This window comes from Gallinula chloropus, assembly GCF_964237585.1.
Source record: "Gallinula chloropus genome assembly, chromosome: 17".
Taxonomy (NCBI): Eukaryota; Metazoa; Chordata; class Aves; order Gruiformes; family Rallidae; genus Gallinula; species Gallinula chloropus.
The window spans coordinates 15,618,712-15,686,418 of NC_140102.1; the positions used below are offsets into that span (position 1 = coordinate 15,618,712).

The 67,707-nt window shown below is 59.4% G+C and overlaps 5 protein-coding genes across 6 annotated transcripts in view; 2 read left to right on the forward strand and 3 right to left on the reverse strand.

Moving 5' to 3' along the window:
- Nucleotides 1-2,081: 2,081 nt before the first annotated feature.
- Nucleotides 2,082-6,646, forward strand: SLC7A4 (solute carrier family 7 member 4; the record flags this gene model as incomplete). The annotated part of the gene is made up of 5 exons (XM_084272247.1): nt 2,082-2,090; nt 3,270-4,320; nt 4,454-5,130; nt 5,851-5,959; nt 6,453-6,646. Exons 2-5 carry the CDS (start codon nt 3,339-3,341, stop codon nt 6,644-6,646), a joined length of 1,962 nt encoding a protein of 653 aa, XP_084128373.1. The 5' UTR covers nt 2,082-2,090; nt 3,270-3,338.
- An 8,550-nt stretch (nt 6,647-15,196) lies between these two features.
- Nucleotides 15,197-27,724, reverse strand: LRRC74B (leucine rich repeat containing 74B; the record flags this gene model as incomplete). Its single annotated transcript, XM_084272248.1, has 9 exons — nt 15,197-15,370; nt 17,037-17,132; nt 17,463-17,541; nt 19,005-19,120; nt 19,822-19,931; nt 22,684-22,890; nt 25,628-25,760; nt 27,411-27,553; nt 27,679-27,724. The coding sequence occupies 9 exons, from the start codon at nt 27,722-27,724 to the stop codon at nt 15,197-15,199; spliced, it is 1,104 nt and encodes a 367-aa protein (XP_084128374.1).
- An 879-nt stretch (nt 27,725-28,603) lies between these two features.
- Nucleotides 28,604-42,821, forward strand: P2RX6 (purinergic receptor P2X 6; the record flags this gene model as incomplete). Its single annotated transcript, XM_084272249.1, has 12 exons — nt 28,604-28,740; nt 28,855-29,005; nt 30,768-30,839; nt 36,250-36,325; nt 37,816-37,909; nt 38,161-38,241; nt 38,921-39,062; nt 39,203-39,312; nt 40,342-40,435; nt 41,557-41,622; nt 42,248-42,325; nt 42,777-42,821. 12 exons carry the CDS (start codon nt 28,604-28,606, stop codon nt 42,819-42,821), a joined length of 1,146 nt encoding a protein of 381 aa, XP_084128375.1.
- Nucleotides 42,822-43,053: 232 nt separating this feature from the next.
- Nucleotides 43,054-45,711, reverse strand: LOC311198328 (transmembrane protein 17B-like; the record flags this gene model as incomplete). The annotated part of the gene is made up of 5 exons (XM_084272250.1): nt 43,054-43,121; nt 43,462-43,687; nt 44,021-44,314; nt 45,211-45,314; nt 45,594-45,711. The coding sequence occupies 5 exons, from the start codon at nt 45,709-45,711 to the stop codon at nt 43,054-43,056; spliced, it is 810 nt and encodes a 269-aa protein (XP_084128376.1).
- Nucleotides 45,712-48,832: 3,121 nt separating this feature from the next.
- The window catches only part of AIFM3 (AIF family member 3), a gene marked incomplete at both ends in the record, with an annotated part of 33,661 nt that continues 14,786 nt past the window's right edge, over nt 48,833-67,707 (reverse strand). The window contains 15 exons of one of the 2 annotated variants that reach the window (XM_084271841.1): nt 48,833-48,872; nt 49,373-49,393; nt 51,117-51,221; nt 54,234-54,309; nt 54,839-54,937; nt 55,844-55,961; nt 56,672-56,748; nt 58,106-58,169; nt 58,471-58,542; nt 58,882-58,997; nt 60,019-60,149; nt 63,061-63,152; nt 63,596-63,682; nt 65,010-65,122; nt 66,847-66,943. In XM_084271841.1, the coding sequence (XP_084127967.1) occupies nt 48,833-48,872; nt 49,373-49,393; nt 51,117-51,221; nt 54,234-54,309; nt 54,839-54,937; nt 55,844-55,961; nt 56,672-56,748; nt 58,106-58,169; nt 58,471-58,542; nt 58,882-58,997; nt 60,019-60,149; nt 63,061-63,152; nt 63,596-63,682; nt 65,010-65,122; nt 66,847-66,943 (1,308 nt within the window). The remainder of the gene's footprint in view (nt 48,873-49,372; nt 49,394-51,116; nt 51,222-54,233; nt 54,310-54,838; nt 54,938-55,843; nt 55,962-56,671; nt 56,749-58,105; nt 58,170-58,470; nt 58,543-58,881; nt 58,998-60,018; nt 60,150-63,060; nt 63,153-63,595; nt 63,683-65,009; nt 65,123-66,846; nt 66,944-67,707) is intronic. The other variant, XM_084271842.1, reaches the window with a different exon arrangement.

Sequence of the window (67,707 nt, forward strand, 5' to 3'; positions counted from 1 at the left end):
GGTCACCCCCAGCCTGTCCTGATTCCAGCAGTTATTCCTTCCCAGATGCCAGACTTTTGATGGAAGATAAACCTGCTCAGCCCCTGAAGCATTGCTGGGTGGTGCCACACAGCTGCCTTGGTGTCACTGGAGAGTGATGCTGGCTGTGCCCACCCTGCTGCTCAGCTGTGGTATGGCCAGGGTGGCTGGGCTCCAGGCTGGTGAGTGATCTGAGGAGCTCTTCACCTGTGTTCACCTGGGAACTAGGGGAATGTGACAGAAGGCTGGTAGAAAGGGACAGGTTCTTGCTCCTGCTCCCATTTTTCTATACTTTGGGCTGAGGAGGAGGAGGGCAAAGTCCCCCTGCACATCATGAGGTCACTTCAGTGTGGGTGAGGGTGAATTTAGGCACATGGGAGCCTTTAGTGTTGCATGGTGGGCTCTGAGAGGATGGTGACTAAGAGGGGACATGTAGGGTGATGACTGATGGGCCTGTGGAAATGTCAGCTGTAGTAGCCACCAGGAAACCAACTGAGACAGCAGGAAGAGAGCAGAGGATGCTGGAAGACATTCTGCTTCTATGAAGTTGCAGCAGCCATCAACCACAGGTCCCTTCATCCCAGGAAGGGGGCAGGAGAGCTGGACCAGGCTCTGTAAAAGGCCCTGGGGACACCAGAGGTCTGGAGCACCTTCCAACCACGCTGGGCTCCTCTGTCTGAACAGGAGCTGCCCAAGTGGGGACAGGGTAGAGATAAACACTGCAGGGGAGGGGGAGAGGGACCTCTCCTCACATAGGAGAGCTGTGGGGTTGCATGAAGCCTGTGGAAGGCAGGCTCAGGTGGAGCAGGTCCCTGCTTGAGCAGGGGGGGCTGGAGAAGCAGATGGATGGTGTTGGTTCAAGAGAATCTTAACTCCTGGGGGAGCTGCCCTGGGAGCTCATCTTCCCCTACTGCTGCTTCAGCAGCTTTCTCCAAACCTCTGCTTCTTCCCCAAGCTGCCTGAGCACAAGGGAGGTACCTGTGTCCATGGCAGGAGGCCCCTGATGGGGCCACAGGCAGGACCCTCTGTGGAACAGTGAAGGGGGAAGGGGCAGGGGCTCCATCCAGCCCCGAGATCCAGGGTCACCCCGGGGCCTCTGCTGTCCCCTCTCTGTGGGGCTCAGGCTGCTGCAATGGAGCTCAGTATCCCCACACCCCATCCCTGGGGCTGGTGTCCAGCCTGCAGCGTCCCCCCAGCAGGGACAGGGAGGGGATTGTCCCTCTCTGCTCTGCCCTGGGGAGGCCCCAGCTGGAGTCCTGTGTCCAGAGCTGGGGCCCAACACAAGGGAGATGTGGGGCTGTTGGAGAGGGGTCAGAGGAGCCACGGAGATGCTCAGAGGGCTGGAGCAGCTCCCCTACAGAGAGAGGCTGGGGGAGCTGGGCTGGTTCAGCCTGGAGAAGAGAAGGCTGTGGGGGGACCTCACTGCAGCCTCCCAGTCCCTGAAGGGAGCAGAGGAACAGGAGGGGAATGGGCTTGTTAAAAGGGCAGAGACTGGCAGGACAAGGGGCTGGGGTGAAGCTGGAGGAGGGAAGGGGGAGAGGAGATACTGGGGGGAAGTTCTTTGCAGAGAGAGTGGGGAGGGGCTGGAAGGGGCTGCCCAGAGAGGGGGTGGGTGCCCCGTCCCTGGGGGTGTTCAAGGCCAGGTTGGATGGGGCCCTGGGCAGCCTTGTGTAGCTCCAGGCCTGGAGGTTGGTGTCCCTGCCTGTGGCAGGGGGTTGGAGCTCTGTGACCCTTGGGGTCCCTCCCAACCCAGCCCGGTCTGTGATCCTCTGACAACGCCGTGGGGACCCGACGCGACCCACACACCGACCCCCCCCCCCATCCCCCCCACACCCCCCGGGGGCTGGGTGCGCCCCACCCCCGCTCCCGGCGCCGGCGGAGACACCCCGGGGCTGGAGCCCCCCGGGCGGCCCCGCAGCCCCCCCGGGCGGCCCCGCAGCCGCCGCGCCGGGTCCCCGCCCTTCCGCCGGGCCCGGGAGGCGGAGCCGGGCCGGGAGGCGGCGGCGGCGCCGAGCAGGTGGGGCCGGTGCCGCTGGCGGAGCCGCGCGGTGCCCCCGGCCGCGCCCGCGCAGGTGAGCGGGACCCTCTCGGGTGGCGGGACCGGGCTGGGGGCTGCGGGCTGGGGGCTGGGGGCGGCTCCGGGAAAGCGGGGCCGGGGCTGAGCGCTGCCCGGGCATCGGCATCGCGGGGGCGTGAAACTTCCCCCAGCCCAGGGATGGATCCGGGGGTTGAGCATCCCCCACCCCCCCAAACCCCACCCCTTCACCTGTGCCGGGGTTCCCTCCGCGCCCACTCCCTGTCCCAGGCCAGCTGCTCTCTTCCCAGTGGGTGTGGAGCTCCATGTCCTGCCCGGCTGTGGCTGGTGGGTGTCTTGGGGTTGGGCACCCCAACGCTGCATCCCCTCCCCTCACAGGGGCTGAGCACAGGGCTGGGGGATGTCAGCCAGCGCGGGCAGTGCCAGCAGGCCTGTCATCCCCATGGGCTGGTGCCATCCTGTCAGCTCATGGTGGCCTTTCTGGGGACCTTTTTGGTCATAGAGAGCCAGGGAGCAGGGCTGCCCTGAGCAGCAGGAGTGCTCTGAGCAGGACCCGTGGTTTGGGGATGCAGGGAGACACGTCTCCCTGCACGGGAAGGAGGGCAGCTGGAAGGGGAGAGCATCCCCAGGTTTGCAGCCCACCCCATGGAGCAGTCACCTGAGGGTGCCCAGAGCTGAGTCCTCCCACCCTTCCAGCAGCAGCTGCCAGCTGGGACTGGTGCCCAGGCACTGGATGTGTTTCCTGGTCTGGCCAGGGACACCCACATCCTTGCTGGAGCTCCTCTGGACTTCCTGCTGCCCGCCTCCATGCCACACCTGGGCTTTGCCTGGGGAGGCAGCGAGATGCTGGGAGCAGGGAGACCCTGCACATCCCCTCGGTGTGCTCCTGGCACACCAGGGAGAAGGTCAGGGAGATGCTGAATAGCGTGGAAACAGTGAAGGAACCGTCAGCAGGGCCGGAGCAGCCTGCTCTGGGCTTTAAGGAGGCCTGGGAGATGCTGCCCTGGGTGTACTGTGCTTTCCCTCCCACCTGGCACGCAGGTGTGGGGGTCCCTGTGCCACCAGCCTGGAGAAGGACCCGCTCCAGTGCTGAGCCCCACGCTGGCTGAGGAGCGAGGGACACGCTGCAGGTGCCCTGGTGGCTTCTCAACCCTGTCCCCAGCACCCGACACCTCCCTGCAGGAGGGATGCTCACACCTCCCTACTCCTCTGCCAGGTCTCTGGGCAGGGTCTCGCCGCTGTGGACCCCTCACCCTGCCAGAGGGCAGGGCCTGCTGCCTTCAGGATGGCGCGATGGCTGCCCCGCTCCGCCGACCTGACCCGCTTCTGCCAGAAACTCAACCGGGTGAAGACCCTGGAGGCTGATATGATGGAGACATCTTTCAACAGATGCCTTTCCACCATCGACCTGACGCTGCTGGGCATCGGGGGCATGGTGGGCTCCGGGCTGTACGTCCTCACGGGCACCGTGGCCAAGGAGATCGCTGGTCCTGCTGTCATAGTCTCCTTCATCATCGCTGGCTTCGCCTCGCTCCTGGCTGCTCTCTGCTATGCTGAGTTTGGAGCCCGGGTACCCAAGACAGGCTCTGCCTACATGTTCACCTACGTGTCTGTGGGTGAGATCTGGGCCTTCCTCATCGGCTGGAACGTGCTGCTGGAGTACATGATCGGGGGAGCTGCCGTGGCCAGGGCCTGGAGCGGCTACCTGGATTCCATCTTCAACCACAAGATAAAGAACTTCACTGAGACCCATGTGGGCACCTGGCAGTTGCCCTTCCTGGCCCGCTACCCTGACTTCCTGGCAGCTGCCATCCTGCTGGTAGCCACCGCCTTCATCTCCTTCGGGGCCAAAGTCTCCTCCTGGCTCAACCACGTCTTCTCGGCCATCAGCATGGGTGTCATCCTCTTCATTCTCATCATGGGCTTCGTCCTGGCTCAGCCCAAGAACTGGAGTGCCCAGGAGGGTGGCTTCGCCCCGTACGGGCTCTCGGGCATCATGGCCGGCACGGCCACCTGCTTCTACGCTTTCGTGGGCTTCGACGTCATCGCGGCGTCCAGCGAAGAGGCCAGGAACCCCCAGCGGGCTGTCCCCAGGGCCATCGCTTTCTCCTTGGGGCTGGCCACTGGCGCCTACATCCTGGTGTCGGTGGTGCTGACGCTGATGGTGCCCTGGCACACGCTGGACCCCGACTCTGCCCTGGCAGATGCGTTTTACAGGAGGGGCTATGCCTGGGCAGGCTTCCTGGTGGCTGCTGGTTCCATCTGCGGTGAGTACAGGCGGTGGCAGGGGGTACTGCCCTCCCCCCCACACCCCTCCCACCCACCCTGCTTGTGATGGGGTCTGGGAACTGGGGCAGTTTGAAGTCTGACCCGGTGCCCTTTCTTCTGCCCATCCATCAGCCATGAACACGGTCCTGCTGAGCAACCTCTTCTCCCTGCCGCGCATCGTCTATGCCATGGCTGAGGACGGGCTCTTCTTCCAGGTCTTCTCCCGAGTGCATCCCCGCACGCAGGTGCCCGTGGTCGGCATCGTGGTCTTCGGGCTGCTCATGGCTCTCCTGGCACTTGTCTTTGACCTGGAGGCCCTGGTGCAGTTCCTGTCCATTGGCACGCTGCTGGCCTACACCTTCGTGGCCGCCAGCATCATCGTCCTGCGCTTCCAGCAGCAGAAGGTGGATGTCCCTGGGCCAGCAGCCGGTGGCCGGCCCAGCCCCGAGTCCCACGAGGGTCCATCTGCTGGTGAGCTGAAGGAGTATGAGTCCTTCTCTGACAAGCTCCAGCTGGTGGACAGGGAGAAGAGCAAAGAGCACCGGGAGCCAGGGCAGCTGAAGGCAGCTTTTGAGCCCTACCTGGAGTTCCTCAGTGACTTCTACCCAGGTGAGGTGGTCACAGTGGCTGTGGTGACCCTGATGGTGTCTGCCATCTGCCTCTGCTCCATCTTGGTATTTGGCAGCACCCACCTCCACCTGCCCACCTGGAGCTACTCCCTGCTGCTGGTCCTCTTCAGCCTGGGCTTCCTGCTCAGCCTCCTGCTCATCTGGGCACACGAGCAGCAGCACGGCACGCAGACCTTCCAGGTACGCCCAGGGGCCCGAGCAGGATTAGTCCCTCTGGGGGACTGAAGGGTGGGAGCAGCTCGGGTGGAGGCACAGGAGGCCCCGCTCACCCTGGGCTGGTGAAAACACCTCGAGTGCTGGAGGCTGAGGAGGGTGTCAGCAAGCACTGGGTGTGGGGGGTTAGTGCCTGCATGGTCACCAGGGTTTGGGAAGGGCCATCCCCAGTAACTCCACAGCCATCCCACAGGATTGCTCCTACCCACCCTGGGCTCCCTCTTCTGCCACCCTCTCTGCTCCTCTCCTGCCTGTCCCAACACCCTCTGGGCTGCCCTTGAGCTGTGAAGTGGAGCTCTTTTCTTCAGCCTCCAAATGACCTGTGTGCTCCTCATGCTTCCCTGTCTCTGGTTTCCAGCCCATCTGCACCCCCAGCACGGTGCAGTCGTGGTGACACCAGCAGTAATGCCACCTCCCCTGGACTGTGCTGGGGGCTTGTCTGGCCCTTGTGACCAGCCCTGCATACAGCCTGGCTCCCAGCTCTGGCTCCCAGCTCCATCTCCCAGCTCTGGCTCCCAGCTCCATCTCCCAGCTCCATCTCCCAGCCCCTGGCTCCTCACCCATTCCTCCTGCTGTCTGCCAAACCTGTCCCGTTCAGAAAGCCCAGGGTGACAGTCACTTTGTGCCTTTACCTTTTGTCTCTGGGGTTTTAAGGACGGTCTGACCACCCCCCTGTTTCTCCCACAGATACCCTTGGTGCCCCTCTCCCCAGCACTGAGCATCATCCTCAACATCTACCTGATGCTGAAGCTCAGCTACATGACCTGGCTTCGCTTTGCCATCTGGCTGCTCTTAGGTGAGTGTCGCTGTGGCAGCGTGAGCCCTGGGATGGCAGAGAGGGGACCCGAGCTTGTCTCTGGCTTGGATCTTCCTTGGACCTGAGCTGGTCTCGGTGCTGGCTGGTGGTTTTGGCAGCTCTTTGCCCCCAGCCACAGGTTTGTAAAGCTCACTGGCCCCATTCTGCCTCCCATTCCCCCACGGAGAGGCACGCTGAGGTGTCCCATCAACGCCGGGGTGTCCCACCACTGGCTCCCAAGGTGCTGGGCTTTGTTCTGGCTTGGCTCTTCCTGCAAGCTCTGGACCAGAACCATCCCCAGGCCCCCTTTCTGATGAGGGGCTGGACCTGCCCCCCCTTTGCTGTCTTACACACTGCAGGATCCTTTTCCACCCGGGATCAGCTGCTCCAAGCCCTTACCCGGTGCCGTGCCCCAGCTCTGCTGGGATGCTGGCTGCACCCATGGCAGCTGCTGGCCCCTGCTCGAGCGCTGCTCTCCCTGTCCCCACTGCAGGCCTGCTGGTGTACTTTGGCTATGGCATCTGGCACAGCAAGGAGAACCTGCGGGAGCCCAGGCCGCAGCGTGTCAGCGCCCGCTACGTGGTGTTCCCCAGCGGCAGCCTGGAGGAAAGGGTGCAGGCAGTGCAGCCCAGCTCCCAGCCCCCCACCAGCCTGGGGGACAGCGGCACCGAAGACAGCAAGAGATGACACCCCTGGGGATGGGGGCACCTGGCTGTGGGAGCATCTAGTCTATATCCCCCCCAGCGAGGGCAGAGAACCCCCTCTTCCTCCTCCCAATCCCTTTGGCAGCGGAGCCACCGGGGTGCCCTGGGCTTGCGTCTCCACCCGGAGATGTTGAGGATGCTCATCCCACCCCACCAGCTCCCCACAGAGTGTGTGTGTGTGTGTGTGTGTGTGTGTGGGGCTGGCTCTCTCCCTCCCCAGCCCCAGCAGCCAGGTGCTGGGTCTCAGCCCCCCTGCCTGGCTCATGAGGAGCTGTGTCCTCACCATCTCCTGCCTGAGCACACCCCAGCGCTGCACAGCAGGTCTGCTGGCCCGGCTGTGCAGCCAGGGATGCAGAGTGGTGCAGGGGGCCCCAGGGACCAGGTCAAGCAGCCCAGCACTGCCCATCCAGGCTCTCATCCTGGCTGAGGGTGCCTACCCACAGAAGGAGGCAGGGGCCAAATGCACTTGCTCACCCGCATCCCTGCCAGCGCCAGCCCCAGGGCCGCTCTCCTAAAAGGCCAGGGCTGAGGGGGCTGAGGAGCAGCTGGGGACATGAGGGGGAGAAGGGACATGGCCAGAGCAAGTGGCTGGGCAGAGAGCCCAGGAAGGCCAGTGCAGGCTGGCATGGCAGAGACCTGACAGCAGCTTCCCAGCCATGGCATCGGCTGCTCAAGGACAGGCTCAGTGCCATGCCCTGGCTGTGAGGACCTGCTGTGGTCCTGCCAGGGACTGGCTTTTGCCCCAGCCCTGTGCCAGGTGCTCAGGACCCCAGATTTGTTGCCTTGTCCCCAGAAATCCCCAGCAGCATCCCCGGCTGGACTGCCTGGAGCTGGCTCCCCCATTCCTCAGCAGCATAGCCTGTGCTGCAGCCCGTCCTGGCATGGGAGGGCTCAGCCCCACACACTGTCCCTCCTGGGCTCTCAGGGGCTCGTGAGGGGCTCTGGGGGTTCTGTGTTGCCCCCTCCCTGGCAAGCATCCCCATGCTCTGGGGCTCACCCCAGCTGCTGCACTATCCTGGGAGGGTCCCCAGTGGTGCTGGTGTAGCCACCCGAGCTGGCTGGCCCGTGGGCAGCCTAAAGTGGAAGAGGAGGGATGGGGGCCTTGGGAAGAGAGACATGGAGGAAACAACCAGTTGAGTACAAAGCTGCCCAGCTGCCAGGCCTTGACGTAGACACCCTGCTCCCTGCAGCCACGCAGCATCATCTGCACCCTGCCAGGAGCCAGGGGCCATGGGCAGGCTAATCATAGACTCAGAGAATCCCAACTGCTTCCGGCTGGCCAGTCCCTGGGGAGGAATAGATGGGCTGTGGGGTGGTCCCGTATGCTCCACGGCGAACCCCTCTGTCTGCCAGCGCCGCTCCGCGTCCCCGCTGCGCTGCCGCCGCCCGAGCAGCCCGTCCCCACCGCCGTGCTGTGGCCCTGCTTGGCACCTCTGTGTAGTGGCTTGTGAGCACCGGGCTGACTCGCTCACCCTCATAAACCCTGGTTCTGTCATGGCTCCGGTTGTTTGTGCTGTGTCCCGTCCCCCCCACCCTCCGCCGGGAGTCCAGCTGCTCACCCAGCCAGTGCTCAGGGGAAGCCCCTGAAAGCTGCTGGAGGGGGATTCATGCTGCCCACCCCCACCCCCCCAACCCCTCCCTCCAGCCACCTCCCTCCAGAGCCCTGGGAGAGCTGCGGGCGCTGCCCTGGGGGGCACAGGCCCTGCCCGCGCCAGCTCCAGGGCGAGTCCCCGGGCCAGGAGCTGCACTAGGCCTGGCTGGGCCCAGCAGCAGCACCCAGAGCAGATTTGCTTGGCTGGCACTGGAATTTGGTTCAGCTGGACAGGCCCCTGGCTGGTCCCCATGGCGCTGGGGCAGCTGTGGGAAGGCAGCCTGGAGCTGGAGCTTTGCAGGGCCCAATATTGACCCAGACAGGCCTGAGGCCCGGTGCCCTGAGCAGCACCAGGGGGGGTTCACTAACGTCAAAGGGAACAAGCTGCCTGGATGGGAGGCCCTGTGAATTAAAAAGGGCCTGAGAGGGCCCGTTGACACCCCCAAACCACCCCCCCCCCCCCACCCCTTCACCAGGGAGGTTTCCTTCCCAGGATAATCAAGCCAATTCTTTATTAAAAAACTACTCAGCAGGTATCTGGGGCAGCCACAGACTTCTCTCTCCTTACCAACTGTCAGCTTTTAATCTGCAGAAAACCCACTGTCAGGAGGATAAAGATGAGCAGAAAGAACCACAGAGATGTATCAGGAGCAGGAGAGCCCAGAGCAGCGTTGGGGCAGAGCTCTAAAACCCCAAACAGAGCAGGATAGGATGAGGTTCAAACTGGGTTTTTCATTCCCTTCTGGAGAAAGAACCCAATAGAAGTCACATCACAAAATACTCCTGCCTCTCAGGAGGCCCAGGCTCACCCAGCATCAGCTGAGACCTATGAGTTGTCAAATAAGGTTCATAACCATTGATATTTAATGTATTTGAAAGCATTAATTTGTAAGGATGCAGAGAAATCACTGCTGAGCAGCCCCAATAAACGCAAATGTAGATAAGGGGTAACCCCCAGCACCGGCCAGGGAGAGCTGGAGATGTGGCTGGCAGGGAAATTAAAGGGTTGAGATGTAATTAACAGCAGCCTGGGAGACATGCCTGCCCTCTTGAGCACCCTTGGCAATTCTTTTTTTTAATAGGATTACAAAATTGGTGGGTTCTTTGGTGCCATACACTGTCCTGTTGCAGTAATGTGCCCTGTGCACGTGCAGAATGTGTGTTAATTGAGTTGAAATTGCCTGCTTAGTAAGGCACACCACCAAAAGGAGGGGTTGTCAGCAGCCACTGCCACCAGGAGAGCCCCTCCTGTCACGATTTATTCCTGCAAACTGCATCACCAGGAAAAAAAAATCCCACCCAAACCCAACACTTCCCAGCAGGGCTGCAAGATGCCAGCCTGCAATTGTAGGAGAAAAACCTCCAGCACTTCCCACCCCCTGATTTGAACCCCCTCCCAACATGATCCAGGCAGATTTCCAACCAAAACCACCCCCCCCTTGTGCAGTCCACAGAACCCCCTGGGTGGAGCACGAAGGGATGGCAGCTTGTGCTGTGTCCCTGTGGCTGCTGCTGTCACACTGAGGTGCCACAGGAGCATCTTGCTCCCAATTAGCTTCAAATAAACTAAACCACATTTTCTGAAACTCCTGGCAATGGTCTGAGCAGCCTGGTGTGGAAATCCATCCCAGTACAGTGCACCAGTGCCAGGGCCTGGGGAAACTGGAAGGACTTTGGGGGCCACGGGGCAGGAGCAGCTCCCACACGTGTGCTGCTGGGCTGGGCTAAGAGGGTTAACATGATCCTTGGATGATAATCCCCCCACTGCCAGGGACAGCCAGGCCTCACCAGGGGTGCTGCTGGACTGGGAGGACTGGTAGAGGAGCTACCAGCTTGCTGTGACCTGGGAGGAGAGCTCCCACAAGGTGGGTGTGAGGGGACAAGGAGAAACCCAAATTCAGAAGGGAGGGATGACACAGGGTTTGGACCAAGGAGGACACTGATGCTGCCCCAGGAAGCAGTGGAGACCCTGGATCAGCCCATGTCCCTCCTACCCCCAACCCCAAGCTGCAGCTTGGGGTGAGAGGGGCATCCCCAGCCCAGCTCCAAGGGGACTGGGCAGGCACTGGTGTGGGAGGCTGCAGGAAGCCGGCTCAGCACCTCTCCCCACACAGCCCCAGCACCAGGGCAGCTCCACCAGCACTGGGAGCTCCTGGGGGGTGCTGGGGGGGCCAGGTACATCCTGATGCTGCTCTCAGGCTGTTTAATCACATGAAATAAGCAGCCACTGACCCAGTTAAGTGCTTGAGCCCTCTCCATGCTCCAGGGAGGGAAAGGGGAGCTGGGAGGGCTGGGAGAGAGCCGGTGGGCTGCTGCTCAGGAGAGAGCAGCTCTGTGTCCTAATTAAATAGCTTCCTAAATTATCCCTCCCGGCCCTTCCACTGCAGCTCTGCAAGCAGCACAGCCGAGCTGCAGGGCGTTGGCTGTAAGTAATCCTCTCATTATCCCCCTCCATCCTCCCTCCCCTCCTTCTGCTGCAGATAAAGGGCCAGAGGATGAGGTAAGCACCACTCTTCATCCCAGAGATGCCAGCAGGATCTGTTCCTTCCCCCCAGCCAGAGAAAGGCAGGCTGTGAGAAGGTGACACAAACCCTGGGTCCCATCACCCCTGTGTCCCTCACAAAGCCCAGGTACCCAGCACACCACAGCCTGGGCTCAGGGGAGCAGCCTGTGCCCCCAGCTGCTGTCCCCATCTCTCCATGCAGCACAGAGGCTTCCTGATGGGCTGTATGGGTGTGTGCATGGGCTGCACAGCCCCAGGCCAGCAGCAGAGGAGCCTGTGGGACACAGGAGGGCCAGGGCTCCATCCAGGCAGCCACAGAGGGAAGGAGAATAAAGCTTCACCACAGGCACAGGAGGCAAAGCAAAAAGCAACGGGCTTAAGCTGTCACGAGGGAGGATTTAGGAGTGAGACCAGACATGCTCCCTCCTGCTGCCACCAGTTCTGCTGGAGAGGTTATGAAACACCAGGAACAGGCTTCCCTGGGGCAAGGACAGCTGCTTTCAACTGACCCCATCTGCCTCTGTGCTCCCCCTGCTAGGCTGGAAGCCTTGTAGGGCACTACTGACACCCTGACCCTGCCCCATGGGACAGGAGCTGAGGTCCCTTCGGCCATGGCAGCACGTTCAGGATGTAAAGGGGAGGGAATTGTTCACCAAACACTTCTCTGCCTTGCTGGGGGAAGCTTGGTCATGGCACAGGCTGCTCTGCCCCAGCAGACGCTGGAGAGCTGGGCAGGGGGAGACCAGATGGGGTTCAACAAAAGCAAGTGGAGAGTCTGGCACCTGGGAAGGGATAACTGCTGGAATCAGGACAGGCTGGGGGTGACCTGCTGGAGAGGAGCTCTGAGGAGAAGGCCCTGGGGGTGCTGGTGGGTGACAGGGTGGCCATGAGCCAGCAGTGTGCCCTGGGGCTGAGAGAGACAATGGGATCCTGGGGGGCATCAGGAGGAGTGTGGCCAGCAGGTGACAGGAGGGGATCCTCCCCCTCTGCTCTGCCCTGCTCAGGCCCCACCTGGAGTGTTGTGGCCAGTTCTGGGCTCCCTGGGATCAAACAGACAGGGATCTCCTGGAGAGAATCCAGAGGAGGGACAGAGATGCTGAAGGGCCTGGAGCATCTCCCTTGGGAGGGAAGGCTGAGTGAGCTGGGGCTGTTCAGCCTGGAGAAAAGAAGACTGAGGGGGGACATGATTCATGTTTATCAATATCTGAAGGATGGGATGCAGGGGGAATCAGACCCTTTTCAGTGTCTGTGGGGACAGGACAAGGGGCAATGGCTGCAAGTTGGAGCACAGGGAGTTCCACAGCAACATGGGGAAGAGCTTTTTCCCAGTGAGGGTGAGGGAGCCCTGGGACAGGCTGCCCAGGGGGTGTGGAGTCTCCTTCTCTGGAGAGATTCCAGCCCCATCTGGACACCGACCTGTGTGCCCTGTCCTAGGGACCCTGCTTTGGCAGGGGGTTGGACCCCATGGGCTCTGGGGGTCCCTCCCAACCCCTGTGATTCTGTAATTCCCACCAGCTACTATAACTAAACCTTTTGCCATTATCTGTGTAACTTACACCAGAAGTGGTTCAGGTAGAACCAGCTACCAAACTCCTGGGAGTGTTACCACTTGTTTTCCAGAGGCAGTGGGACAGCTGGAGAAGCTGCAGAGCACTGCAGGAAAACAAGCTGGTTCTTCCAAGAGAGAAGTGAAGGTTCTCCAACAGGCACTGCTCAGAATGAGAGCTGCTCAGGAAGGAAGGAAGGAAGAAACATGGTCAGTGGGAACTCACATGGGTTTGTGTCCACTCAGTGGGGACAGGAGCTTGGGGAGAGGCAGGAGCTCTGTCATACTCTCCACAAGGCACCTTTACAACCTGGCAGGTTTGTAAAGGAACCAGAAAGGAACTGAAATAACAACTGGATTTTAAAAAGAAAAGGTAAAAAGGCTCAGTACTGGAAATGACATTGTGAACAGGGGACCAGAAAGAGACCCCAACTGACTTTGGAGGGGAGAGGAATAGTGATACCAGCTGGGGAGAGTGCCAGGTAAACTGGGAATAACTGGTATAGTGGAATCACTGTGTGCCACGTGGACCTTCTCTAGTTACACCAGCTGCTGCATCAAGAAGGGCTTAGTCTGTAAGAATTCTTTACCCACCTTATTTTTTAATATGCTTTTAATTTGCATCCTCTTTGGAAAGCACAGGACAGGCTGGGGACAAGGGCCAGAACAGGAACAGCAAGGGATGACTGTACTTACCCTGAAATCTCACACCCCACACCAGCTGCTGGGCACAACCCACCAATTTTTCATCCAGAGATGAAATGTCAGGATGGGTCCAAAACTTCTAGAATCAGCCCAGGTTCACAGAGCATACAAGAGACATCTCCACACGGTGTGGACAGACAGGCATCAGTCCCAGGCACAGGCAAGGTTTATTAAATACACAATGGTACAGTAATTTGGGTGGTTATAGGACAGGCTCCATTAGGAACCTCTGCTGCAGAGAGTTAGTTTCAAACACAGAGACTAAGCCCTCATGTTCTGCTGAGAGCCATGGCCAGCTGCAGCTTCACTGGTAGGCACAGGGATTAGGTAAATGAAGTGGAAAAGTGAGCCAGGGGGTTGGATTCCTTCTGATCCAAGAGTAAAGCATAAGGAAGAACACAGGGCAGCAGCCAGCTCCTGGGGAAGGAGACTGCCAGAAGCTGTCCTGATCTTTCCAGGTCCCTTCCACAGCCTGACATCCTGAGCTGCCTTCTGGGAGAGGCACAGATCTCCCTGGGGCAGAGGAAAGCGGTGCCTGGGTGTCCCCAGCCCCCCTGCCTGGCACAGGGCACTGAAGGAGCAAATCCAAGGTGGGCACAAGAGTGCTGCAGGGAAGGAAGGTGTGTACAGCCCCAGAGAGGTGAAGGCAGCACTGTGGTGCCACTTTGCTGCCCTCTGACTGCAGGGCAGGGCTGTCTGTGCCAGGCATGGCAGAGCTGCTTGTGTGACCATCCTCAGCCCCTCTCCCTAACTGCAAGAAACCACTTCACAGAGCCCAGGAGAGTTGAGCCAGGCTGCTCAGAGGAGACAGGGCTCCTGCCCAGGGTTCCTCAAGGTGCTCACAACCCTCCCCACCCCTGACTCACCATGCCCTGTGTGCCACAGTGTGCTCAGGCACCCATGTAACAGTAAACCAAGGCAGGAACAGCATCCAGGGTATTCCCTGGATGCCAGGGCAGGGAAGGCAACCTGGGCTGTGCAGAGAAGAAACCTGAGGCAGGGAGGGAGTGGCACAGTGCAGCTTCAGGCAGGACTCTGCTTCCCACACAGCAAGCACACAGCCCAGCACAGTGGGCTACAGGCCCAAGCAGCACCAGCAGCTACAGCATGAGGTGGTCTGCCAGCCAAATGTCCCTACAGACAAGGATGGGGATTGAAAAGGAGCCCCTGGACTCTCATGGCAGGACACTTAACAGAGAATCATAGAATGGTTTGGGCTGGAAGGGATATTAAAGAGCATCAAGGTCCAGCCCCCCTGCCATGGGCAGGGACACCTCTCAGTAGCCCAGGTTGCTCAAGATCCAAACACTCTGGCATGTGTTGGAAGAGACTCAGAGCTGGTTGTAGCAGAAACCTTAAAGTGAAGAGAGAAAAGCTTCCAAGTGCCAGCACTGAGGAAGCAGCCAGTGTCTGCACAGACCCTGCTGCCCTCAGGCCCTGCACAGATCCTGTTCCCCTCAGTCCCTGCACAGACCCTGCTGCCCTCAGGCTCTCACAGATCCTGCTCCCCTCAGGCTCTCACAAACCCTGCTGCCCTCAGTCCCTGCACAGATCCTGCTGCCCTCAGGCCCTGCACAGACCCTGCTGCTCTCAGGCTCTCACAGATCCTGCTGCCCTCAGGGTCTGCACAGATCCTGTTCCCCTCAGTCCCTGCACAGATCCTGTTCCCCTCAGTCCCTGCACAGATCCTGCTGCCCTCAGTCCCTGCACAGATCCTGCTGCCCTCAGGCTCTACAGATCCTGCTGCTCTCAGTCCCTGCACAGACCCTGCTGCCCTCAGGCTCTCACAGATCCTGCTCCCCTCAGGCTCTCACAGACCCTGCTGCCCTCAGTCCCTGCACAGATCCTGCTGCCCTCAGGCTCTACAGATCCTGCTGCCCTCAGGCCCTGCACAGACCCTGCTGCTCTCAGGCTCTCACAGATCCTGCTGCCCTCAGGGTCTGCACAGATCCTGTTGCCCTCAGTCCCTGCACAGATCCTGCTGCCCTCAGTCCCTGCACAGATCCTGCTGCCCTCAGGCCCTGCACAGACCCTGCTGCCCTCAGGCCCTGCACAGACCCTGCTGCCCTCAGTCCCTGCACAGACCCTGCTGCCCTCAGCACTGTCCTGGAGCACCCTTGTCTCCCAAGCCTGGCTGTCCTGGGGTGCTGGGCAGAGGTGCTGAAGCAGCAGCTCTGCAGAGTTAGTGTTAGGACACTGAATTCTGGGAGTTACCCAGCACTTTGGGCTGAGTGTGAAGTGGAACCTTTGACTGTCTTCTCCTCTGCAGCTCTGTGTTTCCACCATGTCTGAGAAGAAGATTTGGGAACAGGATTTTCAGGGCATCACACAGCTGCTCAAGCTCTCTGTTCACAGGGATGTCCTGGAGGGAAAAAGCACTCCAGGTCAGCAAGCACAGGGTGTGATTTACATTCCCCCAGGAGACAGAGCAACACATCCTGTGCTCTCTAAACCCAGGCACAGTTCTCACACAAGGTGATGAGATCCAGAGCAGTAAGCCAGCACCATCCCTTTACTGGGGGATAGGAGATTCCACAAGCAGCAGCATTCTGCTTCCAGGGCAGGAAGCTGAAGAGCTGAAGAGGTGGGGAAGCAGCAGGAATCACAGAATCACAGAATCATAGACTGGTCTGGGTTGGAAGGGACCCCAAGGATCACAGAGCTCCAACCCCCTGCCACAGGCAGGGCCACCAACCTCCAGGCCTGGAGCTACACAAGGTTGCCCAGGGTCCCAGCCAACCTGGCCTTGAACACCCCCAGGGATGGGGCACCCACCCCCTCTCTGGGCAGCCTGTTCCAGCCCCTCACCACTCTCTCTGGAAAGAACTTCCCCTAATATCTCATCTCACCCTTCCTTCCTCCAGCTTCACTCCATCCCCCTTGTCCTGCCAGTCTCTGCCCTTCAACAAGCTGATCCCCCTCCTGTTTCTGAGCTAATGAGAGGCATAAAGGCAGGGAACACCCCATCCAAAACTAACAAAGACCTGGAGAGAAAGCCAGACAGTGCCAGAGTAGATGGCAAGCTCAGAACAGCCTGTAGAAGAGGAGTTAAAGCAGCTGGGAAGGGGGAGGCACAAGGGACAGCTACTTAATGACATGTCAGGGCTCTCTTCAGGGCAGATACCTGGACTGTTCATAGCAAAGGGTCACAAAGGACCAGAGTGACCTGGTTAAATGCTGGTGACTGCAGGGAAAGGGTTTTCTCTGAGCTCACCAGCAGTCTCTATGCAACCTGGAGCAATCCAGTCCATACAGGCAGCAGAGCTGAGGTGCAGCTCTCCCCTGGCTGAAGCAGAACTCCACTGATCACACCTCCACCTTCTGTCCACAGATCTCATGTAATCACCTCCAGTGGAGTCACCTGCATTGTGTGTGAGTCAGGGAGCACAAATCCCTCCTCCATAAACAACTGAGCAACTGCCTTCTCTTTCCTGAAATCCAAAGGAGCTGCTGGCTACCTGAGCCCAAAGGGGATTAAGCAGCTATTGGCCTGAGACACAGCTTCCCTTCCAGAAGTGACCTCTTTGGGAAGGTGTGTAACACACCTTGTGCCAAGGCTACCTAGAGACAGGTGCCTTCTGTGACCTGGCACCACTCACACACAGGGTGGGTGTTCAGGTGGAAGCTCTTCTGTCATAAAAAGGCCACTGAGCTTCATTAAAAAAGGGGGACAGAAATCCTTCCAAAACTATCTGCATCACCAGAGCAGAGAGCTCAAGTTCCCAGGGTAATTCCTGAATGCAGAGGCAGCCCCTCTCCTCACAGGGCCTTAGCAGCTCTGCACTAAGAGCCCCTCCACACCTTGCAGCTGCCCCAAGCCTGAGCAGCAGGTTTGCTGCCTCCATGTGCTGCTGCACACACAGTGTGGGGCCCAGGCTCACACAGACATGCCTGTGTTTGCAAGGCAGGGGGCATTCCTTCCATCACTGGGAAGCAACACCACTAGAGCCAGAATCCCTCTGCTAATTAACCCACCATGCATTAACCTCTCCCCTCCCTTTGCCTTTCTTTCTGGTGTTGAGACTTACTGGTAAGTCCAGGATCTCTATGCCAGTGCTGGAATTTGCTTGTAGAGCTCTGAGGACCCCACAGCAGCCTTCACTCTGCATGGGATTTCTGCTCATCTGCAGGCCAAAGAGAAAGAGCAGGGTACGTGACATGACCCTTCATGGTACCAGTGCTCCCAGGGCTCTCACATGGTGCCCCCAGTGCCCCCCAGTGCTGCTAGGAGGGTACTAAGCTGCCAGACACTGAGCTCTGCTCACTGCTGGGCACAAGGGGGCTGTCCTAACAAGGGCACACTGCAGCCAGGGGAGCAGGGAGAGGAGGAGAGAGGCTGGGGCAAGCAGCCCCCTGGTTTAGCTGTGGATTTGGCCCACAGGTTCCAATCCACCCACCAGTGATCTCTGATCATGCCCAAGAGGCTCTAATACCTCCCTGGGAAAGTTACTCACGTTGAGTCTCTTCAGAGTCCTGTTTTTCTTCAGCCCAGCTGCAATGTGCAGAGCTCCTGCCACTGAGATGTGGTTGTTGCTAAAATCAGAGACAAAAGGAGAGCTTCACAGGCTGAGCAACAGGCTCTCCAGATCCACAGCCCTCAGGCAAAGGATATGCAGCCTCCTGCTTCACCCAGCACTGTAAACATGTTATTTAGGGAATTCAGGGCAGCTCCTTCCAGCTAAACAATTGTATTTGGGAGGCTTGAAGTGATGAGGAGTTGCCAAATCCCACAGGCTGATAGAGCCAAGGCTGCCACAGCTCCATGGCCCCAGTAGTGAGGCTGCTCATCTGCTTCCAACAGGCAGGGACACCAATGCATGTAACACACAGGATCACAGAATCCCAGAATCCCAGGGGTTGGAAGGCACCTCCAGAGCTCAACAGGTCCAACCCCCCTGCCAAAGCAGGGTCCCTGGGACAGGGCACACAGGGAGGTGTCCAGACGGGGCTGGAATCTCTCCAGAGAAGGAGACTCCACACCCCCTGGGCAGCCTGTCCCAGGGCTCCCTCACCCTCACTGGGGAAAAGTTCTTCCCCATGTTGGTGTGGAACTCCCTGTGCTCCAACTTGCAGCCATTGCCCCTTGTCCTGTCCCCACAGACACTGAAAAGGGGCTGGCTGATTCCCCCTGCATCCCATACTTCAGATATTGATAAACATTAATTAGGTCCCCCCTTAGTCTTCTCTTCTCCAGGCTGAACAGCCCCAGCTCACTCAGCCTTTCCTCCCAGGGGAGATGCTCCAGGCCCTTCAGCATCTCTGTCCCTCCTCTGGCCTCTCTCCAGGAGATCCCTGGCTGTTTGATCCCAGGGAGCCCAGAACTGGACACAACACTCCAGGTGGGGCCTGAGCAGGGCAGAGCAGAGGGGGAGGATCCCCTCCTGTGACCTGCTGCCCACACTCCTCCTGATGCCCCCAGGATCCCATTGTCTCTCTCAGCCCCCAGGGCACACTGCTGGCTCAGGGCCACCCTGTCACCCACCAGCACCCCCAGGTCCTTCTCCACAGAGCTCCTCTCCAGCAGGTCACCCCCAGCCTGTCCTGATTCCAGCAGTTATCCCTCCCCAGGTGCCAGACTCTCCACTTGCTCTTGTTGAACCCCATCTGGTCTCTCCCTGCCCAGCTCTCCAGCCTGTCCAGGTCTCTCTGGATGGCAGAGGAGTGTCCTGTGTGTCACCCACTCCTCCCAGCTCTGGATCATCAGCACTTGCTGAGGGTGGGTGCTGTTCCCTCATCAAGGTCATCACTGAAGATATGGCCACTCACACAGACCAACACAGGCAGAAACACTCACCATTCAGCCCTGCCCCTCTCTGTTCCCATGCTTGTTCCTCCCTGGATCACTTGGATCCCTTCCCTCATCCCTGATTCCTCCCTAAGCATCCCCCTAGATGCTCTTCCCCCACATCCCATAACAAAATCCACATCCCTTCAAGCAGTGACCCCCAGTTTTGGGAGAGGAACTGGGATTTGGGATGCCACAGGGCCTGACCCACCTAATGCTGAGCTCCTCCAGCACACTGTTGGCTTGAAGAGCCTCTCCCAGGGCAGCAGCTCCAGTGTTGCCAAAGCCATTGTAGGAAACATCCAGCACTCTGAGGAATGTGTTTGCCTGTGGAGTGGGACACACACACACACTGAGTCTCCCCATCAACTTGATTCAGTGCAGAAGAAACACCCTCCCTGGGCACTGCTGCTCCTTCTGCTGTCCCAGGAGAGCTGATGCTGCACCCACCCTTGGGCTGCACCTCTGATCTGCATTACACAAGAGGCAAAAATCAGTTTACTTGAGTGGCCCCTTTCAGCTGACAAGGATGGGAGAACTCCTGCTTGTTTGACTGGCAGGCCACTTCCTTGTAGTAGAGGAAAAACTGTGCCCAGGACTATAAAGCAGTTTCTGTATTGATTAGTGATAGAATCCCAGAGTCCCAGGGGTTGGGAGGGACCTCCAGAGCTCATCAGGTCCAACCCCCTGCCAAAGCAGGGGCACACAGGGCTGGAATCTCTCCAGAGAAGGAGACTCCACACCCCCCTGGGTAGTCTATATGATTCAGAAGAGAAATGAAACAATTCAAAGCATTTATTCTGGTTATTTTGATTCTTAACAAGGGAAAGAAGTGGACACAGAGCAATGAAAACACAAGCAGTGTGTCCACAATGGCTGAATTCCCTTTCTTAGCCCAAAGGTCTGCATGACCCCAGATCACAGGGGCTGCTGGGCAGCAAAGGGCAGAATGCAAACAGCATCCACACACACACACAGAGCTTCATCTGAGTTCTCAGAACCTACAAGCAGGAGTGAAGACTTCATACCCCCAAGCCTCTGGCCAAGGCAGCAGCCCCCTGACTCTGGAGATGGTTCCAGCTGATCTTCAGCTCCTTCAGTCCAATGTTTTCTGCTATTGCCACACCCAGAATTTCACCTAAGAGAAAAAATACATGAAGCCAAACAGGTTAAGAGTTAAAAGGATGAGCTGCTGCTGCTGCAGAACAGGAGGCTTGGGTTAGCTGAGGTACTTCTCCACATCTGGCTGTTACCTCCAGGCAGGCAATTAAAACTGAAGGTCCCAAGCAACAGGCTGTGTGTTGTCAGAGCACAGGCTGCTGTAGCAAAGGAGGAGAGAAAAATCCAACCACTGCCTCCCAGAGCCAGGCTCTGGTGCCCATGGTGGGGCTGTGAGTGCACAGGCTCCTTCCCCTGCCTGAGCAGAGGCTGAAAGTTGAGACCAAGCAGCCAGAGTCCCTCACCCTCCCCAGCTCTGGCCAGCAGCAAGCTGAGGGGCTGCTCCTGGGCTGGCAGAGCAGCCAGCTCTCCTCTCCTCTCTCTTTCACCTCTCCCAGTGCCATTACAAAACCTGGACAGGGTCCCTCAGAAAGCCCTGGGTGAGTTTGCAAGTGGGGCAGCAGTGAAATGAGGTCAGCAACCAGCACAGCAGAGAAGGAAGCTGGAAGATAAGACAGGACAAGAGGAAATGGTTTCAAGTTGCACCAGGGGAGGTTTCCTTGGGGTTATTAGAAAATAAAAACCCTCACTGAAAGGGTTGTCAAGCAGTGGGCCAGGCTGCCCAGGGCAGCAGTGGAGTCCCCAGCCCTGGAGGTGATTCAGAACCATGTGGATGTGGTGCTCAGGGACATGGTTTAGTGATGGGCTTGGCAGTGCTGGGTTAGCCAGTGGATTTGATCTCAAAGGGCTTTTCCAGCCAAGCCAGTGTTAGGATTCTGTGATTCCAAGAGCCTGACACTGGGCAGAGGGGTTTGACTTGAGCAGGGGCAGGGCAGGGGGGTGACAAACAAGCAGTCCCTGCAGCCTTCAGAAGGCATGAGGAGAAAAATGGAACAGATCTGGGAAGGAACCAGGTGAAGAAGAAAAGACTGAGACTCCTGGGACATGGAGAGGGGATCCAGCCAATGCCTATCAGTACTGGAAGGGTGGATGTCAGGGGGAAGGGGCCAGACTCTTCTCAGTGCTCAGACTCTTGCCCAGTGACAGGACAAGGGACAAACTGGAACACAAGAAGCTCCATCCCAACATGAGGGGAAACCTCTTCCCTCTGTGGGTGCCCAAGCCCAGGGACAGGCTGCCCAGAGAGGTTGTGGAGTCTCCTTCTCTGGGGAGATCCCAAACCTGCCTGGACACCATCCTGGGTGACCTGATGGACAGATGATCTCCAGAGGTCCCTGCCAACCTTGTCCTCCTGAGTCTGTGGCTCCCTGCATGGCTGGTGTGTTCCCAGTGGCCAGAAGAGATGAGTAGTGTTGTTCCCTCTCCTGTGAGCCAGAGAAGCCCACTGAAGACATGGAGGATTCTTCAGGGGGGGGAGCCTAGAGCAGGGGAGATGTGTGCTGAGGAAGGGTTGCAAAGCAGTGCTGGGGTTTTCATGGAAGACACAAGCAGGGGAGAGGGTGGGTCTGACAGGAGGGATGGGATGTAGAGGGATTTGCTGCCCAGTTGTAGGGTGAGACCAGGAGTAAGGAGAAGACTTGTGAATATTCAGCCTGGAGACAGCAGCAGAGCACACAGATGGAGATGGAGGAGATGAAGCATCAAGTACAAGAGCCAAAGAGAGAGCAAGAGGCATTAACAGGGCCAGGACTGGCAAGAACATGGGAAAGAAAGAGCCAAAAAGCCATCAACAAAGAACTCTCCAAATCACATGCTGTCAAGGGTGGCAGAGACCAGGGAAGCACAACCCCCCTGCTCACTGCTGCCCCTCACCCTCCCCTGGGGCCCTTCAGGCACCCCTCAGTGCCAGGGAGCTGGGCAGGAGGGCTGTGGGCAAACCTTGTCCTGCTGGGTTTGTTCTGCTGTGATGAGTGTTTGACAGGGGAGTAAAAGCTGCAGCTACTGACTGAGGAGCACAGCAAGGGATGGGTGAGTGCAAGAAAGACCTTCAGACCATGGGAAACAGGGAGAGCAGGGGAAAGAAACAGGGAAGGTAAAGCTTGCAGTGCTGTAAGGAAAGGCAGAGAGGGAAGATCACAGAGTCACAGGGGTTGGAAGGCACCTCCAGAGCTCATCAGGTCCAACCCCCTGCCAAAGCAGGGTCCCTGGGACAGGGCACACAGGTCGGTGTCCAGACGGGGCTGGAATCTCTCCAGAGAAGGAGACTCCACACCCCCTGGGCAGCCTGTCCCAGGGCTCCCTCACCCTCACTGGGAAGAAGTTCTTCCCCATGTTGGTGGGGAACTCCCTGTGCTCCAACTTGCAGCCATTGCCCCTTGTCCTGTCCCCACAGACACTGAAAAGGGGCTGCCCATTTCCCCCTGCATCCCATACTTCAGATATTGATAAACATTCGTAAGGTCCCCCCAAGCCTTCTTCTCTCCAGGCTGAACAGCCCCAGCTCACTCAGCCTTTCCTCCCAGGGGAGATGCTCCAGGCCCTTCAGCATCTCTGTCCCTCCTCTGGACTCTCTCCAGGAGATCCCTGTCTGTTTTATCCCAGGAGCCCAGCACTGGGCACAACACTCCAGGTGGGGCCTGAGCAGGGCAGAGCAGAGGGGGAGGATCCCCTCCTTTGACCTGCTGCCCACACTCCTCCTGATGCCCCCAGGATCCCATTGTCCCTCTCAGCCCCCAGGGCACACTGCTGGCTCAGGGCCACCCTGTCACCCACCAGCACCCCTGCCAACCACTGCAGCCCCCCTCCCAGCCCCAGCCCAGCCCACTCTTTACCTGCTCTGTCACCAAACTTGTTGTAACTCAGATCTAGAGATTCCACTTTGCTGTTGGCTGCGATGGCATCTGCTAAGCACTGGGCTGCCTGGTCATCAAAGCCATTTCCTGAGAGCTGGAGGGCCCGGACCGTGGTGTTTGCCAGAAGCACAGCAGAAAAGGCCTTTGCTCCTTCAAGGCCTAATTTGTTGTCAGATAAATCAACAGCTGGGGAAAGAAAATGGGGAAAGATGTGGAAGAACTTCATCCCAGTGAGGGTGAGGGAGCCCTGGTTCAGCCTGGAGAAGAGAAGGCTGTGGGGGGACCTCATTGCAGCCTCCCAGTCCCTGCAGGGAGCTTATAGGCAGGAGGGGATTCGACTTTTTAAAAGAGCAGATAATGGCAGGACAAGGGGGATGGACTAAAGCTGAAGGAGGGAAGGGTTAGATTAGATATCAGGGGGAAGTTCTTTACAGAAAGAGTGGTGAGGTGCTGGAACAGGCTGCCCAGAGAGGGGGTGGGTGCCCCATCCCTGGGGGTGTTCAAGGCCAGGTTGGCTGGGGCCCTGGGCAACCTTGTGTAGCTCCAGGCCTGGAGGTTGGTGTCCCTGCCTGTGGCAGGGGGGTTGGAGCTCTGTGACCCTTGGGGTCCCTCCCAACCCAGCCCAGGCTGGGATTCTATGAAAACAAACAGTATCAGATCAGCCTGGATGGCAGGAGGTGCCTCGGCCTTTTGCTGTGATGGCAGGAGCAGGGCCAGGCCTGGAGAGCGGGAATGTGCCGGGCCTGGTCTGGCAGGGGATGCAGCAGGAAGAACAGAGCTTTGTTTTGACAGGACAAGGGGCAATGGCTGCAAGTTGGAGCACAGGGAGTTCCACAGCAACATGGGGAAGAACTTTTCCCCAGGGAGGGTGAGGGAGCCCTGGGACAGGCTGCCCAGGGGGTGTGGAGTCTCCTTCTCTGGAGAGATTCCAGCCCCATCTGGACACCAACCTGTGCACCCTGTCCCAGGGAGCTGCTTTGGCAGGGGGTTGGACCCCATGGGCTCTGGAGGTCCCTTCCCACCCCTGTGAGTCTGTGAATTCACAGCCTGGCCCCAGGGCTCACTCAGGTCTGGCCATGAGACTCCTTGTAAGTCTTGTGCTTCTCACTCCAGGTACAAGCTGCACTCAGAAGAAGTTCTAGCTGGTTTCTTGGCTCCAAAACAAGCACAATCTGGGATAGACAGTGAAGCTAAGGGTCACACCATGGATGGATGTGAAGACAGGCACTGAGAGCCAAGCCTGAGAGCATGAACATCTCTGCCCTACTCCATCATGAATTCTCCTAGCACAGCAGTAGCAGAACCCTGAACCTCCAGGGGTGAATCCAACTCCTGCAGACAAAAGTGAGGAGACCCTGTGTTAATGGGGCCTCACAGCCCTGGACCTTCATCCATGAGAACTGCCATAGCACAGCCAGGCTGCCCAGCCACACGAGCTGTGGTCTCCACTCTCTCAACTGACCTTGTTCTGTGTGAACTGGACTTTGTGTGTCCAGTTCTGGGCTCCTCACCATCAGAAGGACATTGAGGTCCTGGAGTGAGTCCAGAGAAGGGCAACCAGGCTGGGGAAGGGGCTGGAGGGCAAATCCTCTGAGGGAGCAGCTGGGGGTGTTCAGCCTGGAGAAGAGGAGGCTGAGGGGAGACCTTCTCCCCACCTAAACTACCTGAAGGGAGGGTGCAGAGAGGTGGGCGCTGGTCTCTTCAGCCAGGGGACAGGAGATGGGACAAGGGGCAATGGGCTCAAGCTGCCCCAGGGCAGGGGCAGAGCAGATGGGAGGGGAAAGTTCTTCCCTGGCAGAGTTGTGGGGCTGTGGCACAGGCTGCCCAGGGAGGGGCTGAGTCCCCAGCCCTGGGTGTGTTTAAAAACAGGGTAGGTGAGGTGCTCAGGGATCTGGTTTAGCACAGGATGGGAATGGTTGGACTGGATGATCATAAAGGTCTTTTCCAACCTTGTGATCCTGTGATTCTGTGAAAATAAAATAGATCCTTCAGTGCAGCAAGCAGTGTGACCCACAGTGAAGTCCTGCCAGAGTCACAGCACAGCCTCAGACATGGAAACAGGAGATGCTTTTCCAGCAGGTGCTGGGAACTGTGACAGAGAGATGACAGGGGCTCCACACAGAGCCATGGCTCTGCCCTGCACCCCTCACCCTGCAGCACAGCACAGGGGCTCCCAGCCTGGCTCTGCATGTCACAGCCCCAGGTCTGGCAGGGCTTGTCACTGCCTCTAGGTACGTGCCAGCACCCCCAGCTGTATCCCACCCAGCACAGGGCCCTGCCAGGCATCACCCAGCACACAGGTCAGTGTCCAGCCTGGAGCTGCTACTCCAACTAGGAAAGGCAGGAATATCAACCCTGGAACAGCAGGGACTAAACTCATCATCTCTGGCCACAGCACTGCCTGAGACTTAAGCAGAGGAAGCACTTGCTCTGGTTCCACTCCCTGTACCTGTGGTGTGACACCAGAGAGCCACTAGACATGGGAAACATCCCTGGGGAGAGCAAATGTGTGCTGCTGCTGCTAGAACAGAGCCTTGCAAGTTCACTCTGGATGGGCTTCTCTTCCACCTGTCCCTACAAAGAAGCCTGATCTCCTAGATGCAAATCCTGCAACTCAGAAAGCTTTAACCATTACTGAGCACATCCTCTGAACAGTCCAGGCTTCAGGGGGATGTTTCAGATCTACAAAGCAGAAACTCACTCTTTCTCCTGGCTTCCCAGCAGCTTCACAGGAGAAATGGGATCCCAACTTCACAAAAGCCAGGGCTGTGAGCCCAGGCAAGGAGAGGTGATGAAGCAGTGCAGCTGTCAACATGCACCCTGGCTCTGGTCTGCTTCACACACACACACAGACCACACCAACCCAACCTCCTCCCCAACTGCAACCCAACCCCCAGAGAAGAGCAGATGGGAGGATACAAACCTGAGACAGAGCAGTTCTCCTTCAGCATCTCTGCAATGGCAGCTGCCCCTTCTCCCAGCAGCCCGTTGTCACTCAGGTCTAAGGTGAGGACAGAGGTATCACCCATCAGGGAAAGGGCTAAAGCCTTGGCCCCCTGCAACAAGAAAAGCCCACAGCAGGTGATGTACAGCTTCACTGGGCTCTCCACTGCCCTCAGCCACCAGGCCTTGGGGGGTGGGCTGTAAAAAACCCTGTAAAGCTGGCTGGGAGAAGCACCCATGGGCCATGGCACAAGCTCAGGAGGTTCCTTTTCACTCATGGTGATCAAAACTGAATTCCTCCTTCCATCAAACCAAGGAAAAATACTTGTGTGCTTCATGTATGAACCACAGAGTCACAAGGCAGGAAAAGACCTTTAAGATCATCCAGTCCAACCATTCCCATCCCAAGCTGAACCAGATCCCTGAGCACCTCATCTCCCCTCTGTTAAACACCCCCAGGGGTGGGGACTCAGCCCCTCCCTGGGCAGCCTGTGCCACAGCCCCACAACTCTGCCAGGGAAGAACTTTTCCCTCCCATCTGCTCTGACCCTGCCCTGGGGCAGCTTGAGCCCATTGCCCCTTGTCCCATCTCCTGTCCCCTGGCTGAAGAGACCATCACCCACCTCTCTGCACCCTCCTGGCAGGGCAGGGGAGGTGGGGAGAAGGGCTCCCCTCAGCCTCCTCTTCTCCAGGCTCAACACCCCCAGCTCCCTCAGCTGCTCCTCAGAGGATTCACCCTCCAGCCCCTTCCCCAGCCTGGCTGCCCTTCTCTGGACTCCCTCCAGGACCTCAATGTCCTTCTGATGGTGAGGAGCCCAGAACTGGACCCAGCACTGGAGGTGCAGCCTCCCCAGTGCCCAGCACAGGGGCACAATCCCCTCCCCAGACCTACTGGCCACACTGGTTGGGGTTGGCAGGGAGCTCTGGAGATCATCCAGCCCAACCCCCTGCCAGAGCAGGGTCACCTCCAGAAGGCTGAGGGCTTTGAATGTCTCCAGGGATGGAGACTCCCCAACCTCTCTGGGCAGCCTGGCCCAGGGCTCTGCCACCCTCACAGTGAAGCAGTTCCTCCTCAGGGTTGGGGGGGAACTTCCTCTATCCCAGTTTGTGCCCATCACCTCTTGTCCTGTCCCTGGGCACCCTAAACAGAGTGACCCATCCTCCTGCCCCACCCCTCAAGGGTTTCTCAGCATTGGTAAGATCCCCCCTTCAGCCTCCTCTAGGCTGAACAGTCCCAAGTCTCTCTGTCTCTCTTCATCAGAGAGAAGGATTATTATTTCCTCCTAAAAAACATCAACTTAAGAACTTCCCAAGGGAAACAACATCTTCTCATCCAAGATTTTCAACCCCAGGCTTGCCACCCCTGCACACATCATCCTCCTGCTGCCCCTCCCAGGCCTGGGGAAGGACACTGCTCCCTGCCCTGCCCACCAGCCCCCTGCTGCAGCAGCACCCAGGCTCACACAGCACAGTGCTGGCCCCTGAGCAGCCCCTGAGCTCCCGGCCAGGGAGACAGGGGGGGTGTCCCTCCCATATGGGGCCGCTCTGCTCCTCTGAAGAGCTCCAGCGGCCTTCGCGTTGCTGGGACAGCCAGAACCCAGGCCCCAGGCTGGGGGGGGCTGGTGAGGGGCCACACCAAGCGCAGCGCTGGGAGCAGAGGGGACGCGGCCGGGGCTCGCAGCCCCCCCGAGATGCCCCGGGGGTGGCTGCCCCTCCCTGGGGGTGGGGGGGGGGGGGTGGGGGGGGGGGCTGCCGTCTCTCACCCGCGGGCCCAGGCCTCGGTGCGGCAGGCTGAGCGCTGGGCCCGGGCCGGCCCGCAGCAGGCAGGAGGCCGGGCTCACGCCGCAGGCCCGGCACGCAGCCAGGTACCGGCCGGCTCCCGCCGCGCCGCCGGCGGCCGCTTCGCCTGCAGGGAGAGAGCGTCGGGAGAGCGTCACCGGGTGTCCCCGCCGAGCCCCGGCGCCAGCCTGGCGCTCCCCAGGACACACCCCGGAGCCCTGCCCCAGCCGGCCGGATCCCCGCACGCCGCACCCGGGCTCTCCCCATCCCCGTCCCCGCCGAGCCGCGCCGCCGCCATCTCCGTTCCGGGCCCGATGCGCGGTTGCCATGGCGACGGGGGGGTGGGGTGGGGGTAGGCAGGGCTTCGCGGAGAGGGGCGGGGTTGCCATGACAACGGTGTGGGCGGGGCTTCGCGGAGAGAGACGGGACTTCGTGGAGAGGGGCGGGGCTGCCATGGCAACGGGGGGAGTGGGCGGGGCTTCGCGGAGAGGGGCGGGGCTTCGCGGAGGGGGGCGAGGGTGCCATGGCAACGGGGGATGAGTGGGCGGGGCTTCGCGGAGAGGGACGGGGCTTACGGAGGGGGCGGGGTTGACATGGAGACGGGAGTGGGCGGGGCTTAGCGGAGGGGGGCGGGGCTGCCATGGCAACAGGGTGGGCGGGGCTTCGCAAAGAGGGGTGGGGCTTCGTTGAGAGGGGCGGGCTGCATTGGCAACGGGGAATGAGTGGGTGTGGCTTCACGGAGGGGGCGGGGTTGCCATGGCGACGGGTGGGCGGGGCTTCGCTGAGAGGGGCGGGGCTTCGCGGAGATGGACGCGGCTGCCATGGCGACGGGGGTGGGCGGGGCTTCGCGGAGAGGGACGGGGCTGCCATGGCAACGGGGGATGAGTGGGCGGGGCTTCGCTGAGAGGGACGGGGGTGCCATTGCGACCGGGATGGGCGGGGCTTCGCGGAGGGGGTCGAGGGTGCCATGGCGACGGGGGTGGGCGGGGCTTCGAGGAGGGGGCGGGGGTGCCATGGCAACGGGGGATGAGTGGGCGGGGCTTCTCACAGAGGGGCGGGGCTTAGCGGAGGGGGCGCGGCTGCCATGGCAACAGGGAATGAGTGGGCGGGGCTTTCCGGGGGTGCGGGGCGAGCCCGCGGCGGGGCGCTGCGCGGTCCCATTCCCCTGCTGGTGGCCATGGCGGGCGGGTCGTGGTTCGGGCCGTGGGCGGGGCTGCTGGACTACAAGACGGCGAAGTTCGCGCTGACGCGGAACCGGCGGGTCGGGCTGCTGCACCGCCTGCTGCAGCTGGGCGTGCTGGGCTACCTGCTGGGGTATGGCGGCCTCCTCCCGCCCCCGGGGCTGGGGCCGGGGGGGGTGCTGGGTGCTGCCGGTCGCGCTCTGGAGGGGGTGGGGGGGTCCCCTCAGCGCCCCCCGGCCCTCCGCAGGTGGGTGCTGCTGGTGCGGAAGGGCTACCAGGACACGGACCGCGCCCCCCGCGCCGCCGTGGTCACCAAGCTGAAGGGGACGGCGCTCGCCGAGGTGGGGGGCGCGGGCGGGCGGCTGTGGGACGCGGCGGATTACACCCGGCCCGCCCAGGTACGGCCCGGCCCGGCCCGGCCCCGCTGCAGGCGCCGGGGCAGCCCCGGGGGGCGGGGGGGGGGTCTGCGCAGGCTGCTGAGGGGCTCCTGGGAGGGGGGGGTGCTCGGCCCAGGCTGCTGAGGGGCTTTTGGGTGGGGAGGGGGTCGGCGCAGGCTGCTGAGGGGCTCTTGGGGGGGGGGGGGGGGGGGAGGCTCGGGTCAGGCCGTTGCGGGGCTCTTGGTGGGGGGGGGTCGGCCCAGGCTGCTGAGGGGCTTTTGTGGAGGGGGGGGGTTCGGCGGAGGCTGTTGAGGGGCTCTTAGGGGGGTCGAGGGGTTGGCTCAGGCCCTTGCGGGGCTCCTGGGGGGGGCAGGGGTCGGCCTGGGCTGCTGAGGGGCTCTTGGGCCGGGGGGGAGTGGGGGAGGCTCGGGTCAGGCTGTTGCGGGGCTCTTTTGGGGGGGGGGTGGTCGGCCCAGGCTGCTGAGGGGCTCTTGGGGGGGGGGGGCTCAGTGCAGGCTGTTGAGGGGCTCTTGGGGGGGCTCGGTGCAGGCTGTTGAGGGGCTTTTTTGGGGGGAGGGGGCGGTCGGCCCGGGCCGTTGCAGGGCTCCTGGGAGGGGGGGGGGGGTGGTCGGCCCAGGCTCTTGCGGGGATCCTGGGGGGAGTTGGCGCAGGCTGCTGAGGGGCTCTTGGGGGGGTCGAGGGTTGGCTCAGGCCGTTGCAGGGCTCTTGGGAGGGGGGGGGTCGGCGCAGGCTGTTGAGGGGCTTTTGGGTGGGGAGGGGGTCGGCACAGGCTGTTGAGGGGCTCTGGAGGGGGCTCGATGCAGGCTGTTGAGGGGCTCTTGGGGGGGTCGAGGGGTCGGCCCAGGCTGTTGCGGGGCTCTTTGGGGCAGGGGGGGGGGTCGGCGCAGGCTGTTGCGGGGCTCTTTTGGGGGGGAGGGTCGGCCTGGGCTGTTGAGGGGCTCCTGGGAGGGGGGGGGGGTGGTCAGCGCAAGCTGTTGAGGGGCTCTTTTGGGGGGAGGGGGGGGTCAGCCCGGGCCGTTGCAGGGCTCCTGGGAGGGGGGGGGGGAGGTGGTCGGCCCAGGCTCGTGCGGGGATCCTGGGGGGGGGTTGGCGCAGGCTGCTGAGGGGCTCTTTTGGGGAGGGGGGGCTCGGCCCAGGCTGTTGCAGGGCTCTTGGTGGGGGGGGGTCGGCCCAGGCTGCTGAGGGGCTTTTGGGTGGGGAGGGGGTCGGCGCAGGCTGTTGAGGGGCTCCTGGGAGGGGGGGGGGAGGCTCGGGTCAGGCCATTGCGGGGCTCTTGGTGGGGGGGGGTTGGCCTGGGCTGTTGAGAGACTCCTGGGGGGGGGGGGGGTGGGGTGGTCGGCCCAGGCTCTTGCGGGGATCCTGGGGGGGGTCGGCGCAGGCTGTTGAGGGGCTCCTGGGAGGGGGGGGGGGGCTCGGCTCAGGCCATTGCGGGGCTTTTGGGTGGGGAGGGGGTCGGCGCAGGCTGTTGAGGGGCTCTTGAAGGGGCTCAGTGCAGGCTGTTGTGGGCTCTTGGGGTGGGGGGGGAGGTTTGTCGGCCCAGGCTGCTGAGGGGCTCTTGGGGGGGTCGAGGGGTTGGCCCAGGCTGTTGCGGGGCTCTTTGGGGGGGGGTGTCAGCCTGGCTGTTGAGGGGCTCTTTTGGGGGGGCTCGGCCCAGGCCGTTGCGGGGCTGCTGGGGGGGGGGGGTCGGTGGTGGCCGTGGTGTGACAGGTCGGGCAGGGCCAGTGGCTGCCCCGCTGAGACCCCCTCTCCTCTCCTCTCCCAGGGGGAAGCGGTGCTGTTCCTGGTGACCAATTTCATCGCTACGCTGAGACAGGCGCAGGGCACCTGTCCCGAGGTGAGGAGCTGGGGGGCGGGGGGGGATGAGCTTCCCCAGGCTCTGCAGCAGCCCAGCAGAGCCCAGGCAGAGGGGAGACCCGGGGGCTTGTTGACTGAAACCCACCCCAGCCCTGCTTGTCCTGCAGCTCCTGCCTGCTCCCTTGCGCTGGCTGCGTCCTGCTGTGGGCTGCTGGGCGAGCATCACTCGGAGGGACAAGGAGGGACAAGGTGTGTGGGGACCTCACCAGCCCTCCGGCCTTCTTGAGGGGGTGGTGGCACTGTGTGACCTTCAGAGGTGTCCTGGTGCCTTGGAACAGAATCATAGAGTTGTAGGGGTTGGAAGGGACCTGGAGAGATCATCGGGTCCAACCCCCCTGCCAAAGCAGCTCCCTGGGACAGGTCACACAGGTCGGTGTCCAGATAGGGCTGGAATCTCTCCAGAGAAGGAGACTCCACACCCCCTGGGCAGCCTGTCCCAGGGCTCCCTCACCCTCACTGGGGAAAAGTTCTTCCCCATGTTGGTGTGGAACTCCCTGTGCTCCAACTTGCAGCCATTGCCCCTTGTCCTGTCCCCACAGACACTGAAAAGGGGCTGCCCATTTCCCCCTGCATCCCCTGCTTCAGATATTGATAAACGTTCATAAGGTCCCCCCTTAGTCTTCTCTCCAGGCTGAACAGTCCCAGCTCCCTCAGCCTTTCCTCACAGGGGAGATGCTCCAGGCCCTTCAGCATCTCTGTCCCTCCTCTGGACTCTCTCCAGGAGATCCCTGTCTGTTTGATCCCAGGGAGCCCAGAACTGGCCACAACACTCCAGTGGGGCCTGAGCAGGGCAGAGCAGAGGGGGAGGATCCCCTCCTGTGACCTGCTGCCCACACTCCTCCTGATGCCCCCAGGATCCCATTGTCTCTCTCAGCCCCCAGGGCACACTGCTGGCTCATGGCCACCCTGTCACCCACCAGCACCCCCAGGTCCTCCTCCACTGAGCTCTTCTCCAGCAGCTCATCCCCCAGCCTGTCCTGATTCCAGCAGTTATTCCTTCCCAGGTGCCAGACTCTCCACTTGCTTTTGTTGAACCCCATCTGGTCTCTCCCTGCCCAGCTCTCCAGCCTGGCCAGGTCTCTCTGGATGGCAGCTCAGTGTCCTGTGTGTCAGCCACTCCTCCCAGCTCTGGATCATCAGCACTTGCTGAGGGTGGATGCTGTTCCCTCATCAAGGTTGTCAATGAAACAGGGCCTGTTCTGCTGTTTTTCCTGATGCTTTAACTCAGATCCCATCAATGTTGTGTGTCCTTTATGACCCTCTGCCTCAGGACAAGCATCCTCCCCATTTATTGTCCTGGGTTCAGGGGGAATGCAGCAGGAGCTGTGGGTGCTTTCCCAGTCAGGCCACACTTCAGAGGATCTTCAAGGTTGGAAAAGACCCATTAAGATCACAAAGCCAAACCATCACTTAGCAGCATACCTTCTGAGGAGAAATCCTCTCTGGAAGGCTGGTTGTGGGCCAGCTCCTGAGCTCAGCACTCCCAGGCTGGCCCCTGCCTGCCTGGCAAAAGCAAATGTCCTTTCAGCTGGCTCATTGCTGGGCACCTTGTGCCAGAGCCAAATGCTGTTTGTCCTGATGGTCCCTCTGGCTTTCACTGCAGCTCTCACTGCACCATTCCCAGCCTGGTCCTGGCTCCCAGCTCACCCTGTGCTGCAGGGCTGGGCTGCTCTCCCAGCTCAGCCCAAAGGCAGTGGGAGAGGAGAAGTACTCATGATCCCTCTTCAAAATGTTCAGAGCCCCTACAGTCCTGACAGCTGCTGGAATGTTCTCTGGGGGAGATGTGTGCCACAGGGGCTTCTCATGGGCAGTCCCTGCCACCACTCCATGCTTCACCTTGCAGTGTGCAAGCAGAGGATGCAGAGAGAGAAGAGCATCTCAGCCCATCGTGGTGCTGTGGTGTGTCACAGCCTCTGCCCCTTGCTGTGCTGCACTCCAGCACTTGCTCAGTTTGGGGGTTGGAGGCTGTGACCCCACATTGGGAAGCCTGGAAGGTTCAGCAGCAGCAGCAGCAGGGAGTTCTGAATATTCTAGGTTGCCCAAGTCCTCTGTGCTGGTAGGACTGGGAGAAGTCTGGCTGGGGCTGGAGGCAGCACCTTGAAGGCAGGGTGGGTTGTTTGAGCAGCTGCTGTCTGTGCTGAGCTCAGATTTGTGGCTGAGCTGGGGCTTTTCTCACAGGGAGACCCTTCAGTGCTGGCCCCAAGTGCTTTGAGTGGTTGGAAACCTGCTTGCCTCTATTTGCAAGGTGCTCTTCAGGTTAATGAAGATGCTCAGAGTAGGTGTAGAGCCAGTTGGTACCAGTCAGACAGGGTGTCTGCTGTGTCCAGGTGAAGGCTGTGGGGTCTGAGCTCTGCTCAGCTCTTCAGGCCCAGATGCTGCTGGTTTCCAGTCTGGGCTGTTCAGCACGTTCCCCAGTGACCAGCCAGCTTGCTGACAATCCCAAACTGGGAGGACTGGCTGGCACACCAGCAGGCTGCAGGTTCAGCAGGACCTGGGTTGCTGGGCAGAGAGGAACCAAGTGAAGCTCAGTGTGGGCAAGCACAGGGTTCTGCACCCAGGGAGGAGCAAGCCCAGCCCCAGGAAGCAGTGCTGCAGAGAAGGACCTGGCAGCCCTAGAGGACAAGCAGCTCTCCATGCCCAGCAGTGTGCCCTCCTGGCCCATGGGCCAGTGGCACCTGGGGACATGGAGCAGAGCAGGGCCAGCAGGACTTGGGGAGGATCTCCTCCTCTGCTGAGCCCTGCTGAGGCTGCATCTGAGGTGCTGTGTCCTGGGCTGGACTCCCCAGTTCACAGCAGACAAGGATCTACTGGAAACAGTCCAGGGATGTCTGAGGATGATGAGGGGTCTGGAGCATCTCTGGTGTGAGGGAAGGCTGAGAGAGCTGTGGCTGTTCAGCCTGGGGAAGAGAAGACTGAGAGGGGATCTGATCAGTACTTACAAATCTCTGAAGGGTGGATGTCAAGAGGAAGGGGCCAGACTCTTCTCAGTGCTCAGACTCTTGCCCAGTGACAGGACAAGGGACAAACTGGAACACAAGAAGCTCCATCCCAACATGAGGGGAAACCTCTTCCCTCTGTGGGTGCCCAAGCCCAGGGACAGGCTGCCCAGAGAGGTTGTGGAGTCTCCTTCTCTGGGGAGATCCCAAACCTGCCTGGACACCATCCTGCTTTGGCAGGGGGTGGGACTGGGTGAGCCTCAGAGGTCCCTGCTGTCCTGGGAGTGGGACTGGTCCCAGCCCCAAGCAACACAGGACTATGTCCTGAGGGAATGAGGGGGGTGTTAGGGTTTTGAGGACGCCTCCTTCTTGTCCCACATGTGATGCTACTGGCAGTTTGCTCTCCAGGACCATTCATTTTGTCCTGGCCCCTGGGACATGGCTGCATTGGTGTCACAGGCTGGGAATTGCCAATTCTTCCTAATAAGATTAAGAATAAAGCCATTAAAGTAATTCTTCAGCTCTTTGTGACTAGAGAAAGCACAACCCCATCAGCCCTGAGGTTCCTCATGTTGATGCAGAGCTCTGTTGTCAACGCCAGCACCTCTTTGCTGCCCCCATCTGAAACCAGCCCTGTCCCAGGAGGAACAGACTGCAGACTCCAAGCATCCTCTGAGCTCTGCTGTGAGCACCTTGGGGAAGTCTTCTGAAGCCAGCAGCAGCTCACCCACTTCTCCAGAAACCTCTTCTATGTGCTGGTGTGCTCAGATCCTGTCCTGGCCCTTCCCAAGTCTCCAGGTCTTGGGTAAGGTCCTAGAATGAAATTGTGGCTCTTGATGTTCCCAAGCTTTTGGAGCCCTCCACAGCTGACATGCAGTGGTGGTGCAGAGAGCTTTGGGGGTGCAGAGAGCTTTGGGAGTGCAGATCCAGGGCTCCATGAGAGCTTTGGCCTGAGTCCAGATCCCTGCATCCCTCAAGGTGCTCCTGGCACATGTCATAGAGTCCCAGACTGGTCTGGGTTGGGAGGGACCCCAAGGATCACAGAGCTCCAACCCCCTGCCACAGGCAGGGACACCAACCTCCAGGTCTGGAGCTACACAAGGCTGCCCAGGGCCCCAGCCAACCTGGCCTTGAACACCCCCAGGGATGGGGCACCCACCCCCTCTCTGGGCAGCCTGTTCCAGCCCCTCACCACTCTCTCTGGAAAGAACTTCCCCCCAATCTCTCCTCTCCCCCTTCCCTCCTCCAGCTTCACTCCAGCCCCTTGTCCTGCCAGTCTCTGCCCTTCAACAAGCTGATTCCCCTCCTGTTCCTCTGCTCCCTTCAGGGACTGGGAGGCTGCAATGAGGTCCCCCCACAGCCTTCTCTTCTCCAGGCTGACCCAGCCCAGCTCCCTCAGCCTCTCTCCTTAGGGGAGCTGCTCCAGCCCTCTGAGCACCTTTGTGGCCCTGGGTTTGGGCTTTTCAAGGCTGATTTCCCCTGTGAGGGGGGTTGAAACCTTCTTGGCCAGGACTCAGGATTCTGGTAACAGCATCACTGACTTCAGCACACTGATTCCTTCCTGCTGAGGGGCTGTGGGGCATGGGCTGGACCAGTGTCCTGAGCAGCCAGCCCTGCCTGTGCAGCCAGTCCCTTGTTTGCCAGGGGTTTGTCTTTCTCCTATCAGCCAAATCCCTCCCTTTCCCATGGCTTTGGTTCCTTCCCTAAACATCCTGTTGGGTTCCCCAAATGCTCCTCTGCATCCCATAATGATTCCCATACCCACAGAGGCAGTGACACCCCCACCCACCCAGCCCAACAGCGCTGGAGGGAGCTGCTCCTCTCAGCCTGGGACAGACACAACCCCCCTTCTTCTGACTCTCTTACTGGTGTTTCCCCACCTCCCTTTGGGCTTCTGAGCCCCCCACCCCCAGCCTTGGGTTGGTGGGTTTCTGATGTGACCCCTGTGATGGCTGGGGAGCTGCTGGGATGAGCTGGGACTCCTGTGTCCTCACCCAGCCTTGTGTCTGGGTTTGGGGAGGAGCTTTGTCCTGCTCCTGCCCAGCAGTTGGGCGCAGGGTGAGCTGGAACCTTCCAGCATCTCCTGGGAAACGGGTGTTGTGCTGGGTTTGGGGTCTCTGCAGCTTCTTCCTGGGGAGATTGGGGGGGTGCTTTACAAGATGCTCAGTGGGCTCTGCCATGAAAGGCTCTCTGGAACCCAACTGTGCTCATTCCCAGCCCCAGCATGGAGACAGGAGGGGAGGATTGCCCCTGAGAGCTCCTGCAGTCCTAGGGGCTGGAAGGGACCTCGAGTGATCATCAGGTCCAGCTCCCAAGTGCCTGTCTCCTCTCTGGCTGGAGCCTGGGCAGGTTCTGAGCACGGTGGGTGGGTTGTCTACCTGCCAGGAGCAGCACAGGGATGTGGTGAGTGGCAGCCTGGCAGGGTGGTGACAGCCCTTCTCTCTGTCCCCTCAGAGCCCCTCTCTGCTTGATGCCAGGTGCACAGAAGATGCTGACTGTCCCCTGGGAAGCCCAGTCCTCCATGGCAACGGTACTGGGTGCTGGCCTAACAGATAAACAACAGCAGATCCTGTCCCCCCTCCTGTGGGGGATCCAGGGGGGTGCCCAGTGGCCCTGGGTCAGCACTTTATCTGGGACCGTGCGCAGACGTGGTCTCACATGCTTCAGGCTTGGCTGCAGGGATGGCCAGAGGAGTGGGTGCTGTGGGCACTGGGTGCTGCAGGCACAGGGTGCTGTGGGCACAGGGCAGGGGAGTGGGTGCTGTGGGCACAGGGAGCTGTGTGCACAGGGTGCTGCAGGCACAGGGCGCTGTGGGCACAGGGCAGAGGAGTGGGCACTGTGGGCACAGGATGCTGTGGGCACAAGGCACTCAGCACAGGGCAGGGGAGTGGGTGCTGTGGGCACAGGGTGCTGTGGGCACAGGGTGATGTGGGCACAGGGCACTGGGCACAGGGCAGAGGAGTGGGTGCTCTGGGCACAGGGTGCTGTGGGCACTGGGTGCTGTGGACACAGGGTGATGTGGGCACAGGGCACTGGGCACAGGACAGGGGAGTGGGCACTGCAGGCACAGGGTGCTCTGGGCACAGGGTGCTGTGGGCACAGGGTGATGTGGACATAGGGTGCTGTGGGCACAGGGTGCTGGGCACAGAGCAGGGGAGTGGGTGCTGTGGGCACAGGGCAGAGGAGTGGGTGCTGCAGTCACAGGGCGCTGTGGGCACAGGGTGCTGTGGGCACAGGGTGATGTGGGCACAGGACAGGGGATTGGGTGCTGCAGGCACAGGGTGATGTGGGCACAGGGCAGGGGAGTGGGTGCTGTGGGCACAGGGTGATGTGGGCACAGGGTGATGTGGGCACAGGGCGCTGTGGGCACAGGGTGCTGTGGGCGCTGTGGGCACAGGGTACTGCGGGCACAGGGCAGAGGAGTGGGCACTGTGGTCACAGGGTGATGTGGGCACAGGGCAGGGGAGTGGGTGCTGTGGGCACAGGGTGCTGTGGGCACAGGGTGCTGTGGGCACAGGGCAGTGGGCACAGGGAGCTGGGCACAGGGCAGTGGGCACAGGGTGCTGTCACAGCAGGTACAGGACTTGCTTTGTCTCCAGCACCAGCTGCTGTGGCTGGAACGGGTGTGCTGCACGACTGGCCCCTCTTCCTCCTGTGAGAAAGCCTGGGGTCTCCTTCACACCCCTGAGTCCAGCTGGTGAGGCTGGTCCACCTCAAGGAGGCCAGTTTGGGGTGTGGGGGGGGTTACCCCAGCTTGTTGTGTACCCACCTGGGGAGCAGGTATCCTCAGCAGGGGCAGGAGGGGCTGTGTGGGACAGAGAGGTGCTGACAGCAGCAGGCAGCTGCTTCTCTCTCTGAGAAGCATCATTCCCATTGCTCATCCTCAGGACAGGGTTCCACAGGCTGGTCTCTGTGGTTTGGCTTTTGGGAAGGCTGTGGCCAGGCCACAGGGGAGCTGCAGGGAAGGTGCTTCACAAAGGGACAGGGAATGATGTCTCCTGTGCTCTGCCTCCTTTCTAGGGATAAGAACTGGGAAATGTGTGATGCTCAATGTCACCCACTCCACCTGTGAGATCTACGGCTGGTGTCCTGTGGAGAACAACACCCTGCCCAGGTAAGGCACAGGGGGGAGGGACAGTGGGTGCTGAGAGCTTTGGTTCCTTCCCTCTGTGCTCTGGGTGACCATGGGCCTGACTGGGGGGTGACTGGGCTCTGGGTGACCTCTGGTGTTGATCTACTGGTCTGTTGACTTCACACAGGAGCCTTTATTCCATCTGTCTGTCCATTCCTCCCTGTGGAATGCAGGGTGAGGGCTGAGCTTTGGCTGCTGGGCAGAATTTCAGGTCCTTGGTGGTTCTTTTCCAGGAAACCTCTTCTGGCTGAGGCAGAGAATTTCACTCTCTTCATAAAAAACACTGTCCACTTCACCAAATTTAACTTCTCCAAGTAAGTCTGATGCTCTCCAAGCCAGCTCACACCTCTGGGCTGGGGCTGAGCAGCTGGGGCCTCCAAGGAGCTGCTGGATGGGTGGTGGGGCTCAGGCATGTTCAGGAGAACATGGGCTGCTTCAGCAGCACCCCTGTTTGCTGGAAGGAGCAGTGAGATGGGGAACCCACAGAGAAAGGGCAGAGGGGCTGCTGTCTGTCTGTCTGTCTGCCTGTCTGCCTGTCTGGAGCACTGCAGGCAGAGCTGGACAAGGCCAGTCATTCCCAAGGTGGTGTTTTACCCCTTTCCCTGTGCATTTTAGCTCCTGCACAGAGCTGTCACACAGTGAAGTGCTGCCCAGCTGCACTGCCTGGCTCTGGCAGGACACCTGCCCTGGGGGGGCTGCACTGTCACTGCTGTGACCCTCAGGCCACAAACTGGGCTAGGAGCAGGGTGCTTGGGAGTAAAGGGGAAGCACACAGGCCAGGAGGGGACCTGGGAGGGGAAGGACCACAGGAGATGCTGCAGAGGATGCTAAAGCTGTGTGCAGCCTCTGGGCTCTTTTCCCTCCTCTGCCCCCAAGCAGGAGGGTTCCTGACCCCAGTGGAGTGGGAGGCTCTGCTGTGCAGCCCTGCAGCAGGGTTCCCTGCCTGCCTGGCCCCCTCCCCTCCACCTCTGACAGTTCCCTCTCCTGCTACAGGTGCAACACTTTGCAAACCACTGACCCCACCTATTTCAAGAGCTGCACATACGACCCCCTCCTCAACCCTTCCTGCCCCGTCTTCCGTGTCCGGGACATGGTGGAGGCAGCTGGAGAGACCTTTGGGGACCTTGCACTGCTGGTACTTGTTGAGTTAAAGGATGGGAGATCATTCCAGATCCCCCAAGGGTGTGGGGAAAGGGTGGGGGGGGCAGCTGTGAGCGTTTGAGCAGCAGGGAAGTCAGCAGCTCTGTGCTTTCTGGGGTACCATGGGCTTTGCAGGGGGGGAGCATCGGCATTGGCATCGAGTGGAACTGTGACCTGGATCACCCTGCCACCCAGTGCCAGCCACACTACTCCTTCAGCTTGCAGGACAGGAGGTACAATTACAGGTGAGGATGCTGAGAGAGCCTGGGGGATCCTGGGGAGGCATCAGGGGGAGTGTGGCCAGCAGGTCACAGGAGGGGATCCTCCCCCTCTGCTCTGCCCTGCTCAGGCCCCACCTGGAGTGTTGTGTCCAGTTCTGGGCTCCCTGGGATCAAACAGCCAGGGATCTCCTGGAGAGAGTCCAGAGGAGGGACAGAGATGCTGAAGGGCCTGGAGCATCTCCCCTGGGAGGAAAGGCTGAGTGAGCTGGGGCTGTTCAGCCTGGAGAGAAGAAGACTAAGGGGGGATCTAATTAATGTTTATCAATATCTGAAGGGTGGGATGCAGGGGGGGATGGGCAGCCCCTTCTCAGTGTCTGTGGGGACAGGACAAGGGGCAATGGCTGCAAGTTGGAGCACAGGGAGTTCCACACCAACATGGGGAAGAACTTTTCCCCAGTGAGGGTGAGGGAGCCCTGGGACAGGCTGCCCAGGGGGTGTGGAGTCTCCTTCTCTGGAGAGATTCCAGCCCCGTCAGGACACCGACCTGTGTGCCCTGTCCCAGGGAGCTGCTTTGGCAGGGGGTTGGACCCCATGAGCTCTCCAGGTCCCTTCCAACTCCTGGGATTCTGTGCTGGGACAGTGGCCACACGTGCCTGCAGCTTGAGCAGCTGCTGGAGATGTGTTTTCTGGGCTCATGCTCTGACAGGAGCAGCAGGGGCAGCAGGATGTGGTGGCTCAGTGCAGGGTCTGTCAGTGCTGGGCTGCCTTGGTAATTCCCACACCTCATCCCTCTGCCCTGGGGCTGTGCAAATCATCCCCTGCCCACAGACAGGGACATGCTCATCCTGTCCCTGAACTGGCCCCACTGGGAGCTGCCCAGTCCCAGTGCCCCTGGGCAGGGTGCAGAGTGATGCCAGCGCCCTGGTCCCCACGCATCATCCACACCCCAGCCTGCTGGGGGACGCAGGGTGGGCAGAGGCAGGGTGGTAGCTTCCCTCAGTGCCTGCCCAAGAGTTGCCATGGCTCTGAGCTGCATCCCAGTGTCTCCCACAGAACTGCCTCCTACTACTGGGACCCCCAGCACGGGCTGTGCCGCAACCTGCTGAAGCTCTACGGGATCCGCTTCCACATCTCTGTGCAGGGCCAGGTACCACCCCCCTGCATGCACAGCCCCAGGGGGGCCCTGGAGCCACCCCCTGCTGCTCTCTCTCCTCCTGCCAACCCCCTGGCATCCTGCTAGCAGCTCTTCACCTGCTTCCAGAGTTTTCCAAGCAGAGCAAGGACCATAAACTAAGTCATCTCTCCCATTTGAAGAGCCAAGTTCTTGGTCGTGCCCTGAGCAGGGTGCTGAGGAGTGCTGGGACCTCTAGGCAAGGTGAGCTTATCCAGGCAGAGTGTCTGTGGACATCTCTGAGGGTCTCATGGTGGGAGTATCCTGGCAAAGATCAACCTGAATTTTGCTTTACCTGGACAATGAATCCCTTCTTGATTAATTGTAGCCTCGGGGTGTGATTGTGGCTGATGCTGCTCTGTGCAGCATCACTGAGAAACACTGCAAGGTGCAGCCCTTCCCCACAGCTGGTCACCTCAAGAGGTGTCCCCAGCTCATCTGTGTCCCCACACAGCCATTCCACTGGTGTGGGCTGGGGTCACCACTCCTGGGTGATGAGACCTCAGAGGTGTCCTCTTGATCTGCTGGAACAGGCTGCCCAGAGAGGGGGTGGGTGCCCCATCCCTGGGGGTGTCCAAGCCCAGGTTGGATGGGGCCCTGGGCAACCTTGTGTAGCTCCAGGCCTGGAGGTTGGTGTCCCTGCCTGTGGCAGGGGGGTTGGAGCTCTGTGACCCTTGGGGTCCCTCCCAACCCAGCCCAGGCTGGGATTCTGGGATTCTATGACCAGGTCTGGGAGATGTGAAGTAGGAGAGAGACAGGAACCCCCAAACCATCTTTCCTCAGGGATCCCAGCCTCGTGAGCAGAGAGGGACACACCACACACTGTTTGCTGGCACAGAGGTCTGTGGGGGCAGCTGCTGGGTCCTGCAGCAAGCAGGGGGCTCCTGCTGCACCCCAAGGAGCAGGTGGTCCCTGTACCCTCTGCTACCACCAAGTCACCAGCTGCCTCAGTCCCTTTGGCTTTCCAGTCCTGTCCCTACAGCCAGGCAGAGAGAAGCTGCTTCCATCCCCTCCATTCCCTCCCCAGCTTGAAGCCCACTGCCCAGCCCTTCCCCACAGCCCTCCCACTGCTCTCCACACCCTCTGTTTCTCACCAGGCTGGGAAGTTCAGCATAGTTCCTGCTGCTGTGAGCCTGGGCAGTGGCATCGCCCTCTTGGGTGCTGTGAGTACTCCAGACACTCTCTCTCTCTCTCCCTGGGGGTTGGGGTTTGCTGCTCCCCTGTGTTTCCCCTTGCCTGGCTGCAAGGCTTCCCTGGTGCCTGCCAGCCTGGGAGGGCAGATGGTCTGGCCAGGGGGTTGGGCTCTTGGTTTTCCTCCTTGTGCTCAGCAGCAGTGGCACCACTGCTGGCCCAGGGACCCCCCTTGGTGCTGGCTGGACCACTGTCCCAATGTGGACAGAGCCCCTCTGCTTCTCCAGCTGAAGGGAGAGTGTCTTCTCCACCACTTCTGTGGCTCTTCCCCTTCAGCACAGCAATGGGGAGCCTCACCAGCCCCTCCTTTCCTCCCAAAAGTGCTTGTCCCACTCCCTTCCCAGCTGGAGCAGCCTGTGCCCCGTGGCCATGTGGATGATCACACCAACTCTGTGGGGTCAGGCAGTGGGAACAGGGGCCAGGTCAGAGAGGACCAGGGTGGGCTGAGCCAGAGGCAGACCAGGCTGCTGCCCTCCTCACTCTGGGGTCTGGATCAGGGCAGCGTGGGTGACAGGGCAGAGGGGCTGCTGCTCCTGCAGGCAGTTTCCCTGCTGACTGCCCTGCTGTCTGTCTGTCTGTCTGTCTGTCTGTCTGCAGGCCACAGTGCTCTGTGACCTGGTTCTGCTCTACCTGGATGCAAAGGCTGACTTCTACTGGAAGGAGAAGTTTGAGGAGGTAAGGAAAGGGCTGCTCCAGGGAGCTGGGGGCTGGAGTGAGCTGCCCAAGCTTGCTGGGGGGGGGGCAGGCAGCTCCCCAGTGTGTGTCCTGGAGCTGTGTGGGTGCTGTGGTTTGGTGGCAGGGTCCTGCCTGTGCACAGTGCCCACTGTGGTGGTGCAGGGTGTGTGTGCTGGGAGGCCCTGGTGCCAGCCCCAGTGTGGGTCCATCTCCAGCTTTATCTGGCAAGTCTTACAAAGCCCTGGGGACAGAGACCCTCAGCTCCTGGTGAACTGGTGACCTGCCCCAGTGCTGCACTGGGGTGGACAGAAACACCCAATCTCAAACTGTTGGGGCACTGTCAGTCTCCCACAGTGACTCCAGCCACGTGGGGCTGAGCAGGGCAGCACCACCTGCCCCAGCTGTCCCCTTTGCCCCTGGCTTAACTGAGATACCCCTGTTCTTTTCACAGGCCAAACCCCCTAAAGGTAACCCTGAGGCTGGGGCTGCAGCGTAGGCACATTGGGAACCTTCACCACCAGCACCCCAGGCAGAGGGGCTGCAGCTCAGAGGGAGCTGGGCTGGTCCTGCCAGCTCAGGTACAGGCTGCTGGGGTCAGGGTCTGCCTGCCTTGGGCCAGTGTCTGTGTGGGGAGAAGCTCTGGGCTCCTGGAGCAGCTCCCAGTGCTGCCCAGCTGGGGAGCAGGCAGAGCTGGCAAGCAGCTGGCTATTGCTTGGCCACCAGAGGCTTTAAAGCACTTGGTGCTGCTTCCTGCTCCAGCTGGCTGTGGGGCTGGATTCCCCCTTGGAAAACGGGGCTGCAGTGAAATAAAAGCTGTTCAGAAAGCAACGGTGCCTCCTGCCTCCTGCCAGGGCTGATGCTCAGTGAGGGCAAGTGCAGCCCTGGAGCGCTTCAGGCTCTGAACTGCTGCTTTCCCCCTGTGCCAGGCTCTGTTGGGTTGGGGTAGGGCAGGGTCCAAACCCAGGGGATGCTCCAGGAACACCCCCCCACACCCTGCCCAGCTCAGAAACACAGTGTGGAGGGTGCAGGGAGGGGTCTGAGCACCGTTTAATGCTCCCTGCCTGACTGGGGTGGAGGGGTCCTGCAGCATCACCCCTCACCCCCCTGCCCCCCTGCCCTGGCCAGCTGCCCCCCACCACCCTCCTTGAACTCCTGCAGGTAGAACTGGGCCACCAGCTGCCTGCTCATGGTCCTCAGTGCAAGGAAAGCAGCTCCCATCTCTGCAGTGAGGAAGGCCAGGAGAAGGCTGTGCATGGCCAGCTCCAGTGGCACACGGATGACCTGGCTGTCTGTCAGCAGGAAGAGCAGCAGGGGCAGCTGGATCAGGAAGGAGAGGAGGAGGAACCCAGCCAGCTCAGGTACCTGTGGGAGCAGAGACCAGCAGTGGGATGGGAGGAGCCTCTTTTTCCTCAGGAGCTCCTGGCAGGGGCTGTGCTGCCTGCCCCAGGGAGCTGTATCCATGGGAGTGGGTGCTGGAGCATCCCCCCCTTCCCCTCCCAGCACAGGGGGATGCAGCAGGAGGGCGAGTGCAGCCCCTCTGTGCCCTGCCCACACCTGCACTTCCCCTGCCCAGGCAGGACTCCAGGAGGGGGGGGTGGTGCCAGCCCCCCAAGGCCTGGGTGAGGGGCCATCCAGCAGCCCCAGCAGGAATGTCCCTCACTGAGCACAGGCCATGGCAGAGGGATGTCCCTTCACCTTCTCCTGCAGGTTCCCCACGTAGCCCAGGTAGAGGCGGGAGCCTTCAGCCAGCGAGAGGATGAGGAAGGCAGCGACCACCAGGAACTGGTAGTGCCAGGGCAGCAGGTGGAACTGTAAGGGGGGCACAGCCTTGTCCAGCCAGCCCCTGTGCCCAGCTCCAGCCCCTGTGCCCAGCTCCAGCCCCTGTGCCCAACTCCAGCCCCTGTGCCCAGCTCCAGCCCCTGTGCCCAACTCCAGCCCCTGTGCCCAGCTCCAGCCCCTGCACCCTGTCCCCAGCCCCTGTGCCCAGCTCCAGCCCCTGTGCCCAGCTCCAGCCCCTGTGCCCAGCTCCAGCCCCTGCACCCTGTCCCCAGCCCCTGTGCCCAGCTCCAGCCCCTGTGCCCAGCTCCAGCCCCTGTGCCCAGCTCCAGCCCCTGCACCCTGTCCCCAGCCCCTGTGCCCAGCTCCAGCCCCTGCACCCTGTCCCCAGCCCCTGTGCCCAGCTCCAGCCCCTGTGCCCAGCTCCAGCCCCTGCACCCTGTCCCCAGCCCCTGTGCCCAGCTCCAGCCCCTGTGCCCAGCTCCAGCCCCTGCACCCTGTCCCCAGCCCCTGTGCCCAGCTCCAGCCCCCGTGCCCAGCTCCAGCCCCTGTGCCCAGCTCCAGCCCCTGCACCCTGTCCCCAGCCCCTGTGCCCAACTCCAGCCCCCGTGCCCAACTCCAGCCCCTGTGCCCAGCTCCAGCCCCTGCACCCTGTCCCCAGCCCCTGTGCCCAGCTCCAGCCCCTGTGCCCAGCTCCAGCCCCTGCACCCTGTCCCCAGCCCCTGCACCCTGTCCCCAGCCCCTGTGCCCAGCTCCAGCCCCTGTGCCCAGCTCCAGCCCCTGCACCCTGTCCCCAGCTCCCAGTGCCCCATGGTCTCCCACTCCCACCCAGTTGGTGACATTTCCACCCAGCCCCTGCCCACTCTGCCCTCCCCATTAAACCTTCCCTGCCTGGAAGGTCCAGGGCTTGTTCTTGCAAGTTCTGTTTCTGGGAGCCAGCACCAAGCAATTTTGGGGTACAGGGCATTTTTTTGGGGGGTGGGAAGGGACACACACACAACACACACAGGACCTGCTACCTGTGAAGAGGCTCCCCTCTCCTCCCCATGCCCAGGGAGCTGGGGGCTAGGACAGGCTCACCCCCCCAGCCTCTCCCCACAGGACAGTACCTTCAGCTGCAGCATCACCCCCTCAGCCAGGCACCAGACTGGGAAGTACCAGACGTTGAAGTAGAGCATCATCTGCAGGGGCAGGCTGGCCAACACCTCCTGGGCTGGGCAGGGCAGGGCAGGCACAGTGGGCAGGGGTGCCAAGCACCCTGTGGGGCCACTCTGCCCAGCAGGACCCTCTGCCCATGGAGGGGAGAGCAGCAGCCAGGGTGCAGCAAGAACACCTATTTCTTGGCAGCAAAACACACTTGTTTCAGCTCCCCCTTGGCTGTGGGTGGGTGCTGGGACCCTTTGGGTGCTGTGCTGAGCAGGCTTGCAGGGATGAAGCAACAGCAAACCCCCCCCCACCCCCTCTCCACAGCCCTTTGCCCCACTGACTGTACCTGGGGGGTAGGTGTGGGCAGTGCCACTGTCCTGTGTCTTGTTGTTGATGAAGAGGGAGCTGCTGACGGCCGCCAGGCCGCGGCGGAGGTTGGGGGGCAGAGGGGGGTGTGTGGCCATGGCCCCAGCCAGCCCCCAGCACAGCTCAGCCAGGATTAACCCAGAGGGAATTGGGTGGATTAAGAGGATGAGAGCTTGGGCTGATGCGTGGGGCACCCCAGCCATTGGCCAGGGCTGCTGGAGGGGGAGGAGGGTGTGGGAATGGGCGACTGGCACAGGGACATGGAGCATCCCACCTCTGCAGGGGGTGGCACCCATCAGCATGGTGGTGTCCCCAGCCTGTGCACCCCCTGGGCAGAGCTCTGCTCTGGGGCAGCCCCCAGCCTGCTTGGATCAACATCATTATCCCAGAATCCCAGGGGTTGGAAGGGACCTGGAGAGCCCATGGGGTCCAACCCCCTGCCAGAGCAGGGTCCCTGGGACAGGGCACACAGGTCTGGTGTCCAGATGGGGCTGGAATCTCTCCAGAGAAGGAGACTCCACACCCCCTGGGCAGCCTGTCCCAGGGCTCCCTCACCCTCCCTGGGAAAAAGTTCTTCCCCATGTTGGTGTGGAACTCCCCGTGCTCCAACTTGCAGCCATCACCCCTTGTCCTGTCCCCACAGACACTGAAAAGGGGCTGCCCATTCCCCCTGCATCCCCTGCTTCAGATATTGATAAACATTAATTAGGTCCCCCCTTAGTCTTCTTCTCTCCAGGCTGAACAGCCCCAGCTCACTCAGCCTTTCCTCCCAGGGGAGATGCTCCAGGCCCTTCAGCATCTCTGTCCCTCCTCTGGACTCTCTCCAGGAGATCCCTGTCTGTTTGATCCCAGGGAGCCCAGAACTGGACACAACACTCCAGGTGGGGCCTGACCAGGCCATGGGAGGTTGCAAGATGCTCCTGGAGAGATGGGCAGAGGGGACAGTCCCACCTTGCCCAGCTCCTGGACACGCTCACCCCTGGTAAGCGTTGCCAAAGCACCAGCCAAAGGGGCCCCGGGTCCGATGTCGCCCCACGCCCGTGTGTAGGAGTCAGTGTCCCAGTGCCCAGTGGTGCCACAGCCCTGGCTGTGACCTGCCACACATCCTGAGGACAGCCAGGGAGGGGACAGGGTTTCTCCAGCCCCAGCTGAAACGGCTCCTCTGTAAAGAAGGGGACTTGATCCCTCCACTGCAGCTGAGGCAGAGGTTCCTTCCGCAGCCCCTGAACGTGGGGGTGATGCCTGTTGTGCGTGGCTCGTGCAGCTCTGGATGAGGCCCCAGCAGAGCTGAGGGAGCTGGAGCAGTGTCCTGAGCCTGGTCAGGACTGCAGAGGGCAACAAGCCTTCAGGAAGACTTGTCAAAGCTCTGCCAACCTGTGCTGGGGGAGCACGTGGGGCACGGTTGGTGCTGGTCTCACCTGGCATGGGAGAGGTGCTGGTGAGCCCAGGGTAGAAAACAGGGAGCTCTGGGGGTCCCACCATGTGGTTGGTGTCCCAGTGTGCCCAGGTACCCCCACTGGAAGCTGCCAAAGCTGCCAAAACAGAGGCCAGAGATCCCACTGGTGAGACACAGGGTGCAGAGCTGGGCAGCTGCCTCCACCCAGCAGCAGGCACGACCCCTCTGCAAGACCCCTACTCAGAGCCCCATGACTGAGCAGCCCAGCCACCTGTGTGCCCTTGGAAGAAGCCCTCACCCACATCAACCTCTGGGGAAATCAACATCTGTCCTTTGGGACACCCCTGGTCAGTCCCCATCCCTCTGTGGATCGTGCAGCTGTACAGTGGTTGAAGAATTGGAGACTGTTCCCTGCTGGACACACAGGTCCTGCCTGCCATCCCCTCTGGGCTTATCACCTGAGAAAAACCACCCCCTGAAACCAGAAGAGAGCAACTGGTGACATTTCCACCCAGTTAAGATCAGGAATTCTGGGAATTAGGTGAGCTGGAGATGAGAGAAGCCTCCAGAGAAGGGGTGCCCCTACCACCCACCTGACCTGCAGCAGTGCCCCAAGGCCTTGGAAAGAACCAGAGATGATCCAGACCCCAAGAACTGCTTTATTCATCGAATTAAAAATGTGAATCCTCTTGCTTTGGGCTCAGGGTAGAACATGGACTGCTGGGGAAGAAACCTCCTGAGGCCAAAGCACTGGTGCTCTCCAAGGGGGGGGGTTCTCACCCCCCCCCCCCCCCCCAGCTCTCCTGGGCTGGTGGGCACAGTGCTGGGGGCTGACCAGGTCTGCTCCTGAGCTGGGGAAACAGTTCTTCTTCCAGCATGGGGCAGAAAACACGAGAGCAGAGCCCTGGCAGGGAAAGCCAAGCTAAGAAATGCAGCCTTGTCACTAGGTGGCAGAGGCTGGAGGGCAGCCACAGCGCTGCTTTCCTTTGAGGAACAACACAGCATCAGCACTAATCCTGCACCAGTCACTAAGGGGAGAGATGCTGGAAGGATGGGGGCTGCAGTCTGCCTGTCACACCTCTCCAGGGAGCCCCTGCTCTGCACCTGGGGACTGACCAAGAGTTGCCAGTGCCCAAGCCCAAACCAGTCCCCAAGGGATGGGGAGCATCACGTCAGCCCCTTGTCTGCTCTGGGGTGGGGAGATGCTGCGGATGCTGGGACAGGGACCAGTGAGCTGCAGAGCCCTTGGCTTGGGCAAGGACCTGTCTCTGCTGGGGGGTTGATGAGCCACCTGGAGAAGGGACAAGGCAAAACACAGGGGCTGTCAGAGCCCACCTGGTGTGACACCATTTCTCTGTGTCCCCCCCCTCAGTGCTCCCAGGGCTGAGGGCACAGGGATGCCTTGGGAAGTGCTGCAGAGGATGTCAGGCTCCATGGGGATGTGCAACCAAGGTCTGCAGAGAGTGAAGAGGGTTTGGAAAGGGGCAACATGAAGGGCTCTTGGCCTGAAAGGCACTCGTGCTGTTTCAGGGGGTGAAGGATGAGCTTGGGGCAGCCTGGGGATCCCCCAGTGTCCACAGCCAGACAGTGCCTGTGCCTGACCCCACTCTCTTGAGGACTGCTTTCCCAGGCTCCCAAGGGAACTGCAGCAGCACAGGCCAGAGGAGCCACTGGCAGGCTGCAGGAAGGGCAGTGTGAAGGGCCAGGTGCTGGATTCATCTGTCTCAAAGGGAGATGACTCAGCCACGGTGTTCCCACTTATCCATGGAGCTGCCATCCTGTCTCCACACAGCCAGCATGGCACCAGGAGGGCACCCATGGGGTTAGGAGCCTTTCCCAGTTAGCCAAGACATATCTCCAGTTCTGGAAAAAACAAGAGGGAAAGCCCAGCAGTGCTGTGAGGTGTTTCCCAGCACGGGCACATAGGTGTGTGCAGGGTGCCTGCTGGTCACTGCCCATCCCAGAACCTGTGCACAGAGCCACAGCCACCTGGGCAGGGTGGGAGCATCCTTCCTCCACCCTCACTCACGTGTCACTGAAACTGTCCAGAACCTCACATGCAGATGTACCAATCCCAATCAAAATGGGTGTTCCCACAGGGTGTTTTTAACTTAAACCAAAGTCCTTCTGGCATTCAGCTGGGGAGTCACAGAACCCCCCCAGCCCAACAGCTCCTACCCAGCAGGTCTGGGCACCACCAGCCATGCCTGCCTGTCCCCAGCACAGCTGCTGTCCCAGCCCAGTGGCACTGTACTGGCAAAACAAGCATGCAGCCATGACCCCCCCACAGGAATTAGGGCTGTGGGTGTCCCTCTTGCCAGCCCTTCCTACCCAGCACACCCAGGACCCCGAATGGGACATACTTGCCGTGACGGACAAACAGCCTACGAGTTGTGAAAGCAGCAGGAGACAGAGAGAGAGGAGAGAAGAAACAGTCAGGGTTGAGCAGTCTGGCTTCCCCCAGGCACACTGAGCCCCACCATGGGGGCCAGTAGCCACTGGGCTGCCAGGAGATGCCACCTCCCTCCCCGCTGCAACGTGGGCAGCCAGCATCCAGTGGAGATGGTGGTACCAGTTCCAGGGGTGCCCAGGGTGTCTGAGCTGGCTCAGGGCTGCCCACAGCCTGGGAGTGCTGCTCTCCCCCAGCTTTTGGCAAAGTCTGCTTTTATTCCAGAGGTGGAAACACCCCAGGGACACACATTCCCCTTCTAATTCCCACTCCAAAGGCTCCTTTCCAGCTGTTAGCACCTCCCTGGCACTTGCCTTCCAGCACAGCAGCCCTGCTCTGTGTGCCAGCACCACGCTCTTCTCTGTGCAAAGCCTTGAACTTCAACCAAAGGGAGAAGAACACACTGTGCCTGTGAGCTACACCACAGAGGCTGAGCCACCACGGGCCACTGTCGTGGCACAGGCAGCTCTGCAGGCTTTGCTCTCCCAGAGGGTTGTGCACAGGCAGCACACCCAGCCCCTCAACTGATGGGGTGCTGCTAGCACCCCGTGGCAGGAAGCACCACTCCTCTGGAGTCTGTGCAGGGATGTGGAGCCTGGTGTCTGAGACAAGCCCCTGCTGTCTGCAGGATGCCAGCCTGGGAGGCAGCTGGGAGGCAGCTTTGGGTTGATGGAGTGAGCAGGACAGGAGATGAAGGGTACAGAGCGGGGAGCCATGGGACAATGCCATGTGGTGCCCATTGGGGTGCTGCCTCAGGGTGCTCAGCCCTGCCCTGCACCCCATGGCTGTGCTCAGCCCCTGCCCTGCACCCCACAGCTGTGCTCAGCCTGCCCAGCACCCCATGGCTGGGCTCAGCCTGCCTTGCACCCCATGGCTGTGCTCAGCCCCTGCCCTGCACCCCACAGCCGTGCTTGACCCCTGCCCTGCACCCCATGGCTGTGCTCAGCCCCTGCCCTGCACCCCACAGCTGTGCTCAGCCTGCCCTGCACCCCATGGCTGGGCTCAGCCCCTGCCTTGCACCCCATGGCTGTGCTCAGCCCCTGCCCAGCTCCCCATGGCTGTGCTCAGCCTGCCCTGCACCCCACGGCCATGCTCAGCCCTGCTCTGCACCCCATGGCTGTGCTCAGCCCCTGCCCTGCACCCCACGGCTGTGCTCAGCCTGCCCTGCACCCCATGGCTGTGCTCAGCCTGCCCTGCACCCCGTGGCCGTGCTCAGCCCCTGCCCTGCACCCCATGGCTGTGCTCAGCCCCTGCCCTCCACCCCATGGCTGTGCTCAGCCCCTGCCCTGCACCCCATGGCTGTGCTCAGCCCCTACCTTGCACCCCATGGCTGTGCTCAGCCCCTGCCCTGCACCCCACAGCTGTGCTCAGCCCCTGCTCTGCACCCCATGGCTGTGCTCAGCCTGCCCTGCACCCCATGGCTGTGCTCAGCCCCTGCCCTACACCCCATGGCTGTGCTGGGTCCCTGCTCTGCACCCCATGGCTGTGCTCAGCCCCTGCCCTACACCCCATGGCTGTGCTCAGCCCCTGCCCTGCACCCCATGGCTGTGCTCAGCCCCTGCCCTGCACCCCATGGCTGTGCTTAGCCTGCCCTGCACCCCATGGCTGTGCTCAGCCCCTGCCCTGGCAGTGCTGGTTCCCACTGTGCATCTACTTACTCCACATCACGCTTTCGGATGGTCCTGCCAGCAGCCAGGACCTCGGCCACCTTGGACACAATAGGGTCGTAGTTCATGCTGGCCACAGCCACCACCTCGTCACTCCTAGGGCCAGGCAGAGCAGAGCAGGTTAGGGCAGCCTCAGGTGGCCACAGCTCCATCACCCCAAAAGCAACATGCTGGAGAGAAGCAGGAAGCAAAAAGAAACACCCACTCCAGGGTCAGGACCTGTCCCCAGGCACGAGCACCATGAGGACTGTGCTTGGTGGAGGGACAGGGGCAGGAGAGGGCTCAGGGCTGGCACCACAGTGGTCTCACCGATGCTCACATGCTGGCATGGTGAGTGAGCATCACTGTGGTGCCCAGGGGACACACAGAGCTCTGGGAGTCCCAGCATCTGGGGGAAAACACCAGCAAGGGTGGATAAAAATCCAGACATCAGCAAGGATCCCAGTGACTGCTGCCCTGTACTGAGGGAGGGGAGAAGCAGGTGTCCCTGTGGGACACTTGGTTGTGCTGCTCCACACTCTCTCCTTGAGCTCTAAGAGTGGCCACCTCCTCCCAAAGGGCTGGGACAGATGGGGTGCCCAAGGCTAGGCTCCCACTAGCCCCAGGGATGAGAGCCCTGTGTATGAGGGATGCCCAGCTGACTGTCACCCAGCAGGTGATGGCAGCACAAGGCAACCTCAAAGGCTGAAGGGGAAACAAACAGAGTGTCAAGGAAGAGGATGTACAAACACAGGAGGAGTTTTGGGTGAAGGTCACGAGGCAAACAAGAAGGGCTCTTCTGCTTGGAGGGCTGCCAAGGTCAGCTTGGGTATAAATCTGAGACTGAAGCCAGGAGGTGACCCATAGATGGATAACTGAATAGACAGTGTGAAGATCAGGGAAGGTGTGTGGGTAGGATGCTGAACACCAGTTGACCAAGTTGAAGAGTAGAAGCACCCAACAAATCAAGAGCTGCTCATCAATCCACTACCAAAGACCTCTGTGACCAACAGAGCAGAGAGCATCAGGTGAGGGGATGACCTGTGCCTGGCTCCCTGGACAGCAGGAGCCACACTTCAGAGGAAGTTGCACCTCTGTGGGGCCAGGGGAGTTGAAGTTCTCTCCTTGCTGTCCCACAAAGCCAGGGGGTAGCTCCATCACAGCAGAACCAGCTGTTTCAAAGGGGTCTGATTCCTGAATAAGCTCACTGCAAATAAAGGAGAGCAAACCAGGAGCAGAGCAGCCACCTGGCCTCCCCACCTCTGGTGCCATCCCAGTACCCATGAGCCATCTCTGGGATGGGTGGCAGAACAACACAGTGCTCAGCAGCAGACCCCTGCTCCCTGCCCACTGGGGAGATGATGCTCACCCAGCCCAGCTTTGCTGCATGCCAGCAGGTCTGCCTGGGCATCCCCACAGCCACTGGTGGCACACTGGGCACACTGGTGGCACAGCAGGCACACTGGTGGCACACTGGGCACACTGGTGGCACACTGGTGGCACAGCAGGCAGGGGGCTGCAGCACAGAGCAGAGATGATGCCCCTTGCTCTGGGCTGTCCTTGTGAAGGGCTTTGACAGATGCTTCATTGAAGCAGCCTGACATTCCCTTTCTGAGGAGGGTTGGTAGATGGGGGCTACACACTCTGGTGTGGAGAGGAGGAGGAGGAGGAGGAGGAGGAGGAGGAGGAGGAGGAGGAGGAGGAGGAGGAGGAGGAGGAGGAGGAGGAGGAGGAGGAGGGAAGACTGCACAGGAGGTGACACGCTGAAAGCTGCAGCGTATGGCAAAGCAGCAGCTGCAGAGCAGCTCTGCAGGGGCAACAGCATCACAAGGACACCCAGCTCAGCAAAGCTGCTGGAAATGGGGCTCTGGCTTCCCCTGCTCCCACTCGCTGGGCAAATGGGGAGTTTTAAAATGTGATGTTTTAAGTGACTGACATGCCCCTCCAGGCACCAGGAGCCTGTGGAGCGATGGTGTGTGGCTGTGGAGGGGGAACATCCCCTCAGAGCAGCTCTCCCTGGCACAGCTGTGGCTTGGCCAAGGTGCCAGTGAGCCCAGTGGGGTGTCCATGCACAAAGGGCCCCGCAGCTGGAGGCCCCATCACCTGCAGCAGGTTCCTATCTGAGGTGCACCAGGAGAAGGGGGATGAGAGTCAGGGACCCAGCTCATGCCACTGGCTGACAAAACGAGTCCTGTGCCTCCCTGAGCCTGACAGACACATCCAATGAGCAGGCTCCATCCCATCCCAGAGTGATGGGGGCAAGCAGCTGCCCTCAGGGAGGGGGGATGTAGAGGGGAGGCCCTGAGGGACATGGGGCAGCGAACCCCAGTGAGATCACATGGAGAGCAGGAGCTGGATCCTGCCTGGGCTCCCTCCTGATCCTTGCAAGAGAAGTTCAATTGCTGAGCCAGGCAGACCTTCACCTCACTGGTTTCCCTCTTCCCATCCTTAATATCAGGAAGCACTTGAAGAAATCCCCTGTCTCCAGGCAGGAGGCTGCTCTGTGGGCATCGGCTTCAGGCTGGGATGGGACACAGGTGACAGAAGAGCAGCCAGCAGCAGGTACTCTGGGGCTAAGTGCACCCTGCCCAGTCTCACCAGTCAGCGTGGGTCCAGAACAGCAGAGGCAGCACATTCTGGCTGCCAATGCCTCTCAGGAAAGTATTCCCAGATAGGCTGCCAGCCTGGGGACAGGGCTAATGAGAGCTCCTGAACCCTTCACAGCTTGTTAATAGACAGGAGAGGGGTTTGAGCTCCATTTGTCAACCCAGAAACAGAAACAGGGATGCCTGAGCTCTCAGTCCAGCCCTGGGCAGAAATCATTAACACAGTGATGACAATGGGAAGGAAGGTTTTGATGGGGATTGCCAGCAATAAATCAAAAGAAGCCATTATCTGCTCTCAGGTGTTATCTGAACAAAGTGCTCACATCTGGCAGGGTCCTTAGGTCCAAAGGCCAGTTTAACTTGCTTTGTGCTTAGCACATGGTTTCTCCAAGGCCTTTTACTCCTGTCCTGCAAGCTCAGCGGCCAAAGAGGAACAAACCTGACTGACAGAAACACTGGCAACAAGATTTCCCAGCCCAGCAGGACAAGCTTAGACAGGAACACAGAGAAGAGAGACACTTACTTGGTGTAAAATGCCACGAACTTCAGTTCATCTAAATCTCCCTGAATGACAACATCATCGAACCCTTCCCCATGGCCTGGAAAGCAGAGGAGTGGATTCAGCAGCAGCTCCCCTGGATTCCTTAAGACAGAGTGTTTCAGTCCAGAGCTACAGGCTGCCCAGAGAGGGGGTGGGTGCCCCATCCCTGGGGGTGTTCAAGGCCAGGTTGGATGGGGCCCTGGGCAGCCTTGTGTAGCTCCAGGCCTGGAGGTTGGTGTCCCTGCCTGTGGCAGGGGGTTGGAGCTCTGTGATCCTTGGGGTCCCTCCCAACCCAGCCCAGGGTGGGATTCTATGATTCTATGATACAGGAAGAGCATCCTGCCGCCTTGGCCAGACCAGCACCTGGAGATCAAGGCACCAAACCCACCCCTTCGTGTTCAGCAAAGCCAAGTTCAGGGAGAGTGTCCATGCAGGGCCCCCCCTCACAGCCCCACAGCCAGGGGACACACCCAGCCCCTGGGGAGCCAGGAAGGGAAGCAGACCCGAGGCAGAGTTTGGCACGCAGGGTCCAGCCCAGGAGGGGTCTGGCAGCAGAAGGCCTGGGGCAGCCCTGGGGAGCCCCTTACCCGCGTATCGGATGCTCTTCCCGAACATGGCGGTCCAGAGATAGGGGACTGTGCTGATCTCCATGCCATGGGCCAGCATGTTCAGGGCAGCTACACGGCCTGGGAGAGAAGAAGCAGCAGCAGGTTGAGCAAGGGAGCTCCACGACAGGACAAGTCCCACGGGCTGCGCTCAGGTCGCAGCACAGCACCCCCACCTCCAGCCCCAGAGCACCAAGAGGAGGACTGGGGGGCAGCAAGCACAGATGGGCAAACGTGGCATTGTCTGAGGCCAGGTGACTTTTACACACCAGCACAGCTCCTGCTGGCTTGTGGTCTTTGCTGGTGAGGCACTGGTGAGCTTGTTGTGACCCCAGTTCGGCAGCAGTGACAGGGCTGAGAGCTGGCTGAGCTCCCAGGGCAGATGGGCAGATGAACAGGCCCCCCCTGAAGGCAGAGATGGTTGGAGTGCAGTTCCTGCCTCAGAGTTGTGCTGGGACCAGAGAGGGTTGTGTCTAAAGCCTGACTTCAGATGTGTGGTTCCAAAACCTCTCACCCAGGGCACCCGCCCAGAGCTCCCACATGAGGTTGTGGCCTTGGAAAGCTTGAGGGCACCTGGTCTCACCAGGGTTTCCAGGCTTGCTGGTTCAAAGAGGAGAAAGGTCTCATCTCCACAGCATGCTCCCAGGCCAGGCCAGCAGCTCTGCTGGGGACAAGCCCAAGCTAACAACAGGATGTGAGCTCCAAAGTGTCCTGGGGCAAGGAGAAGACCAAACTCCTGCCATGACTGCAGGTGCCAGGGAGCACAGGGTGTGTGGGAAAGCCTGTTTGTAACAGGGCATCTTGCCCTTCAGGAAAGCTGGAAAACCAAGGACAGGACAGAAAATACACACTTCAAAGTGTCTAATACCAATGCCCAGTGTCCTGTCTCATTCCCTAGAGGGCTTGGGAATATCCCAGGGATCTGGAAAAGGCTCTCCTCCATGTGCAACATGCTGCTGCAAAGTGAAGGGGCTGAGGAGCACCTACCATGCATGTGGGCCATCTGCCAGTGAGGGACATTCACCTTCTTGTTATTCCTTAAGGCCAGAGGGAACGTGACAGCGTCACCGGCTGCGAAGACTCCGGGGATGTTGGTCTGCATCATCTGCAGGGGAGAAGCAGAAGTGGGCATCAGTGGAGGCTGCACCTTACAGGGGCTTGGACTCCAAGATCTCTTGAGGTCCCTTCCAACCCCCTACAGTTCTGTGATCCCTGGATGCTGGGGCATGGCTCCAGCTCCCAGCTTTGCTGGAGCAGTGTGGCAAGAAACAGAGAAAGATCCACTTTTCCAAGGATCCCAGGGGATCTTGTCTTTCCTCCCCACCACCTGTGATTCAATGGGAGCTGTGGTGGTGCTGATGGGCTCTGTGTGTGTGGGGGGGGCTGGAGCTCCTTGCTACCCACCCCTGTGCTTATTGTGGACAGACCACAGTCTTCTGAAGGGGGCTCCAGGACACTTGTCCCCATGTCCTGTTACCAAGTGACCCCTGGCAGAGGGATGCTCTAGGTGAGAAAGACCAAACCACATCCTGCCTGGGGGTCCCCCAGCTGAACAGGGGTTGTCCACCTATTCCCAGGGACCAACCATGGCAGCTCTGGAGTGGTTTCCTGCTCCTCTTTGTGTAGGATGGGCTTTGCAAAACCTTGCAGGGGGGTTCCAAGCGCCCAAGCATGGTGCCCCCAGCATTCCAGCATCTTGGTGGATGCAACAGCCCCATGACAACAATTTGGAGCCCGTGGGAAGCTCATCTCAAGGGAGAGGAGACTTGGCTCCTCCTGTTTCCCCCCCCAGCACAGACTGACCCCCAAGCTCACCTTGTTGACCACAACAAAGCCCCTGGAGTCGATGTTGACACCGCTCTGCTTGAGAAACCCTGTTGCTGGGACAGCACCTGCAGAAGGGAAGTGCTGCTGGTGTGGCATCCTAGCAGTGCTGGGGGGCTGGCCAACAGATCCCCCCTGCCTGGGCAGCCTGTCTGCCCCATGGGAAAGGCAGCAAGGTGCCCCACAGAGCCCCCAGCCACCGCAACTCCAGGGTCCCTACCACCCTCCAAGCCATCAGCGCTGCTGCCACCTGCCCAGCACGGTTGCCTAATGAATACCTCAAGATAAGTTTCAATCCACTTCTCTCTATACAGGTATTTTGAAATAAATATATTTCAAAGGTCTCCAGACAAGGCTCCTCTGCTCCCCGCCCCCCACCAGTCTGTACCTTTTTTCTTGCCTTTTTTGACCCTTTCCTCTCCTCCAGCCTTCACACATCAGAACAGTTGATAAAACAACAAAAGCAGAATTAAACTAATTCCACTTTTCTTCCAGTCTGCAACATTTAGAAATGTTACAGGGTGACAAAGGGGTTCTTTTCCCCCTGAGTGTGGAGAAAAATACCCTCTTCTATGGCAGTGGCAGCAAATGCCCCCACCCCAAAAAAAAATCAGAGGAAAAAATATTCACAGGATCACAAGGCTGGAAAAGACCTTTAAAGATCAAGTCCAACCATTCCCATCCTAAGCTGAACCAGATCCCTGAGCACCTCATCTCCCCTTTTTTAAACACACCCAGGGGTGGGGACTCAGCCCCTCCCTGGGCAGCCTGTGCCACAGCCCCACAACTCTGCCAGGGAAGAACTTTTCCCTCCCATCTGCTCTGACCCTGCCCTGGGGCAGCTTGAGCCCATTGCCCCTTGTCCCATCTCCTGTCCCCTGGCTGAAGAGACCATCCCCCACCTCTCTGCACCCTCCTGGCAGGGCAGGGGAGGTGGGGAGAAGGTCTCCCCTCAGCCTCCTCTTCTCCAGGCTGAACACCCCCAGCTCCCTCAGCTGCTCCTCAGAGGATTTGCCCTCCAGCCCCTTCCCCAGCCTGGTTGCCCTTCTCTGGACTCACTCCAGGACCTCAATGTCCTTTTTATGGTGGGGAGCCCAGAACTGGACCCAGCACTCAAGGTGTGGCCTCACCAGCTTGTGGAGGCTTTAAAAGACAAAACAACTTGAGATGATGGGGTTTTTTTTCTGGAAAGATGTAAACCATCACTATTCCCCAAATACTTCTTCAGCTGTGTTTTGGGGTGGAGGTTCCAGGAATGGCTTCTTCAGTTTTGCTACACAGACTGCTGTGACAGCCAAGCAGGGGTGGCATGTCCCCCCAGAGCACCCCCAGCCCCAGGGACCCATCACTTCCACGTCCCCTCTAGTTTCTCCTCCACCAAGCACAGCCCCACCAGCCCCACCAGGCTCTGTCCCCACAGCTCACCAACACCAACGACACACACGTCGGCGCGCAGGACCTTTCCGCTCTTCAGCACAACCTCCTTCAGCTGCACAGGGAGACGTGGTGGTTATTTTTGGGACAAACACACCCCCACCCCCCATAGCAGCAGCAAGCCAAGCTGGCTGATCGCTTCATTTCTGACGTGCAAAGGGTCTGGAATGCCTGGCAGCAGCAGCAGAGCAGGATGGGAGCAATGAAACCACCCACTTGCCACGCTGGTGAGTGTTTGTTCCTCAGGGAACAAGCCCAGGAATATGAATTTTTTGAGGGTAGGGAAGAGTAGGGGACACAACCTCAGCAGCAAAGGGAAAGGCACCTCTGGGGGAACCCCCCTGCCCACACCCTACCTTCCCCTCCTGCTCCCGCAGCTCCGACACCTCTGTCTGCATGTAGAACTTCACCCTGTTGCTCTCAAACATCTGGAGGGGGGACATAGGGCAGAGAAAGGGGCATCAGGACCCTGAACCACCCCTATCCCTGGTGTGCCTCTACCCCTGAGCTGCTCTGCTCATCCTCTGCGCTCGCCTTGACCCTCTATGTAAAGGGGGTCGGCATCACCTCCGTGTTATCCCCCCCCACACACACGTGGACCATGAGAGGGAAGATGCAGCCTAGTCTGTCTTTCCAGTGACTGTTGGCATCACAGCTTAATCAATAAATGTCATAAATTAATTAGTGCAATCAGGGAAACATGCAGAACCCCCTCCCCCCCCACCCCCATCACCAAAACCACCTCCCAGATGGGAAAACAAGGTCACCTTCATGACGGTGCGGCCAACCCTCTCTCCAAAGGACTTCTTGAAAGGGACCTCCTCCAGCTCCACCAGGGACACTGAGTGGGCCCTCTCTGCAAGGTAGGCAGCCACTTCCATCCCTGGGGGAATACAAGCAAGTCTGAGTAGCCACAAGACCCCCACCCCCTCCACCCTGGTGCTGCCCTGCATCCCCAGCGCTGGTCACAACGCAGGAGCAGCCTTGCCCGTTCCTGGCTGGGGAGGTTGGAGCTGCTCTGCTGGGAGATCTGGGTTGCCACCAGCACACATGGGGCTGCACCACTGCAGGTGAGATTCACCACTGATGGCAAGATGGTCTTAGATGCAGGATTCAAAAACCAAAGTGGGGGAGCTGATCACAGTGAAGACACAGCACTTGGAGCAACGGATCTGAGATGAAGGAGACCTTCTTCTCACATCTGGGGCTGTCTCAGCAGGCAGAATGAGCCACAGGCTGAGAACAGCCCTTGTGATTACTTGTTTCCTCTGATCAGAGCGGGACAGTTTTGGTGCCAGTAATGGATTGGGAACCTTCCCCAAGACTCCAAGGCATTTTCCATCCATCAGGCTGGTTCTTTTTAGAAAGAGATCTTTTTGAAGACCTGAAGTTTGCAACTGCCTCTCCTCACCCCACACCAGAAGTTTTTCTGTAGACAGGGTTGATTAAAACTTTAGGATCTGCAATAATTTTGCTAGAACCATATCAAGTAAGGGAAGAACCATCACAGAAATGATCAGGTTTTCCCTGGGCTTTTTAACAATGCATCACCCAGCTAAAAAGTAAAAGAAATAAACCCATAGGCTTTCACTGCCAAGCAAGACCCTCCCAACTGAAGCCAAATCTTGATGCACCACATTAGAAGCCACCTGAGCACCAGTACTGGACTTGCTGTATGCTTTTCTGACCAGGACAGCAATAGCTGTGCCCATGCAAGCCCAACAGCCCATCCTCTTCAGTAAAATCAATGTCTCCAGCAAGGAGATGCCCTCATCATCCCACTGATGGCTTAGACTACCGTGAGGTCCAGTTTGGGGAGGGAGGTTCCCTCTGACTGGGCAGGGACAAACTGGGTGAGGGATTGGGACCATCTGAACAGCTGAGGCAGGGACAGAAGCGCTCACCCAGGAAGGATGCTCCCACAATAACCACGTTCTTGCTGGTGGCCAGCTTGACGACACGGTTGGCATCTTCAGGTGTGCGGATGTTGAAGACGTTCTCCACCTCCTTGCCTTTGCAGCTGAGAGCTTTGGGCCTAAAATGACACACTGAGGGCAATACAGGTGCTGTTCTGCTGATGCTGTGGGGGCAACAGGGCCTGCAGACCCCTCCCCAGGACTCCAACAGCATCACGACCTTCCAGTTCTTCACCTTTCTGTGGGCTGGAGAAGTAACATGGGGAAAAAAGCCCCCCCCATGCTGGTGGGCTCAGAGCAGAGCTCTTTTAAAAGAGCAGATAATGGCAGGACAAGGGGGATGGACTAAAGCTAAAGGAGGGAAGGTTTAGATTAGATATTAGGCAGAAGTTTTTTACAGAAAGAGTGGTGAGGGGCTGGAACAGGCTGCCCAGAGAGGTAGTGGATTCCCCATCCCTGGAGGTGTTCAAGGCCAGGTTGGATGAGGTCCTGGGCAGCCTTGTGTAGCTCCAGGCCTGGAGGTTGGTGTCCCTGCCTGTGGCAGGGGGTTGGAGCTCTGTGACCCTTGGGGTCCCTTCCAACCCAGACCATTCTATGATTCTATGAAACGGGGGTGCAGGGGGGGCTGCTTGGCAGCTGCTCCCAACCTCATCCACTGACTGGTGCACCGTGGAGCTCGGGTCAGCACCCCTCTGGGGCAACATAGAGCAGTGTGGGGCAGGTCAACCTTAACCTTAAGCACTGGCACATGGTAAAGTTTCCAGAAGCTTAATGGGACACAGGAAATGCTGTGTCCTCCAGCAGACACTTTGGAGCCAGGCACTGAAGCTTTCACCAGCCTCTGCTGATGCAGGTCCTGCTGTTTGCTCCCAGGGACATGTTGATGGATGCTGTGGCAGCTCAGTCATGTCCTCTTGCAAGCACTTACTGGAGCTGAGCTAGTTTTAAATATCTGCCCCCTCACATCTGGAAACGGGACAGATGATCCTAAATAATTGAGGTACCTTAAAAGCATTTCCCTGGAGTACCAGTATCTTTTGAACCCAATTAGGTGGCTGGTGCAGGAAGCGTTTTGGCTGCAGCCCCACACACCCCATCATCAGCCAGCAGCACCTGATGGGGCTGGAGCTCTCTGTGGCACTTGGGGAGTCCCTGCTTCAGCTGCTCTACAGCATCCCTGCCCCAGATGAGAAAATGTGCAGGGGCTGCATTTCTCCCACTGTGCCAATTCCAATAAATCCCCCACTGAAAACAAAATGACACAGGACTTGGAGGGTGCTAGGGATGATGGGTGATGCTCTGCCCCCCAGCAGCAGCACAGGCACATCATGACTGCCTTCCCCCATGGCTGGACATGGTTTTAGCCCTGAAAATTTCCCTCCTGGGGGCAAACCCTCACAAAGGGGTCTGCTAAGCTGGGGTAACTGCAACACCTAATTATGACGTCAACAGAGTCACATTTAAGCCTTCATCATCAATAAAGATCACAAGATCACAAGATCACAAGAATCACAAGGTTGGAAGAGACCTTTGAAGATCATCCAGTCCAACCATTCCCATCCTAAGCTGAACCAGATCCCTGAGCTCCTCATCTCTCCTTTTTTTGAACACATCCAGGGAAGGTGACTCAGCCCCTCCCTGGGCAGCCTGTTCCAGCCCTGACAACTCTTTCAGTAAAGCATTTTTTTCCAATATCCAATCTGTCCCTGCCCTGGCCCAGCTTCATGCCATTGCCCCTTGTCCCATCTCCTGTCCCCTGGCTGAAGAGACCATCACCCACCTCTCTACAACCTCCCTTCAGGTAGTTGTAGGTGGGGAGAAGGTCTCCCCTCAGCCTCCTCTTCTCCAGGCTGAACACCCCCAGCTCCCTCAGCTGCTCCTCAGAGGATTTGCCCTCCACCCTCTTCCCCAGCCTGGTTGCCCTTCTCTACACTTGCTCAAGGACCTCAATGTCCTTCTGATGGTGAGGAGCCCAGAACTGGACCCAGCACTCAAGCTGTGGCCTCACCAGTGCCCAGTCCAGGGGCACAATCCCCTCCCCAGACCTACTGGCCACACTGTTTTTGATACAAGCCAGGACGCCATTGGCCTTCTTGGCTGCCTGGGCACACTGTTGGCTCATATTCAGCCTGGTGTCAACCAACACCCCCAGGTCCTTCTCTGCCTGACAGCTCTCCAGCCAGTCTCCCCCAGCCTGTAGCTCTGCAGGGGGTTGTTGTGTCCCATGTGCAGCACTCTGCACTTGGCCTTGTTAAACCTCATCCTGTTGGTCTCAGCCCATGGGTCCAGCCTGTTCAGATCTTAAAAGGTTGTTAGAACATGAAAGATGGGAGTTGGAACAGGCGGGTTCTTGCCAGGGTTGGGTGTTACTCAGGGGTGAAAAACAGAGCAAGGTGGCAAAAATAATGTCTGAAAGCAAATTCAAGAGACTTACATCTTGGGAGCTTTTGTTAAAGAAAGTGTGTTCCAGGTCCTGGGCAGGGACTTTGAGTTGTGATGAAGAACTTGGTGGGAATTCCTCCTGTCTTGTGCCAGCCCCCAGCACAGCGTCAGGGTGGTGCTGGCAAATCCCTCCCCCTTTCCAAATCTGTGTTTTCTCTCACTTTCTTTGACACCAAGCAACCCAGGCACCCTGAGTGCTTCAGTGGGTTCATGTTTTGTGAACCCCCTTCGGACCTCAACACTGACCATGAAGGACCCCAGGCAGCACATCCCATCGCTGTGCCTCCAGCCCTGTGCCTGGGTGTTACCTGCTTTCTGGGTGACTCCCAGAGGCTTTGCAGCTTTGGCTGTGCAGACACACTCAGTGCAGCTTTACAGGGAGATGCAGAGGTATGTGACATACAGATACATATGGACATACCCAACAGGTGCTCCTTGACTTTTCTGAAAACACCCTTGCCCAACAAATTCGGTGTCTGAATCCAATGGCCACATTTGACACCTCAGCCCCAGGCACGAGCTCCTCATATTCCTACAGAAAACAGTTTCTCTTGATCTTTAAAAGGTTTGGGTTTTTCCACAGCTTACGTGTTTCCAGTTGCTATCAGCAGCTTGTTGTATTCCATCTTAAAGCCATCCTTGAACACAGCTATCTTGTTCTTGACATCCACAGCTGCAACCTGAAATCATTCCTAAATTACATTAGGGATGAAAACCCAGGGATTCCTGGAGCTCCCAACCCAGCCAACCTGTCTGCAGGGCTTGAGTCCCCCTCCACTCCTGTGCACAGCTTGGCCAGCCCAGACCCTGAATATGCCCTGAGGATTGGGCAGAACTGATTGTCCTCAGCAGTGTATGTCTGCTCAGCCCAGGCCTGTGTGAGGGTGCTTGCACATGGCAGGTAAGAAATGACAGTCCCCATGGCAGGAAGGGCTTTACCTGTCCCTTTGAACAACCACAGGCAACCTGCACTTTGGGGCAGGATTTGGGTGGCTGGGGGGGGACCCCACCATTTCTGCAACGGCATCCCATGAGCCAGGAACAGAGGCAGCCACCACATTTCCTCAACAGGGGCCAGCCTGTGCAGAAGGCAGCCTGCAGGCAGCCATGGGAGTCTCCTCACCTGCATTTCGGTGAGGACTTCGATGCCGTAGGTGCGGAAGAACTCCTTGGGGCGCAGGGCTATCTGCTCCGGGTGGGAATCCATCGACTGCAAAACAAAAGAGCCCTTCTTTCCAGTCAGCTGCTGTGGGTCAGACACAAGAGAAGCCCCAGCTGCCAACACGAGCTGGTAGAACTGGTTGTCCTCACCAGGGCACGTGTGGTCACCCCAGGTCTGTGTGAGGATGCTCGCACATGGCAGGGAAGAAATGACAGTCACCCTACCAAGCCCTGAAGCCAGTCCTCATGGCATAGTCTGTGCTCTGGAGGTGGTCATGGGGATGCTACAGCACATCATGGTCCAAAGGGGATGGAGAGGAGCAGCCTGGCAGGACCTCAGGCCTGACTGGTAACAGCTGCTCGGCAAGGTAGGGGACGGGTAGTGCTGCAGCTTTAGGAGGCACAGGGTCTGCTGCTTGCAGCTTTACATGCTCCTCCTCTAACTGCTCTTGCCAGGGTTAGCCCCACTCACAGCAGGACTGAGGGGGAAAAAAACCCCTTCTTTTTTTTCATAGCTTGTTCCCCAAACTTCTGCCTTCTCTTCCATGGGCTTTGTGCACCTTCCAAAGCCAACTGTGGGCAGGGTTGTCTGGTGGAGAGAAGAACAACCCAGGCACAACATCCTTTGTCCAAGCTCAAAACTGGGTTAAGCACCCTCAAGAAGCCACATGCACATTTGCTTTCCTCTGGAAACCACTTTGCCTTGGGGCTGGCAGCAGAGTTAAGCCCCCACAGATAATCATCCCTGACTGTAAGGGGGAATACACACACTGCCTGTTCTCATGTTACCTCAGAGCTTCAAGATCAAATACCAACCTGAGCTGCTATCTGACATCCTGATATCAGGAATCAGTAATAAAAAAATGTGATTAGAAGATCACCCTGTGTCCAGGGATTGGAATGCAAAATGGGATGTGTGCCAGAAAAAGTGATCTTTGCCCTGTGATTGAGTTGACACGTTGAAATGATGACTGATAATCATCATAATCACTGTGTGGAGCATCACTGGGCAGTAAGAACCATGCCATAACAAAAAGCCTGGTAGACAACACAATTTTTCTCATGGGCACCATTTCATTGCCCTGAAGATTTTGATCCAGGAATTGAATAAGATCCACCCAGGTAAAGGAGCTGGCCAGGACAGCTATTGCTAGAGGATGAAGAATGCCCTTGTTTCTGTGCTGGAAGACTCCTGGCTCAGGGTCTGAACAACTCCTCTTTTGTGCTTCATGTTTCAGTCACCAACAGGAAAGAAAATCAAAGGGAAAACAGAGAAGGACAAATGAGGAAGGAGAACCATGCTGCTGCAATGAGAGGTGGTGAGGAAGGGTCACAGGGCAAGGAAGGGAACGTGGCACCCCTAAAGTGGCACAAACCTTGCTGAGCTTTGGTCTGTCGTAGGGCAGGTGCCGGTCCATGGTGCACATCACAACCCTGTCTGAGAAGCCCTCCTGGCGCAAGGTCTCTGCACAGACCAGTCCTGCTGCCCCTGAGGGAGAAGGAAGAGGAGGGGCAGCCACGTGGATGGGGCACCCCGAGTTGCTCCTGACCCATCGCCACCAGCCCTGGTCCTTCTCCACCGCCCTCCTCTGGGGACATGGCTTGAATGGGAAGCCCCAGGCAGTTCCTGGTGAACTCCCAGCTGAACAGGGAGGGCTGGGAGGCCTCCCTTCCTCACTGCTTGGGTGCTTCACTCCAGGGAATCCTGCATGCAGTTTCTTCCAGGGTTTGTTCTGTTCAGTTTGCTTGCTTGTTTTTAAACAAAACGCTGCCTCAGGGTGTGCTGTGCCCCTGGAGCCACCATGGCTGAGCCTCTCAGACTTGGGAGCTCAAGTGAGAAGCCCTGAGTCTCTTCCCAACCAGGGAAACCTCACTCAGCATCGAGTGTCACAAGGGCCCCAGCTTCTGTCATACCAGTGAAAGGAGATGGACCTGGGCAGCAGCATGGGTTGGGCTGGTGACAAAACGCTGCCATTGATGGAGTCAGGGGGGCAGTGGAAGAAGGGACAGGAGGGGGAACATCCTGTGCATGCTGCCTGGAGCACGCTGAGCCAGGAGTGATGCTGCACTGAGCTCAGGATGATCCTCACATCAGGCAGGGGCTGCAGGGCAACCTCACCTCTGGTCCTCAATGTGGGGGCTGGGCAGGTGGTGCCTTCCCAACTCTTCCTCCTCACAACCCCAGCCCTGAAATCTCCTTCCCCATCCACCAGGTCTTTAAAAAATTCCAGCTGGTCAAGCCTGAGAAAGTTCCTTCAGCAACAGGTGATGCTGCCTGGGGAGTGACCTTGCTGAGGATGCTGGTGACGGTCCAGCCCTGCTGCACACCAGGCTGGCCCTCAGGGACCAGCAGGCTCACACCCTGGCTTGCTTTCAACAAACAGCAAGGGCACAAGGAAGGGGAAACGCTTCCCAGCAGCACAGGACAAGCCAGCCAGGCTGGGTTCACCCTTTTAGGTGGCAGGAGCGGGTCACAGGGTGCTCCCCATGTCCACAGCCTGGGTCTCATGGCCTGGGGGCTGTAACCAAGTGAGAACAACCTGTATGGCAGGAGCAGCTGGTCCCTCCCAGCCCCAGGTCTAACACCAGGGAGCTGCTGTCCTCCTCCCACCCTGCACTGCACCACAACGTGGTGGAAGCAGCCAACCCACTCCAGAAATGGGCAAACTCAGTAGATGGGATTCATTCCATCAGGACTTCTACAAAAATTGCAGTACACCAAGGGAGCTGGGGCAAGAGATAAGGCAAGGCAGCTTGGCAGCCTTTCTATTCCATGCAGGGATCTTCTGTTTTCTGGGAAGACAGAAGAATCTCTCTCCAGAAAAGCACCTTGAGGTAAGAGCTCTGGAGCTGCTGGCAGCTGCAGTGGGATGAGGCAGAGATGTGCAGGCTGCCAAAGGAAAAGGTGTATCCACATCCCAGGAACTCCTGAGGGGACCTGGCACTTACCTGCTGTGGAAATCAGGGCTCACTGATGTATCTGGGGAGGGTGTAAGCGGGTCAGGGCACCCACTGCAAAGGACTGTGACAGGGAATCGTGAAGCTCCACATACCAGAGGCACAGGGACCTTTGGACTATCAGTGTGCAGGACAAAGAGGCTCAGGAAGACCCTCTGGTCTGACAGGAGGGACACAAGGGGGTGACAGAAGGTCCTTGGTACACCTGCCCAGGAGGGAACAGAGCCAGCAGCCCCAGCACATGCCACCCCATACCTGCACCGATGATCAGCACGTTGGTGCTGCTCAGGTTGTAGCTGCTCAGGGAGATGCACTTTGCCATCATCTTTGTCCTCCTCTGTGTCTGCAGAGCCTACGACACCACCAGCAAGAAGAAAAGTCATTCCCCTGGCCTCAGCTTTAGCAGGGGCAGCCAGGCAGGAATGGGGACACTGTCACAAACCAGCTGGGATAGAAAGGGAACCCCTGTGCCCAACGAGGACTCCAGACCCAGGCTCATCCAGATACCTTCCCACCATCCAGTGCATTACCCCCCTTCAAGGTACAAAAGAGAAACAAATTCATTGTCTCCTGCAAGTTCCTCCAGGTACACAGAGCTGGGAAAACAATAGGAAAAGCAGGCCTGGTGTGTAATTGTGCAATTCTGCAACCAAGAGGTGAGGTGGAAGTGCAGAAGTCCTGTCAGCAACTTTACCCTGCACCTGAGCAGAGCTTGTATATCTCTGATATCCAAAGAAGCTGATGGACTTGTCCAATCTATCTGAGGACCTATGGCACTGCAGCTGTGCTGCACAGACTCCCTGCTGCCAGCCACTGGGGGACAAAATCCACTTCTGGCAGATGGAAGAGGCTCAACCCTCCCCATCACATCCCACAGGGATTGCTGGAGTAGTTCAGGTCTCTGGATCCAATTCCCATGCAAAGGGTCCAGCTGGTTTGGAGCTGCTGGATTCACATGTGCAAATATACATCAGAGAAAGGCTTTCTCATGGAAAGCAAGATGCCATTGGCCTGGACAGGCTTCATTCTGCATCCCATCTTGGGGAGTGAGAGCCTTCCCTGCCCAGGCACCAGGTTCCTCTCCAGCACACGGAGCTGCTATCGAGGCTCAAGAGG